Genomic DNA, 72,089 nt, shown 5'->3' with positions numbered 1-72,089 from the left:
TAAAGTTTATTGTCATTAAAACCAAATAGCCACAAAAAAGCCCCAAAACAAGATACACCATACACACAATTATATATTGATTAATTGGAACATATTCTAGCCTACACAAATTAACAAACCAAAGAAAATTATTATAATCCATGACCTAATAGCTCTAATTTCACCCTGGAGTTTTTCCATCTTTAACAAGATCTTCAAACTATTCTCTCGAATCTCTTTTCTTTACCTAGTGACATTGACCTCAGGGGTAGCACAACAACTATCTTGATTTTTTCTAACAAGGACTCTTGTCAATCCCTCCGTCAATCTCATCCACCCATACAAAATACTTGCAATCCATTGTCTACCGCGTGAAACAAAGGAATAAGGAATCATTCACAATAAGTTAACCTAAATAGAAACACAAAAACAAAATGACTTATCTTTCGTAGAGGGCACCTAACGAACCATCTCCCAAGATTTGTTAAGGTTTCAGATTGTAGCAACACCATATCCTGTTCACAGAAGCATCTCTCAGATAGAATTTTCTCTTCACTCCTCTTGAAAGATGAAGTCCATTTTCCACTGATGCTTCCATTTGAAAAATAATGATTATCTTTGCTTCTCCTAAACATTCTAGGGTTTCTAATTTTGAATTTAGAAAACAATTGAGGATAAATTAAGAAAAGGAGTGATTTTATAATGGTAACAACATATTTGAACACATCACATTGCTGTTTTATAACCAGATAAACACTTAACGTGTCATACTGGCCTTTAAATTAACGGAGTAAACGAATTCAAGACGTTCGGGTATTTTTGATAGACTGATCCAATTTTTTATGAGTAAAAAGTTATTTTTCATGTTGTATAAGTATTTTTGTTCGCGTTCGTAAACTTTATAGATAAAAATGGTAGTTTTTTCTAAAATGTTTATCAGATGCAAGTGTAATTTTGTAGCGAATGATGATTAAAAACAACAAAAGGGTTACGAATTAACGAAGTAAATAATAAAATAACGTGTTTTGGGAGTGTTACTCTTGCTAGCTAATTTTGGCGACATTTGGCGTTCCACGCGTATATATTTGATCCGAGTTGTTTGTTTATTGATACACTGTTCAAGAGTGTTAAGCGATTAGGCACTCGAGAGGAACCAACCAAACCATACCCGTCGACGTTTTTATTCATCCCCATCTGAACCAACAGAAAACCCCCAAAACCCTAGAATTTCAGGGATTCCTCTGCAATCTCTGACACAAAGCGCGAGAGATTGAGAGCAGCAACAGCAATGGAGTTCGACGAGTATGACTACTTGGAGAAGACGGTGGAGGACCATGACGACAGAGATTCGTCTAAGAAGACCAAGAAAGACAGCTCCGAGAAAACCTACCGGAAGCGCGACGAGCTCGACGACGATCTAGACGCTGCCGCCTACGACGGGCGCATCAAGAAGTCCAGGGCCGACGAAGAGAACGGCTCCAAGAAGGATCGGGATGGCCGCGATAGGGAGCGGTCCTCCCGCGACAAGGACCGCCACAGGCACCGCAGCAGCGACAGGGAAATAGACGGTGAGCGGAGCAGCAGAGACAGAGATAGAGACAGTGAGAGGAGCAGCAGGGACAGAGAGAAGGAGAGGGAGAAAAGCAAAGAGAGGGATAGGAGGGAGAGGGACAAAGAGAGGGAGAAGAGAGAAAGGGACAGAGAGAAGGAGAAGGAGAAGGAGAAGGAGAAGGAGAAGGAGAAGGAAAGGGAAAGAGAGAGAAAGGAGAGGGAGAGGGACAGAGAACGAGAGGAGGGGTCCAGGAGGAGCAGGTCTCGTTCCGAGCGAGACAGAGACAGAGACAGAGAGCGTGATTTTGACTCGAGAGATGGCCGGTAAAGTATTCTTCTTCCTCAGCTCAACGCCCATTTTCTTTGGTGCACTGTGTTTTCTTTTTTTACTCTTTTGCTTCAATTGTTAGTCCGTTAGTCCTATGAGTCAATGCTTCTATAGCTAGCTCAGTCTGTTGAGGTTGTTAGTTAACTTGCATCGGCGACAGCCAGCATTCGTTGTTAGTTTCAAGTGAACGCTTAGTGGTACATGGCAGGTTGTCTACATTGTTATGGCTTTTCCATGGGTATTTAAGAAAGGGAATGATCGCTGTTGATTTTATTTCTGCTTTGGTGCAACGCAATGCAGTGTTGAGTGTTTTCCCTAAGCTACTAGCTGAACATTGTTTTGCTCTAAAAAACTTTGTAATGCCAAATAAAGATTTTGAATGAATTATTTGTGGATAAGTTTTATTCATTTTTTCCTACCATATGTACTGTCTGAATGAGTTCTTAACATGCCCTTGTTTTCTGAGATTGGTATTGGGTTTATACTTAAGTATCATAAGTAGCTAGGATGATGGATCTTTTTTTAAATATTAGAAGTGTGACGATAACAGAGAAAATAAAAAATCCTGACCAGTGGCACTAGTGTGTATCAATATTATAAGATTGATTAAGTGATATGTGATTCTTTGGACTCTTATATTAACAATATACTTTCGAATAATTGCTACAGTTGAGTTTGGGACATAACTTCCTCTCAAGAATAGGTGCTGTCTTGGACTCTAATGTTAGCGATTCACGTTTGAATTATTGCTACAAATTATACAGTCTAAATATCAGGTTTGGATTTGATGATTTTCTTTATCCCTTATTGTTTTCTAATAGCTGAATTTAATGGAATTACAGGAGACAAAGGGAAAAGAAAGAAGCTGCAGAGCCTGAGGCAGATCCCGAAAGGGATCAGCGAACTGTTTTTGCCTACCAGGTTATTTAGTTAGCTCTATTGTTTTTTCATATGAATATTTTAAGGTTTGGTATATCAGGTTATTTGGCATTTTTTCCCCCTTGATGATTACCAAGTTGCGATGTGGTGATTTCAGATGCCTTTGAAGGCAACAGAGAGGGATGTTTATGAGTTCTTCTCTAAAGCTGGCAAGGTACGTTGATTTTTAAAGTCTTGAATGTTACTTGAAGAAAGTTTACTTTTTACTAGTTGGAAATATTTTAGTTAGGGTATTATATACCCTACACTGATACAGTTATTAGGTTAGGCTGCCTATATTTGCATCCCTTCCCAAGATCCTACGTAATCGTGAGATGCTTGTGCACCGGGATGTCCTTTTCATTGTATAGTTTTTATTAAGAGCAATAACCATTAGTTGTTTTGCGTGACTTATTTAAAAATGAATTCGTTCTTCGTCCTCCTTCAATATTTTCTTAGCTGTACCTTTGGTGATCCTTGCTTTTAGGTGAGGGATGTTCGTCTTATCATGGATAGGAACTCAAGAAGATCTAAAGGAGTTGGGTAAGGCTTTCTTGTAAAATAATTTATACTTCATATGCATGCACTTGTTGTGGTATTAGGATATCCACTTTCATGAATCATGTTTAACTGTATTCTTAAATGGACTAGAAATGCAATAATGATGAGGGATGATGGGAATACCTTGCACTCATGTTTAATCAATTCATCCTGCGTACTCAAGGTAGATGACATTAATCCTGGTTTTCATTTTGGTCCTTTCCCAATTTTGTTCCTCTACATTTGCTGTACAGCGAGGATTTCATTGTTATGCTGTTCAACCTTTTCAGTTTTATATCACTTGTGGTGATCTCTTGATAAGGTTAATGGGAATGAATATTTTCCTTCATTCCTTTATCGTTATCTCTATTTTTTTCTAATTTATTTTTAGATGGGTAGAGTGGTCAGTGAGCGTCTAGATGAGATGTATATGCTTTTCAAGCTATTTGCCTTTTAAAATTGTCCAAGATATATTACGCAATGCTACACTGGTTTTTATGCCAGGATTCATTTTCTAAGGCTTTGATATGCACTTATGGCACATAAGTGAATAAGTGATAAAGATGATGGCTACCTAATGCTACCTTTCTTGGTGGTTCCCCTTCCCCATGGATCATGGTTGCTTCCTTATATTTCTCGATTAAGCTGTAAATGCAATATATCCTTTAGTTTTGTACTTTTTATTCTGACTGGCTAACATTTTCTTTACATGAGTCAGATACATCAAAAGAAACTCAGATTGAGCTCTCTGCACTTGAGTTTTCTTTCCCTACATCTCTTTGCTATATGCTTTATAAGTTTTGATGTAATGGTTTATATTTCATAGTTCTGAAAACTTGACAGACGTTCTTGACAAGGCTGCAGGTATATTGAATTTTATGATGTGATGTCAGTGCCAATGGCAATTGCTCTCTCTGGCCAACTTCTCCTTGGACAGCCTGTGATGGTTAAACCTTCTGAGGCTGAAAAGAACCTTGTTCAATCTAATACTACTAGTGGAGCTGCTGGTGTAGCAGGACCATATGGAGCTGTAGACAGGAAACTGTATGTAGGGAACCTTCACTTCAACATGACCGAGAGTCAACTGAGAGAGGTATTTGGTTTTTGCTTTGCTTTTTATTGTGTGAACATGGTTGGAATGAGCTTTTGTTGCCATTGTTATAAATGAGTACATGGAGCCAACCAATAATTTCATGAAAATGTACATTTGCATACAAGTAGTTTTCTCTAAACTGGTGTAGTGCATTATGCATCTGGTTTGTTGATAAGTTTTCAGTAATTAGAATCTTTATTTGATTTTTTTTAATTTATAATTTACCAGCTTCACACTTCTTTTCATGTAGATTTTTGAGCCATTTGGTCCAGTGGAGCTTGTACAATTGCCACTTGATCTGGAAACTGGACATTGCAAGGGTTTTGGGTTTGTTCAAGTTTGCTACTAACCTTCATCTTAAAGAAAAAATGATGTCTTAGTGATAATACTCGTCTCTGTTATTTATGTATATTCATTCTTGAACAGTTTGCTCATCTTGAGCATTCCAAGGCAGCTCTGAGTTTAAATGGAAAACTGGAAATTGCTGGCAGGACTATCAAGGTAATATTTTTGTGGATCTATCTGTTCTCGGTTTCTTGTACCCTTTATCATGTATGTAATTGATTCTGTTTGTCAAACACAGGTCTCATCTGTAACTGATCATGTTGGAAGCCAAGATACAACTGCGAAATCTGCAGACTTTGATGATGATGAAGGTGGATTGGTAAGTCTCGTGTGTTATGTGAAAACCTTAAACTTCTACTTGGCTAAACGCCATTGGTTTCCTAGCTGAATCAGACAATATTACAAATATGCTTGACGCTTCATAATTAATACATAATATTATGGATTGTTCGGCATGTTTGGTTAAATATCACTTTACAAACTGATAACTCTACCAAAACAGAGTACTAATAATTATCAATATAACTATATAAGTTTTCACGGATGGATAATGAGATGATTACCATTTGATAGACAAGTACATTGATGTTTACCTTTATGGAGTTTTGATTTCTCTCTCTCTCTCTCTCTCTCTCTCTCTGCAGGCTTTAAACGCTCAATCAAGAGCTTTACTTATGCAGAAGCTGGATCGCTCTGGCATTGCTGCTAGGTAGGTATATGTGTGTGTATCCCTGTCTCTCTAATAGTGTACATTTGTCTGTTGTCTCACTCAATTCAAAACACCTACAGCATTGGCGTTCCACCAGTTGTGAATGGGTCGGCCCCTGCACATCAAGCTGTTAGCTTGCCTATTGGTAATCCAGGCATAATACCAGCACCAACTCTCCCAACACAACTTATGACTAACCCAGTTGCCGAGCCGGTTGGAACCCCCAGCGAGTGTTTACTGTTGAAGAATATGTTTGATCCGGCCACTGAGGTTAGAATTAACTGATTTGAGTACTGTTACACTATGCCTGTTTCATTCAATGGGTCACTGATGTCCTATATTATCTGATGTCCTATATTATGATATGCAGACAGAACCAGATTTTGATTTAGACATTAAAGAGGATGTAGAAGAAGAGTGTTCTAAGTATGGGCGGGTGAAGCATATCTCTGTTGACAAGTGAGAACTCATACATGCATACCCTTAGTTTTGTTCTTCTTTCCTTTTCACACATTATGCATAGGTCGCATCGTTTAACTGTGAATCTGTTTTTGAATTTTCATATACAGAAACAGTGCAGGTTTTGTGTATTTGCAGTTTGAAACAGTGGAAGCAGCAAGTGCCGCTCAACGTGCATTGCACCTGAGGTGGTTTGCACGTAGATTGATTTCAGCTTTGTTCATGGTAAGCATTTTTTGGCATGAATTCTGATGCTGACTTCATTGTTTGGCATGGAGTAAATTGTCATCACACTAACCTCCCTTGTCTTGTAGATGGGGTTTAGTCTCGGACAAAAACATTAAGTGCTTCTGTATCACGCCTTTTATTTTAAGCAATTATTCAAGAAACTGTTGCTTCTGTTTTGCAGCAACCTCAGATGTATGAAGAGAAGTTTAAAGGGGAGGTTTGATAGTGTGTGCTTCCGGGCCTTGTGGTGGCTCTTAATGATGACAATCTGCAAATTATTTCTTATATTAGTTTTCAGAAATTGAGTTTGCGGTTATAAATTTTGATTCATCACTCGTATTAGATGTACGAATACAGAAATTCTACTGTGTAGGTGGGGGTTTTCACTTTCATAATTTGCTCGGTGACACACTTATATTCTACATCATGTTTATAATTTTATAGTTAAATAGTACTTGTGTAAAAATTTCTCTTAATGTGAGAACTTTGAAATGACAGTATGTAAAAATATTGATTAACCCTTGTTCATTTTTATAAATTTAGGCACTTTAAATTTGGAGATGAAAAACTAACCTTCCCTCTAAAGTTCCAACTTCCATCCAACATTTTATTAGAAGGCTATAGTGAATTATACAATACAAGAGGGTGGAGACAAGGTTTCAACTTTTAAATGGTCTTGGCAAGAGGAAATAATGAATGGGAGAGAGGCTGAGGAAAGAAGTGCACATCTTTCGCCTAAACTTAGTCTTAAAAACGGACTGGTTGAAATGGTATTATGGAGTGAAATGCGAGGTGATTGTGCATCAAAAGTATAATTTTATTTTGCCTAAATAATGATGATGGTTTAAAGGATGATCAAAAGGAGAATAAAGTTTTTCATATGGGTATGAGACCAAAAAGATGAAAGTCTAAAGAACATCTTAAAGAATAGAATATTTCTTCAAATGAAAACTAAATTGATATAAGTTGAATGGTTGGATTTGAAGTGTACAAATGGTTATAGAAACGGGTTAAACTAGGTGTTTTTTTATTAGTATCACATGCATCAGAATTGCTGTCTTGTGGAAAATAACTTTTCTTCTGAACATCTCTTAGGAGAAACATCTCGTACAGGAGTAACAATCAAATAAGAATTGTATGTACTCCAAGGTAATTTCCCTAATCCTTTTAGGAGGAACAATCATAGTAGATAATTTGGTATATGATTTTTTGTGTGTATATAACATTGTAGAAGCATCACCATATTAAAGAAGAGGATCTTTAGTAAAGAAGGAAGTTGTTTGCAAATATCAAATTTCAAAGGATTGTTATGAAAATATATTAAGACTTTAATTTTATAATTTTTAATTGGTACCACTTAAAAGTTTCAAACATAGTGAGACCATGAGAATCCAAAGTAACCAATCAGAAAAGAGTAGAAAAAGTACAAGAGCAAAAAATCATAAGAAGCCTCTGAAATGTCATTAAGGTTATTTAAAGGAATAAATAGGATAAAAATCTGTCACATCTAATCATTTAGACAAAATGAACAGGTGGAAACAAAAGTTCTCTTTTTAATCAATAATATCCTCCTCCAAGGTTCTAAAGGATAAACAGAACTCCAAGCATGAGGAATTGCCTTCTTGTCCACAAAAGAATTGTAAAAAGTTTGCAGGTTGAGATAAATTGGAAATAAAGGAAGAGTTGAAAGAACATCTCAGCAATGACTGATAAGACAGAAAACGATTATGGGCAATTCTGGGCTGTTCCCCTCGAGCAATCTAGTAAGTCAAAAGGAATATCCATGACTCATAAATTCATTAGCCGGTCCCAAAAATACATACTTACACCTAACAGGTATGTCAAAAAAGCAGCTTTTCTAATATCTGAAGCAAGGACAACAGTAGAAACAAATTCACCATTAAAGTGATTTTCTTTTTTCAAGAGTCTTTCTTCTCTTACACCATCCTTTTGATTTTAGAGGGATCACATCGAATATTCTTCTGCTAATTTTTGAAAGGATTCTGCAATGCTTCTGCTTTTAGACAACTCCTTTGCATCACGACCAACATCACTTAAATTGCTTTGAAGAAACTTTGCTAAATCAAGAAAACACTGAAAGTTGTGGAAGAACAATGACATCCTACAAAGTAAATGAAAATTCATCCAAGAAGTTAAAAAAGTTTTGATTGGGAACAATAATGCTGCCAAAGTAAATAGATCTCGTTCCCATGGACACCCCATCTTGCCAAAACAACACACCTCGTATATTTATTTCTTAACATTCAGCAGCAAAATGAACAAATGTTTTAAAAAATGATAACTTCAATGCACGAAGAATAATTAACCTGCAGTGGAGGTAGCAAAATTATCAATCTCCAACCTCTTTAAAATGTCACTATATTCCTCAAACAATATTGAGAACACCTCACAATGCCACACTTTATTAATTTGTGTGACAACTTCAAACATGAAAAACATCCATGGAATTCTTGACATTTAAGCAAGGATGTTAAAATTGCGTATGAGCATGGAAAAGAACATAAACTTGGGAATTGGGAATTCAACTTATATAATGATGAGACTCAGTAAATACAATGGTACAGTTTGCTATATATACAAGCACTAACCCTAATAGAATTGTATTGCTGCACTAGTTGACTTTACAGCTCAGCAGAGGCAACAAAACCTACTACTAACAATTTTCTATATATCCAAAAATAACAACCTACACTGACAAATTCTAACTAACAGAATAAATAATAATTTGCAAAAATAATAATATTAAGTAACACCTTCCTGTAAGCTTGGATTATTGGGAGAGAAGAAGTCGAACACTCCAAGCTTAGAGTAACCTGCACTGAAAGGCCCAAGAGGAAGAGGTTTTATGAGAATATTAGCAGCTTGATTGTTAGTAGAAATGGAAAGAAGATGGATCAACTTTTCTTACAATTTGTCACGGACAATATGGCAATCGACTTCGATATGTTTTTGTTGAGTTTGGAAAACTTGAAATTTGATGATGATCAAACATTATTAAAAATATTAATTACAAAGTTATTAATTTGATTTTTGATTCCAATTGGTTGTTTAATAATTTTGTTGAATGTGCAGATTTTTATTGGACCAAAAGTCACATGAGTCTAATATGATGAGAAAGTAGTCAACTTTGGTGCAAAAATAATTCCAAGCAAAGTGGCTGAATTATTTTTTGCATAAGCAAATACTTATTGGGGCAGAAAACTAATGTGAAGCCCAAAATAATGCTTCCTTTGATCCAACAATTTATTGGTCCGAAATTGAAGAAGAAAAGAAAGGAAATGGAGCATCTTTGGTTCGGTTACCTACTCCCCTTGTGGAATGGAATTCAAAATTAAATTGGTTTAATTACTTGCCTTGGTAACTGAAAGAAAATTTAAATTGATTTGATGGCAATCAATACTCCACACGTTACTATGCATAGGGGATTGGAAGGGGGATTTAATTTATTTTAATTTCATTACTTCCAAAGATTTTTCTCTCCTCTCTCTCCTTTCTCTCTTTGCATTCGGTCATGTCATACAGGAAGGAAGAAAAAAGAAGTTATCAGAAAAGTAGTGAAGCTATGAAGAAGGAAAAAGGCTAGGGTGAAGATGGCCTTTGAGAAAAGAAGATCTAAAGCAAGTAGTGGCTAAGATTTTTGCCACTAAAGGCAAGGTATAAAGAAGAAGCTTCAAGATCTTCATACCAAAAGTAGAAGCAATCGGCCTCGGTCAGAGAAGAAGATTTCTGTGGTGAAGCTCGTTTCCACTTTTGTTCATCCAAGACAGAAGGTAGCTACTGTAGCTACGTGGAGGAAGAAGCAAAAATGGAACAGATGGAGCTGTCAAGCATCAAGAGTTCATCAAGGGTCAGAATTCTTTCTTGGGGACAAAGTCAAGATGGAAGGCTCATATTGATGAAGCTTGATGAGAAGGGATGAGAGAGAGGTAAATGCATGTTGATTTGCTTTCGGTTTCCCTCTCTCTTCTCTCTGTTCGAACCGGTCTTTGTATTGAAGAAGAAGAAGGTGGCTTGGTTGAACCGGTTTCAACCTTGGAAGTTTCCCCTTCTATAATAAGGGTGAACGGCCAAGGGTTGAAGTAAGGAGAGAAAAGCACAGAGTTCTCATAGCTACCCAAAGCTTACAGAGTTCTTCTTCTTCAATGGGTTTTATTTTGTATTCTTTTCTTTAGTTTTGTCTGTCTGAGTCTCATGGTGAAAAAGGCAAACAAAGTGAAGTTTGTAAGAAAAAGCCAGTGAGAGAAAAAAGGCAGAGAGTGCAAAATTAAAGAAAAAGCCATAGATGTCTAAGAGTTTCTTTGTACGTCTATGTTGTGTTTCATGATCCTGTGGGGATTTTCTTGCAAGTTGGGTTAGTACTTTGCGGTTGAAAGCTTGGTAGGTGACCAAGTCAAGTTCAGTTTTGGGGATAGATTCTGGACTTGTCCCGGATATGAATGGATAGTTCTTAGGGAAGAATTGGTGTATGTAATCAATTGATTATAGTGAAATTCCGTCACTGTTGTGATGGAGACTGGATGTAGGCAGCATTGCACTTAGCAGCTGAACCAGGATACTTTTGGGTGTGATTCTCTCTTTCTCTTCTACTCCATTTCTGATTCTGTTGCGTAGGAGACAAAATTGAAAAATATCTCCTAACCGGTTACGAGACAAAAAGAAAATGTCTCTTGACTTTTTATGAGACAAAAAGCAGAAATATCTCCTGAAGCTATCTTAAAAGGTAGAAAGTTACACACAGTAAAAAAGGGGCTAAGATTCAACTCCCATTTCTCTTAGACACTGATTACCATCAATTGGTATCAGAGTTTGGTCTCAAAGAGATCAAGCTTTGCAGCTTGAAGAAAAGATTCTGATGGCGGCTAACAGTGGCTCAAATTTAGTTGCCTATATTCTGACAGAAGGGCAGTCAAGCAACAGACCTCCATACTTCAATGGAAAGAATTACAGTTACTGGAAAGAAAGAATGAAGATATTTGTTCAATCTGTGGACTACAGACTTTGGAAGATAATCTTGGAAGGTCCACAATTTCCAACCATTACAGGAGCTGATGGTGTGGTTACTCTCAAAGGTGAAGCTGATTGGAATGAGGAAGACAGAAAGAAAGTTGAGCTGAACGCCAAAGCTGTCAACTTACTCAACTGTGCAGTCAATTTCGAGGAATACCGACGGGTATCAAGATGCACAACAGCAAAGGAAATCTGGGACAAACTTCAAATCACTCATGAAGGGACAACCCTGGTAAAGAAGACCAGAATAGACATGCTAAATAGAGAATATGAAATGTTCTCAATGAAGGAAGGAGAGACGATAGATGAACTGTTTGAAAGATTCAACGTCATCATCACTGGCTTGGATGCTATGGGATTACACATTCAGAATCTGTGCTGGTGAGGAGAATACTAAGATGTCTCACAAAAGAGTGGAAAACCAAAGCAATAGTAATAGCTGAGAGTAGTAACATTGATACTATGACATATGATGATTTGAGAGAAAATTTACTTGCCTTTGAAAACACATATTTGAAAAAAGATACAAAAAAGAAAGGAATAGCTCTCAAATCTGTTTCTGAACCACTGGATGATGAATCTAGTGATAACTCATCTGAAAATGATTTTGTTTTGTCTGCTAAGAAATTCAGGAAAATGGTGAAGCTAAAGAAACGAAACAAAGGAGGCAGCTCAAGAAAGCCAAAAAGAAATCTCAGCAAAGTGATATGTTACAACTGTAAAGAAGCTGGGCACTTCAAGTCTGATTGTCCAAAACTGAAGAAGGAGGACAAGCCGAAGAGAGGAAAAAAGAAAGGTCTCATGGCTGATAAACCACTATTTTATGGTTTATAATGTGTTTAATTGTGTGGTTTTATCATGATCTTTACCCACTTATTCATATGATTAGCATGCATTTATATTTCCTTCCTAAAATTATTACATGATTGAAAACTTGCTTCCTAGAGACTTTTAATTATATATTTTAATTCTCCTTTATTCCATTCGATGCCGTGATCTGTGTGTTAAGTGTTTCAGGCTTTATAGGGCATGAATGAGTTGGAGATTGGAAAGGAAGCTTGCAAAAGTGGAAGGAACACAAGAAATTGAGGAGATGATCAGCGAGAAGTGACGCGGCCCCATGGCTCACACGACCGCACGGATTGGAATAGCACAAGTGACGCGGAGGCATGGATGACGCGCCCGCGCGGCAAAACAAAACGCCGAAGGACGCGTCCGCATGAATGACGCGATCGCGTGACATGCGCGATCTGCATAATCTGCAGAATTCGCTGGGGGCGATTTTGGGCCCTGTTTTGACCCAGTTTTTGGCCCAGAAAAGCATACTAGAGCCAGAGAACATGGAGAAATGAAAAACAACATTCATTCTACACAATTTTTAGTTTTAGATCTAGTTTTACTCCTCTTCTAGATTTTCTCTCTACACATTCATAGTTCTTAGGATTTTTATTTCTATTGCTCTTTGCATTGGGATATTGAGAAGAGTTATTACCTCATCAAGACTTCGTCATTCTAGTTCGTTTTATTTACTTGGCTTTACTCTTCCATGTCCTTTAATTTACTCAATTTTACTATTGGATTATTTTAGAATTTATTAATACAAGAGTTACTTTTATTTTTAATTGATTCTTTTGAGTTTTATTTATCATGTCTTTCTTTAATTCCCTTTCCTATGTTATGAGTTCTACATTCACAATGAGCGAGTAGTTCCCTAACTTGATGGGGAGTTGATTGAAAGGAACCCTTGAGTTGGAATGCTCAAAAGAGAAATTGTAATTAGGTTTATTGTTGGATTGCTCTCTAGTCACTAACGCCAGTCCTTCCAAGTAAGCGGATTGGGACTTGTGAATAGAAACAGCATTCCAACTTGTTTGACTTTCCCTTACCTAGTAAGGGATAACTAAACAGAACAACTTTCAATTATCAATTAATCTTGAGAGTACTGCAACAAGAATAGGGCTTCCAACTAATCTATTCCCAGTCAAGGCTTTTATTTAAATTACTTAATTTCTCCGATTTAACTTCCTGTTTATTCAACTCAAACTCTTTTTGAAAATATCTGATCAATAAAATAGCACACCTTTCTGCAACTCGTTGGGAGACGACCTGGAATTCATACTCCCAGTAATTTAATTTTAATTTCTGTGACAACCCTTCTAAATTGATAAGCGGATTTCTGGTTGGTTAAGAACTATACTTGCAACGCATATCTTATAACAATTCTTAACTCGCCAATTTCCGCCACGTCAATGGCATCTTGGGAAGACTTGGAAAATGACTCAGATGAAGATGAAGAATCAGAAACCAAGTCTCAAACCTGTCTCATGGCCGATCACGTAGAGCAGGTAGTATTTCTTGACCCTTCCACTGAAGACCTTCATCTTATGATAGATCATCTTTCTGAAAAGATTAAATGCTTCCTAAGTGAAAACCAAGATCTTGAGTCTCAAATAGCAATACTGAAAGATGAAAATGGTTTTCTTAAAGATAAACTAAGGGAAGCCGAAATTGCTGTTGATCTTATTGAAGAAAATAAGCGGTTGAAAGCTGAACTTAAGAGCTGTGAATATCACCATTCTATGACTGCTAATCTAAATTATTTTAAAGAATATGAGTGGCTGCATAAAAAGATAAAAATACTTAAAGAAGACTTAGCCAACTTTGCTCAAAGTTCTGAAAATTTAAATCAACTCTTGGCTAGTCAAAAACCCCTTTATGATAAAACTGGGTTGGGTTTTCACAAATCTGAAAAATTTATTAAAAGGTCTTCTTTTACCAACATGGCATCCTCTTCGAATGACATAAGGTTTCAAAACCCAACAAGCTTTAGAAAAATAGCAACTCAAAAATTTTGTAGATTATGCAATCGGAATGGTCATTTCCCTATTCAGTGTTTTATAAGTAAAAGGATGATTGGAGAAAAGGTTTACAAAATTGTTTGTGATTATAATGGCTTGGGACAAAGAAGATGGTTTGACATCAAAGGATCCAAAAAGATTTGGATACCTAAGGTCACTTGAGCTTGTTTTGTAGGTTTGCCTAGCATCCAAAAGAAAAGACAACATGTGGTATATGGACAGTGGGTGCTCTAGGCATATGACCGAAAAGGCAACGTTCTTCATCAAGCTTGATGAGTATGATGGAGGCTTTTTTACTTTCGGTGACAATGGAAAAGGAAAAATAATGGCCATAGGTAAAGTGGGTAAGAGTTTTTCTTCTTTTATTAATGATGTTTTGCTTGTTGATGGATTAAAGCACAATCTACTAAGCATTAGCCAATTGTGTGATCTTGGTTATGAGGTTATTTTTAGAAAATTGAATTGCTTAGTTATTTGTGAAAAATCCGATGAATTCTTGTTTGAAGCAAAAAGATGTAATAATGTGTATGGATTGACTCTTGAGGATCTAAAAGATCAAAAAGTAACCTGTTTTACTTCTCTTGAATCTGAAAATGGCTTTGGCATAAGAAATTGGGTCATGCAAGCATGTACCAAATTTCTAAACTTGTTAAGAAAAACTTGGTTAGAGAAATTCCCAATATTAAGTTTGACAAAGATATTACTTGTGATGCTTGTCAACTAGGCAAACAAGTAAAAACTTCTTTTAAACTAAAAGATGAAATTTCCTCTAAAAGGCTATTAGAAATGTTGCATATTGATCTTTTTGGTCCAACTAGGACTCAAAGTTTGGGAGGTAAACACTATGGTTTGGTGGTAGTGGATGATTACTCTAGATTCGATTGGGTTCTCTTCTTAGCTCACAAGAATGATGCTTTTCATGCTTTTTTCACTCTTTGTAAAAAGATTCAAAATGAAAAAGATTTGAAAATTGCCCACTTGAGAAGTGATCATGGAAAAGAATTTGAAAATCAAGATTTTGAAAAATTTTGTGATGATTTTGGTATTGCATACAACTTTTCTTGTCCTAGAACTCCTCAACAAAATGGGGTAGTTGAAAGAAGGAATAGAATCCTTCAAGAAATGACTAGGGCAATGCTTTGTGAAAATGATGTTCCAAAATTTTTGTGGGCTGAAGCTGTAAATACAGCTTGCTATATTCTTAATAGAACCATCATTTGAAAAGGTTTAAAGAAAACTCCATATGAGCTATGGAAAGGAACCCCACCTAATCTTAAGTATTTTCATATTTTTGGATGTAAATGTTTTGTTCTTAACAATAAAGAAAATCTTAGAAAATTTGATCCAAAATCCTATGAAAGAATGTTTGTTGGATACTTCACCACTAGCAAAGCGTCTAGGATTTACCTCAAGGAACATGGAACAATAGAGGAATCCATACATGTGTCTTTTTGTGATTCTGACTCTATTCCTAGTGTTGTGATAGAAGATGATGCAGGTTGTGATACTGATGTGAACCATGGAGCCAGTCAAGATAATCCCAAGTCTGTCCCAGCTGCTGAACCTGAATGTCCAGAAACGTCTCGTCAGAATGAAGGAGACATTTCTGTTTTGTCTCCTGAACAAGCCAGAGAATCCAGAATAGAGCAATCCACTAAAACTCATCAAGGCAGAATCATTCCTCACAGGCCACGAAAATAGAAGTTTTTGAAGGGTTACCCTCATGAATTCATCATTGGTGATCCTTCCCAAGGCATAACCACTAGATCCTCAAGCAAGAAGCAAGTAGAACCGAGCAATGTTGCCTTCTTGTCCCAATTGGAGCCTCTCAATGTGAAGCAAGCTCTTGAAGACCCCTCATGGGTTAAAGCCATGGAAGAAGAGCTGGCACAATTTGAAAAGAATGAGGTTTGGACACTTGTACCAAATCCAAATGGTAAGAAGGTAATCGGTACAAAGTGGATTTTTAAAAATAAATTGGGTGAGGATGGTAGTGTTGTTCGTAACAAGGCTAGATTAGTGGCCCAAGGTTACGATCAAGAGGAAGGAATTGCTTTTGATGAGTCATTTGTGCCCCGGTAGCTAGAATGGAAGCAATTAGGTTGCTTCTTGCCTATGTTGCCCACAAGGGTTTTAAGATGTTCCAAATGGATGTCAAATGTGCATTCCTTAATGGTTTTTTAGATAGGAAAGTATTTGTGGCTCAACCCCCCGGTTTTGAAAGTAAATAATTTCCAAATCATGTTGTTTAAACTATCAAAGGCTCTTTATGGCCTTAGGCAAGCTCCAAGAGCTTGGTATGAAAGGCTTAGTACTTTCTTGTTGGAAAATCATTTTCAAAGGGGTACCACCAATACTATTTTATTTATAAAAGTATCTAATAATGATATCTTACTTGTTCAAGTTTATGTGGATGACATTGTGTTTGGTTCGGCCAATGAAACCTTGTGTGAAGAGTTTGAAAAACTTATGACTAGTGAGTTTGAAATGAGTTTAATGGGTGAATTAACCTTTTTTCTTGGTCTTCAAATTAAACAAACTCCTAGTGATATTTTTATTCACCAAGGTAAATATGAAAAAGAGTTAATCAAGAAATTTGGCCTTGAAAACTCCAAATCAATGGGAACACCTATGCATCCAAACACTAAACTTGATAAGGATGAAAGTGGCAAAGATGTGGACGAAATACGATATAAAGGAATGATAGGCTCACTTATGTATCTTACATCCTCTAGACCAGATATTGTTCAAAGTGTAGATGTATGTTCAAGATTTCAATCACACCCAAAAGAATCCCATCTTTCGGCTGTTAAAAGAATCATTAGATACATTAAGGGCACATATGACCTTGGCTTATGGTATCCAAAATCTAATGAGTTTTGTGCAGTAGGTTTGTGATGCAGATTATGCGGGTGACCGAGTGGATAGAAAAAGCACTTCCAGAATGTGTTGCTTCCTTGGAAGCTCACTCAACATGTGGTCAAGCAAGAAACAAGCCACAGTCGCTTTATCCACTGCTGAAGCCGAATATATCTCTGTGGCAGCTTGTTATTCTCAACTTTTATGGATTAAAATATAGTTAGAGGATTACAAATTAAAAATCAATAGTATACCCTTGTTTTGTGATAATATAAGTGCTATAAACATTTCTAAAAATCCTGTGCTGCACTCTAGAACTAAGCACATTGAAGTAAGATATCATGTTATTAGAGAAGATGTGCAAAAAGGTACTATTGATATCCAATTTGTGAAATCCGAAGAGCAACTTGCTGATATCTTCACTAAACCTCTGTGTGAAGATAGGTTTTGTGCATTAAGGAACAGTTTTGGGATGATGGACTTGAGTTTTATTGAAAAAATGTGATTTTCTTGATTCTGTTTGTTTTTGTCTCGTAGGCAGTAAGGAGACAAATCTGGGCATATGATGAACAAGGTGTGAATTAGGGGGAGACTAGACCTTGGTGCCTTTGAACTCAAGCCCAACCTACTTCCTTTGATCCATTCCATGATACTGGCCCGTTTTCATTTTTTTAATCATGTTTTCATTAAAATGTTTTTTGGAAAGGTTATCACATCATATCTTCATAAGGGGAGTTCATGTCAAATCAAAATCTTTTCCCTTATTCTCTCCCATGTTTCAAGGAAAAGACTTTCCATTTTACCTATTTTAATTTTAGATTTCCTTGATTGAAAACTGTTTCCATTAAATGCTCATTATTTTAAATGATATTCTCTCCACTCAACATTTAATGCGTTGTAACCTCTCCTCACCTTTCATCCTCTTCGGCCTCTCTTCATCTTCTCATTCTCTACTTCATCTCTTTCATCATGAGAAAGAAGTTAGCCACACGAAGAAGCAACCGAACCCCCTTTGTAAAAAATCCTCCATCTTCCTCTGCTCCTCAAACTCACACTCACATTCATATTCACTCTCCCTCATCCTCATCTCCCTCTTCTCACTCAACCGGTTCCATGAGGAAAAAGGTTATTCATCCAAGAACCTCATCTCGCAAGAAGGATGCAAAAGAAAAGGGGCCAATGCCCGAGAAAGAAGAAGCATCACTGTCTCCACCACCACGTCCCTTTCTACCTCCACGGCGCTCCACACCCCATCCCTCAGGCCATTATGCACTCTCTCAGCGATCAAAGCGCTACACTCTTCACACACCCGAGAACCCCCTAATCTTGATTCCTTGAAATTCAAGAACAAGTATGGTAAGAGTCATTCTCATTTTGACCCTTATCGGTTTATCTCCTGTGCTGCTTATGAGTTCCATTCTAAGGTGTTGGCGAACCGTCCCTTATGTGCTTCTTTTGCTGTTAACTTGGAAACTCTTACTAAAAAGGGCATTGATTTTTCACAAAATTTTCAAGATTTGAAATGGACACCAATTTTCAAAATTAGAAAACCTGTTTATCCCAACTTAGTAAGAGAGTTTTATGCAAACTTAATCTTTCATGTCGGTGAACTTCACTCTTACGTTAAAAAGGTCCATCTTTCTTTAAACCATGAAACCATAAGCACTGCCTTGGGATATCAAGATGAGGGGGCTCAAGCTTATATGTCTGGAAAATGGGATAACCAAGTTGGTGTTTCCCTTCAAGATGCTCTGGCTCGGGTGTGTGAAAACTTCTCGTCTCTGGATGGTACCACCTTGACTCATAAAGCTCTCGGACCTATGAGAGATCTGTTGCATCGGATCATTACACATGTCATCATGCCACAAAATGGCTCTTATCAGAGTCACAGTGTGTGATACTCTTGTGTTATTTTCTATTCTGACTTCTTCCTCCATATCATTTGCATATCTCATGATCAGACATATTTGAGACTGTGTTCGGAGTGACAAAAAATGCAATTTGTCTTATGGCATGTTTCTTACATGTATTTTTGAGCACTTTAATGTTGATCTTACTAATGAGCCAGTGGAGAATAAGGTTTCCATGATCAAAGGTGGGGGTGTTCCTGAGGCTGCCAAAGGAAAGAAGGGTAAAAATTCTAAGGCATCTGAGGTCTATGAAAGTGAAGAGGAGAGTCTTCCTCCTGAAATCTCTCGGTTCTCTGAAACTATAAAGGACGTTCTCACTGAGTTTTCCAATATGTCCAACCTCATGGCAAAGTCATACAAAGAGGCTAGGAAACAAGCCTTTGAAATTGAAAAAGCATGGACGAAATGCCATGAAAGGGTGAATATGCTCATCAAGCATATGAAGACTGCAGAAAAGGACACGGTCCATACCGACGAGGAAGATGACCTTCTTGACTCTGATGTCAATCTCTCTGATACCTGAAGATTGTTCTCTGCTGCTAATGGACACAACTTTTGGTTTATGGACTTTGCTTATTTTGGACTGTTTTATTTGAACTGTTTATTTTAATTTGGATGACTGTAACCATAACTTAACTACTTGTTCTATTTAATAATTATGGATTGCATTGCTTCTCACAATCTTTTGCAGGGTCCCTCCTTGATGACAAAAGGGGGAGGAAAATTAAAAAGAAAAAGGGACTGATTGGTTGAAAATAGAATTGGGACTGCCAATCCAGTTTTTGTGCTCTGATTTCTGATTTTTTAGTTTTCTGATGATTATTGCTTCATGCCAATTTTTCTGATGCTCCGTTTTGATGACTATATGTTTCATTTGCTTGATTTATTGCTTTGATTGGCAAGAAATATTTTTTGTTGGCAGGGATTTGTTTGAACATGTTAATATAAGCAGTATGTCGAGTCTTGATCTTTTGTTGAAATATACTCTGAATGTACTCTGGCATACTCTGTTTTACAAGCAGTATGTTATTTGAAGGATAACAAATTAAGTCTTGATTATTTGCTCAAAAAAATCATTTTTTAACATGTTTTTGTTTGAAAGGTTCCATGTAGTAAATACATAAATTTCTTTTGGAACTACTTGAAGCATGTTACTGGTACTGCTTCCACTATAAAAAATGCACACATTAAGGGGGAGCTATATGATAAATGGAAAGGGGGAGGATTCAAAATCTTCAAGGGAGTTCTCTTAATCCTTAACCTTTTTCAATTCATTCTTTAATAATGTTTGTCATCAAGGGGGAGATTGTTGAGTTTGAAAAACTTGAAAATTGATGATGATCAAACATTATTAAAAATATTAATTACAAAGTTATTAATTTAATTTTTTATTCCAATTGGTTGTTTAATAATTTTGTTGAATGTGCAGATTTTTATTGGGCCAAAAATCACATGAGTCCAATATGATGAGAAAGTATTTAACCATGGTGTAAAAATAATTCCAAGCAAAGTGGCTGAATTATTTTTTGCATAAGCAAATGCTTATTGGGCCAGAAAACTAAGGTGAAACTCAAAACAATGCTTCCTTTTGATCCAACAATTTGTTGGTCCGAAATTGAAGAAGAAAAGAAAGGAAATCGAGCATGCTTGGTTCGGTTACCTGCTCCCTTTGTGGAATGGCATTCAAAATTAAATTGGTTTAATTACTTGCCTTGGTAACTGAAAGAAAATTTAAATTGATTTGATGGCAATCAATGCTCCACACGTTACTATGCATAGGGGAATGGAAGGGGGATTTAATTTGTTTTCATTTCATTTCTTCCAAAGATTTTTCTCTCCTCTCTCTCCTCTCTCTCTTTGCATTCGGTCAGGTCATATAGGAAGGAAGAAAGAAGAAGTTATCAGAAAAGTAGTAAAGCTATGAAGAAGGAAAAAGGCTAGGGTGAAGATGGCCTTTGAGAAAAGAAGATCTAAAGCAAGTAGTGGCTAAGATTTTTGCCACTAAAGGCAAGGTGTGAAGAAGAAGCTTCAAGATCTTTATACCAAAAGTAGAAGCAATCGGCCTCGGTCAGAGAAGAAGATCTCTGTGGTGAAGCTCGTTTCCACTTTTGTTCATCCAAGACAGAAGGTAGCTACTGTAGCTACGTGGAGGAAGAATAAAAAATGGAACAGATGGAACTGTCAAGGATCAAGAGTTTATCATGGGTCAGAATTCTTTCTTGGGGACAAAGTCAAGATGGAAGGCTCATATTGATGAAGCTTGATGAGAAGGGATGAGAGAGAGGTAAATGCATGTTGATTTGCTTTTGGTTTCCCTCCCTTTTCTCTCTGTCCGAACCGGTCTTTGTATTGAAGAAGAAGAAGGTGGCTTGGTTGAACCGGTTTCAACCTTAGAAATTTCCCCTTCTATAATAAGGGTGAACAGCCAAGGGTTGAAGTAAGGAGAGAAAAGCACAGAGTTCTCATAGCTACCCAAAGCTTACAGAGTTCTTCTCCTTCAATGGGTTTTATTTTGTATTCTTTTCTTTAGTTTTGTCTGCCTGAGTCTCATGGTGAAAAAGGCAAACAGAGTGAGGTTTGTAAGAAAAAGTCAATGAGAGAAAAAAGGCAGAGAGTGCAAAATTAAAGAAAAAGCCATAGATGTCTAAGAGTTATTTTGTATGTCTATGTTGTGTTTCATGATCTTGTGGGGATTCCTTTACAAGTTGGGTTAGCACTTTGCGGTTGAAAGCTTGGTAGGTGACCAAGTCAAGTTCAGTTTTGGGGATAGATTCTGGACTTGTCCCGGATAGGAATGGGTAGTTCTTTGGGAAGAATTAGTGTATGTAATCAGTTGATTATAGTGAAATTCCGTCACCGTTGTGATGAAGACTGGATGTAGGCAGCATTGCACTTAGCAGCTGAACCAGGATACTTTTGGGTGTGATTCTCTCTTTTTCTTCTATTCCATTTCTGATTCTGTTGCGTAGGAGACAAAATTGAAAAATATCTCCTAACCGGTTACGAGACAAAAAGAAAATGTCTCTTGACTTGTTATGAGACAAAAAGCAGAAATATCTCCTGAAGTTATCTTAAAAGGCAGAAAGTTACACACAGTAAAAAAAGGGGGCTAAGATTCAACCCCCTTCTCTTAGCCACTGATTACCATCAGTTTTGTATGTTCATGAAACAGAATTAGTAGAAATGTAGATAGCTGACTATCACAATACAAATTAATAGGCTTTGTGATTAGAACACCAAAATCTTGAAGAATATAGCTCAACCGTTGAGCTTCTCAGGTGGCTAGAGCTAAAGGTCAATATTCTGCTTATGAAGAGGAGGCTGCAACTGTTAATTGTTTCTTACTCTTCCAAGTGACCAATGATGGTCCTCGATAAAAGCAATATGCAGAGATTGATCTTCTAGAGTCAACACAACAAACCCAATCAGAATCAGAAAAACCTATAAGGTGTAAATTAGAATCTGCAGAGAAGAATAGACCTGTAGCACGAGAACTCTTTATATATCGCACCAATCTATGCATTGCCTTCAAATGTTCATTAGTAGCACAATCTAAAAACTGGCGTAGCTTCTCAATGGCATAGCTTATATCAGGTCTAGTATTTAATAGATATAAGAGCATGCCTTTAATCCTTCTATACTGACTAGAATCAGTGAGCAATTCTCCAATACCATTACTAAGTTTTTCTACGTAATCCATGGGAGTGGTGACAAGTTTGCAACCTTCAAATACTATTTTTTTAAGTAAATCAAGGACATATTTCCTTCGATACAGAGAAATTCCTGTCTTGGATCTTGTCACTTCTAAACCAAGAAAGTATTTCAAGTCTCCCATGTCTTTGATCCAAAATCTGTCATGAAGAACACCCTTGACTGATTCAATTTTACTTAGGTCATCTCCTGCTAACACTAAGTCATCCATATAGACTAGAATTGCTGTGAATCCAAATGACATGGTCTTGGTGAATAGGCTATAATCCAATTTGCATTAAGTGAATTTTAGCTCAAGCAGAACCGATTTAAGCTTACAATTCTATCGTCTACTAGCTTGTTTTAATCCATACAAGGATTTTTCAAGCTTGTATACTTGACCTGGTGAGGCTTCTAAACCTGGAGGCACCTTCATATAAACCTCTTCATTAATCTCAACATGCAAAAATGTTGTGTTGACATTGATTTGTTTAAGGTGCCAACCTTTTATCCCTGCAACAGCCAGCACTGCTCTCAAGGTCCCTGGTGCACGAAAATCGTTATTCACACTTTTCACATCTCCGCACAACTAACCAGCAAGTGCACTGGGTCGTCCAAGTAATAAACCTTAAGTGAGTAAGGGTCGATCCCACGGAGATTGTCGGCTTAAAGCAAGCTATGGTCATCTTGTAAATCTCAGTCAGGCGGATTCAAACAGTTATGAGGTTTTGATAATTAAAATATAAATAAAACATAAAATAAAATAAAGTTACTCATGTAATTCATTGGTGGGAATTTCAGATAAGCGTCTGGAGATGCTTTTTTACTTATGAACCTCTGCTTTTCTACTGCCTTCTTCCAACCATGCGTTACTTCCTTCCATGGCAAGCTGTAAGATCTTCTCAGTGAAAATGGTCCTCTACGGTTTCTGCACGGCTAATCAACTATCGGAATTCTCATCTCGGATGAAAAATACCAGGTGTGTGCTTGGGTTGAGCCTTGAAGCTTTTTCGTGCATAGGCTGTTCTTGGAGTTAAACGCCAGCTTTAGTGCCAGTTTGGGCGTTTAACTCCAATTCTGGTGCCAGATTGGGTGTTTTACGCCAAGATGTTTTAGACTGAATTTGGACGCCATTTTGGGCCATCAAATCTCAGGAAAAGTATGGACTATTATATATTGCTGGAAAGCCCAGGATGTCTTCCTTCCAACACAATTAAGAGCGCGCCAATTAGGCTTCTGTAGCTCCAGAAAATCCACTTTGAGTGTAGGAGGGCCAGAATCCAACAGCATCTGTAGTCATTTTTCAGCCTCTGAATCAGATTTTTGCTTAGGTCTCTCAATTTTAGCCAGAAAATACCTGAAATTACAGAAAAACACACAAACTCATAGTAAAGTCCAGAAATGTTATTTTTGAATAAAAACTAATAAAATATAATAAACAGTAACTAAAATATACTAAAAACTATGTAAAAACAATGCCAAAAAGGGTATAAATTTTTCGCTCATCACAACACCAAACTTAAATTGTTGCTTGTCTCCAAGCAACTAAAAACAAAATAGGATAAAAAGAAGAGAAAATACAATAAATTCCAAACTTATCAATGAACTTAGTTCCAATTAGATGAGCGGGGCTAGTAGCCTTTTTGCTTCTGAATAGTTTTGGCATCTCACTTTATCCCTTGAAGTTTAGAATGATTGACATCCATAGGAACTTAGAATTCAGATAGTGTTATTGATTCTCCTAGTTCAGTATGTTGATTCTTGAACACAGCTACTTTATGAGTCTTGGCCATGACCCTAAGCATTTTGTTTTCCAGCATTACCACCGGATACATAAATGCCACATACACATAACTGGGTGAACCTTTTCAGATTGTGACTCAGCTTTGCTAAAGTCCCCAGTTAGAGGTGTCCAGAGCTCTTAAGCACACTCTTTTTGCTTTGGACCACGACTTTAACCGCTCAGTCTCAAGCTTTTCACTTGACACCTTCACGCCACAAGCACATGGTTAGGGACACCTTCACTTCTTTTTCTTGCTTCAAGAATCAATTTTATGATTTTTCAGATTATCAATAACATTTCTCCTTTTTCATTATTCTTTCAGGAGCCAACAATTTTAACATTCATAAACAAAAAATTCAAAAATATGCACTGTTCAAGCATTCATTCAGAAAATAAAAAGTATTGCCACCACATCAAAATAATTAAACTAATTTCAAGATAAAATTCGAAATCCATGTACCTTTTGTTCTTTTGCAATTAAAAACATTTTTCATTTAAGAAAGGTGAAGGATTCATAGGACATTCATAGCTTTAAGACATAGACACTAGACACTAATGATCATGTAATAAAGACAAAAACACAGACAAAACATAAAGCATAATTTTTGAAAAACAGAAAAAATAAGAACAAGAAAATTAAAGAATGGGTCCACCTTAGTGATGGCGGCTAGTTCTTCCTCTTGAAGATCTTATGGAGTGCTTGAGCTCCTCTATGTCTCTTCCTTGCCTTTGTTGCTCCTCCCTCGTGGCTCTTTGGTCTTCTCTAATTTCATGGAGGAAGATGGAATGCTCTTGGTGCTCCATCCTTAGTTGTCCCATGTTGGAACCCAGTTCTCCTAAGGAAGTATTAATTTGCTCCCAATAGTTTTGTGGAGGAAAGTGCATCCCTTGAGGCATCTCAGGGATTTCTTGATGAGGAATTTTCTCATGCTCTTGTTGAGGTCCATGAGTGGGCTCTCTTATTTGCTCCATCCTCTTTTTAGTGATGGGCTTTTGAGATGAATCTCTCTATCTCCCATGACTCGGAGTTGGAAGCAATTGCCTTTCTTTTCCTCTTTCTAGAGGTTTCTCCGGCCTTAGGTGCCATTAATAGTTATGGAAAAATAAAAAGCTAAGCTTTTTCCATACCAAACTTAAAAGGTTTTCTCGTCCTCGAGCAAAAGAAGAAAGAAAGAAGGAGAAGAAGAAGAAATGGAGGAGATGGAGGTGTGTGAATGGTTCGGCCAAGGGGGGTTTTAGGTGGTTATGATGTGTGAAAATGAAGGAGTGATGAGGGGCCTATAGAGGAGTGGAGTGGGGAGGGAATTCTTGTAATAGGGGTTGGGTTTGGGAGGGAGATGGTTTGAATTTGAATGGGTGGGGGTAGGTGGGTTGTATGATGGTTTTGGAGGAGAAATGGAGGTGATTGGTGGAGGTTAGAGTGTTATGGAAAGGTGTGAAAAGGAGAGAAGAAGAGGTGGGATAGGTGGGGATCCTGTGGGGTCCACAGATCCTGGGGTGTCAAGGAATTCTGCTCCCTGCACCATTCTGGCATTCAAACGCCCTCTGTGTGCCAATTATGGCGTTTAATGCCAGCTCTGCTACCTTTTCTGGCGTTAAACGCGAGTCTGCTTCCTCTTTCTGGCGTTTAATGCCAGCCAGACGCCAGACACCCCCTTTCTGGCGTTAAACGCCCAGAGTGCTGCCCATTCTGGCATTTAACGCCCAGAATGCTGCCAGGCTAGGCATTAAACGCCCATTCTGCTATCCTTACTGGCGTTTAAACGCCAGTAAGTTTGTCCTCCAGGGTGTGCTATTTTTGATGCTGTTTTTCATTTTGCTTTAATTCTGCAGTTATTTTTATGACTTCACATGATCATCAACCTAAGAAAAACATAAAATAATAATGGAAAATAAATAAATATAATTAAATAATATTGGGTTGCCTCCCAACAAGTGCTTCTTTGATGTCAATAGCTTGACAGTGAGCTCTTAGAGAGCTTCACAGATACTCAGAGCTTGATGATGACCTCCCAACACCAAACTTAAAAGTTGAGTGTGGGGGCTCTGTTTGACTCTGTATTGAGAGAAGCTTTTCATGCTCCCTCTCCATGGTTACAGAAGAAGATCCTTGAGCCTTAAACACAAGGCAGTCCTCATTCAATTGAAGGACTAACTCTCCTCTGTCCATATCAATCACAGCTCTTGCTGTGGCTAGGAAGGATCTTCCAAGGATAATGGATTCATCCTCTTCCTTCCCAGTGTCTAGGATTATGAAATCAACAGGGATGTAAAAGCCTTCAACCTTCACTAAGACATCCTCTACAAGTCCATAAGCCTGTTTCCTTGAATTGTCTGCCATCTCTAGTGAGATTCTTGTAGCTTGTACCTCAAAGATCCCTAGTTTCTCCATTACAGAGAGTGGCATGAGGTTTATACTTGAACCAAGGTCACACAGAGCCTTCTTAAAGGTCATGGTGCCTATGATGCAGGATATTAAGAACTTTTCGGGATCCGGTTTCTTCTGAGGTAATTTCTGTTGAACCAAGGTATTTAGTTCATTGATGAGCAATGGAGGTTCATCCTCCCAAGTCTCATTACCAAATAACTTGGCATTCAGCTTCATGATTGCTCCTAGATACTGAGCAACTTGCTCTTCAGTAATATCTTCATCCTCTTCAGAGGAAGAATACTCATCAGAACTTATGAATGGCAACAGTAAGTTCAATGGAATCTCTATGGTCTCTATATGAGCCTCAGATTCCTTTGGTTCCTCAATAGGGAACTCCTTAGTGGCCAGTGGACGTCCATTGAGGTCCTCCTCAGTGGAAATCATTGCCTTTTCCTCCTCTACAGGTTCGGCCATGTTGGACGTGTTGATGGCCTTGCACTCTCTTTTTGGATTCTCTTCTGTATTGCTTGGGAGAGTACTAGGAGGGATTTCAGTAACTCTTTTACTCAGTTGACCTACTTGTGCCTCCAAATTTCTAATGGAGGACCTTGTTTCAGTCATGAAACTGTGAGTGGTCTTATTTAGATCAGAGGTTACGTTTGCTAAGTCAGAGAGACTCTGTTTAGAATTCTCTGTCTGTTGCTCAGAAGATGATGGAAAAGGCTTGCTATTGCCAAACCTATTTCTTCCACCATTATTATTATTGAAGCCTTGATTAGGCTTCTGCTGATCCTTCCATGAAAAATTTGGATGATTTTTCCATGAGGAATTATAAGTGTTTCCATAGGATTCTCCCATGTAATTCACCTCTTCCATTGCAGGATTCTCAGGGTCATAAGCTTCTTCTTCAGAGGAAGCTTCTTTAGTACTACCAGATACAGCTTGCATTCCAGTCATACTCTAAGAAATCATATTGACTTGCTGAGTCAATATTTTATTCTGAGCCAATATTACATTCAGAGTATCAATCTCAAGAACTCCTTTCTTCTGAGTTGTCCCATTATTCACAGGATTTTTTTCAGAAGTGTACATGAATTGGTTATTTGCAACCATTTCAATGAGTTCCTGGGCTTCTGCAGGTGTCTTCTTCAGATGAAGAGATCCACCAGCAGAGTGGTCCAATGATATCTTGGACAATTCAGACAGACCATCATAGAATATACATAAGATGCTCCATTCTGAAAGCATATCAGAAGGACATCTTCTGATCAATTGCTTGTATCTTTCCCAAGCTTCATAGAGGGATTCACCTTCCTTCTGTCTGAAGATTTGGACTTCCACTCTAAGCTTGCTCAACTTTTGAGGTGGAAAGAATTTGGCCAAGAAAGCATTGACCAACTTTTCCCAAGAGTTCAGGCTTTCTTTAGGTTGTGAGTCCAACCATGTCCTAGCTCTGTCTCTTACAGCAAAGGGGAAAAGTATAAGTCTGTAGACATCAGGATTAACCCCATTGGTCTTAACAGTATCACAGATTTGCAAGAATTCAGCTAAAAACTGATGAGGATCTTCCAATGGAAGTCCATGAAACTTGCAATTCTGTTGCATTAGAGAAACTAATTGAGACTTAAGCTCAAAGTTGTTTGCTCCAATTGCAGGAATTGAGATGCTTCTTCCATAGAAGTCAGAAGTGGGTGCAGTAAAGTCACCAAGCATCTTCCTTGCATCTCCACCATTGTTGTTATTTTCGGCTGCCATAACTACTTCTTTTTCGAAAATTTCTGTTAGGTCCTCTCCAGAGTGTTGTGTTTTAGCTTTTCTTAGCTTCCTCTTCAGAGTCCTTTCAGGTTCAGGATCAGCTTCAACAAGAATGTTCTTATCCTTGTTCCTGCTCATATGAAAAAGAAGAGAACAGAAAAGAAGAGGAATCCTCTATGTCATAGTATAGGGATTCCTTTAAGTAAGTAGAAGAATAGAAGAATAGAATGAAGAAGGGAGAAGAAGAATTCAAACACAGAAAGAGGGAGAGGGTTCGAATTATAAGAAGAAGAGAAGTGTTAGTAAATAAATAAATAAATAGAAAGAGATGAGAGAGAGAGAGAGAGTATTCAAATTTTAAGTCAAAAGAAAAGAAAAATATTTTTATTTTTATTTTAATTATTAGTTAGAATTCGAATTTATTAAAAGAAATAAAATAAAATTAGAATTTAAAACAATTACTTAAAAAAAGAATTTTGAAAAAAGGGTTAATTATTTTCAAAAATTGGAGAGAGAAAAGTAGTTAGGTGGTTTTGAAAAAGATATGATTGAAATAGAAAACTTTTAAAATCAAACAAAAAGTCAAGTAGTTAATTGAAAAAGATTTGAAAATCAATTTTTGAAAAGATAAGAAGTTAGAAAAAGATTTTGAAATTAATTTTTAAAAAAAATTATGATTGAAAGATATGATTAAAATTTATTTTGAAAAATATTTGAAAAGGAAATTAAAAAGATTTGATTTTTGAAATTAAAGTTGATTACTTGACTAACAAGAAACTAAAAGATATGATTCTAGAATTTAAAGATTGAACCTTTCTTAATAGGCAAGTAACAACTTAAAATTTTTGAATCAAAATATTAAATGTTAGTAATAAATTTGAAAATATGAAATAAAAAGTGAGAAAAAGATTTTGAAAATCAATTTTAAAAATTTCGAAAAACAGGAAAGAAGAATGAAAAAGATTTGATATTTGAAAAGGATTTGAAAAGATAGGATTTTTAAATTGAAATTTTGATTTGACTAACAAAAAACAACCAAATTTTGAAAATTTTTGACCACATCAACTCAAAATTTCGAAATTTATTAGAAGAATAAGGGAAAGATATTTTTTTGATTTTTTGAATTTTAATGATGAGAAAGAAAAACAACAAACAGACACAAGACATAAGAAATTAAAATCAAAACAACTAATGCATGCAAGAACACTTTGAAGATCATGATGAACATCAAGAACATATTTTTGAAAATTTTTAAGAAAAGAAACACATGCAAGACACCAAACTTAAAAATTTTTAATGTGTAGACACTATGAATTCGAAAATGCACAAGAAAAACAAGAAAAGACACAAAACAAGACAAGATTAAACACAGAGAATCATCAAGAACAACTTGAAGATCAAACAAGAACACAATGCATATATTTTCGAAAATTCAAGAAAAATAAAAAACATGCAATTGACACCAAACTTAAAATTTGACACTAGACTCAAACAAGAAACACATTTTTTTTGTTTTTATGATTTATTAATTTTGTTTTATTTTTCGAAATTATTTTGGAAAAAGAAAATAAAGAGATACAAAATTTTTAATAAGAATTTCAGGAATCATGCAATGTTAGTCTAAAGCTTCGGTCCAAAAGAATTAGACATGGCCAATGGCTAGCCAAGCTTTAAGTGAAAGCTTCGGTCCAAAAGATTAGACATGGCCAAATAGCCAGCCAAGCTTTAGCATAAAACATACAAGCATGTCAATGAGAAGTGGAAGCCTCAGTCCAAAAGATTAGACATGGCTTCACAGCCAGCCAGGCTTCAACATATCTCATGATACTCTAGAATTTCATTCTTAAAAATTCTGAAGAACAAATTTTTTTGAATTTTTTGAAAATTAAAATAATTTGTTTGTTTTTTTTTTTCGAAAATAAAAATTAAAAAGCTTAAACGTAAAATAAAATTACCTAATCTAAGAAACAAGATGAACCGTCAGTTGTCCAAACTCGAACAATCCCCGGCAACGGCGCCAAAAACTTGGTGCACGGAAATCGTGATTCACACTTTTCACATCTTCGCACAACGAACCAGCAAGTGCATTGAGTCGTCCAAGTAATAAACCTTACGTGAGTAAGGGTCGATCCCATGGAGATTGTCGGCTTGAAGTAAGCTATGGTCATCTTGTAAATCTCAGTCATGCGGATTCAAATGGTTATGAGGTTTTGATAATTAAAATATAAATAAAACATAAAATAAAATAAAGTTACTCATGTAATTCATTGGTGGGAATTTTAGATAAGCGTCTGGAGATGCTTTGTTGCTTCTGAACCTCTGCTTTCCTACTACCTTCTTCCAACCATGCGTTACTTCCTTCCATGGCAAGCTATAAGATCCTCTCAGTGAAAATGGTCCTCTACGGTTTCTGCACGGCTAATCAACTGTCGGATTTCTCGTCTCGGATGAAAAATACCAGGTACAGCTACCGCATGGCTAATCATCTGTCGGTTCCCGCTAGCGTCGAAATAGAATCCATTGATCCTTTTGCACACTGTCACTTACGCCCAACATTCGCAGGTTTGAAGCTCGTCACAGTCATTCCTTCCCGGATCCTACTCGGAATACCACAGACAAGGTTTAGACTTTCTGGATCGCAGGAATGGCTGCCCATTTGGTTTTAGCCTATACCACGAAGATACTAATCTCACAGACTCGGTCCGTGTATTAGATATCCAAGAGAATATACTCCGGCTATCGTCCAATGACTATGTTGAACATCATGTAGACCGCTTTGTGGTTGTCAGGCACGCGGATCTTGGCTAAGCAAGTAACGAAGATTGGGTGATTGTCACGGGTCACCCCTTCATTCTGACTTAACTGAATTAAGTACAAGAGTATATCTTGGAGAAGAAGTAGGCGTGAATTAGAAGAAAAACAATAGTACTTGCATTAATTCATGAAGAACAGCAGAGCTCCAAACCTTAATCTATGGGGTGTAGAAACTCCACCGTAGAAAATACATAAGTGAAAGAGGGTTAGGCATGGCCGTAAGGCCAGCCTCCAAGTCCAAGGATTCTAAGATCAAAAGTCGATCAAACACTAACCAAAGATGTAAAATAAATCTCTAAAAGTAGTTTTTATACTAAACTAGTAACCTAGGTTTACAGAAAATGAGTAACTAAGTGCAGATAGTGCAGAAATCCACTTTTGGGGCCCACTTAGTGTGTGCTTGGGCTGAGCCTTGAAGCTTTTTCGTGCATAGGCTGTTCCTGGAGTTAAATGCTAGCTTTGGTGTCAGTTTGGGCGTTTTACGCCAAGATGTTTTAGGCTGGCTTTGGACGCCAGTTTGGGCCATCAAATCTCGAGTAAAGTATAGGCTATTATATATTTCTGGAAAGCCTAGGATGTCTACTTTTCAATGCAATTGAGAGCGTGCCAATTGAGCTTCTGTAGCTCCAGAAAATCCACTTCGAGTGCAGGAGGGTCAGAATCCAACAGCATCTGCAGTCCTTTTTCAGCCTCTGAATCAGATTTTTGCTCAGGTCCCTCAATTTCAGCCAGAAAATACCTGAAATTACAGAAAAATACACAAACTCATAGTAAAGTCCAGAAATGTGATTTTGACTAAAAACTAATAAAAATATAATAAAAAATAACTAAAACATACTAAAAACTATGTAAAAACAATGCCAAAAGGGTATAAATTATCCGCTCATCAGTCCCTAGCTTTACTAAAGGACTGAAGGTGTCTCGATAGTCAACACCAGCCACTTTTGTGAATCCTTTGGCAACAAATCATGCCTTGTGCGTCTCCACTATGCCATGTGGATGATATCTAGTGCGAAATACCCATTTACAGCCAATAGCCCTCTTTCCAACTAGTAAAGAAGTTAGCTTCCATGTCTTGCTTTCTTCCAAAGCACTTCATTGAGCCTTTATTGCCTCTTTTCAATAGGTTTGAATATTGCATTTTCATAGGTTTTAGACTCTAAATTCTGAATAGCAACAGAAAATACAACATGCATAGGAGAAAGCCTAGTATAAGATAAGAAATTAGAGAAAGGATACCTTTGAGCAGTGAATTATGATGAGGATGGAACATTGTTAATGGTTTGACATTCATAGTCCTAAAGGTATGCAAGAAGTTTAGTTTGACTAGTTGATTTCCTCACATCAGCAGTTTCAAGTATAATAGAGGATTAAGGCAAAACAACAAAATTATTAGTTGAAAGCTCTTCAAATAATGCATCAATCATTTTGATGAGTAAGATTTGGATGATGCAACCTTAGCTAAGAAGCTGCATTATCTGTGTTTAAAATTTGGATCTTAGTCCCTTCCAAAAATTCATAATAAAAAAATAAGATGCAATGTGAGATGAACTAGAAGAATTTGAAGAATTTTCATCACTGAACTTATTGGAGTATAGAAGAGAAAACAATTCTCATGAAATTAGACATCCTGAGATAAAAAATCTCTCAAATCTGTAAATCAAATAGTAGATAACCCTTTTGTTCCCTCCCTGAATCCAAGATGCAAACACTTTCTTGTCCTTTGATCCAGCTTGCGTCTATGTCTTGCAAGGCTACCAACATATGCTAAATAACCAAAGAATTTGAGAAGAAAAATATTTGGAAAAGTTTTATAAAGAATTTGATATGGAGACTTATCTTTTAAGAAAGGAGTGGGTAATCGATTAATCAAGTAAATTGCATGAGCAACACTGTAATTCCAAAATGATTTTGGCAAATGGGCATGAAACATGGTAGTTATAGCTACAGCGAGAATGTGTTGATGCTTTCGCTCAATAATCCTATTCTACTGTGGTGTCTTCACACAAGTTCTTTGATGAGTTATGCCATTAGAATTGTAAAAGTTAGGCATTAAAAATTCAGGTCCATTATCCATGCGAATTGTTTTAACTACTACGTTAAATTGAGTTTTAGCAAAAATGACAAAATTCTTAACCAATGATGAAGCTTCTGCCTTAATTTTCATGAATAAAACCTAAGTAAATCGAGAACAATCATCCACTAGAGTAAGGAAATAGCATTTTCCAGTAAAGAAGGGAACGAAAACAAGTCCCCAAATATCAACATGAATAAGATCAAGTACATTGGCTACAATATTAGAACTAACAGAAAAGGATAAGCGTTTTTGTTTGCCAAGATGGCATGAATGACATGGTTTCGAATTTTTTGTACAATCAATAAACTCAAAATCCTTTTGTAATGCAATCAACCTATCATGAGATGGATACCCTAATCTAACATGCCACAAAGATTGAGAAAACTGGCTGCAAGAAATTGTTGTGATGTGAGGGAGGACTTTAACTTCTTTGTATAGAATGTACAAACCATCAACATTGCTAGCTGCACCAATCATCTTCAAAGTGTGCAGATCCTGAGCTGACAAGCCTTATTAATGAAACTCATGTTGCAATGTAAAGATGCAGTAAGTTTTGAAATGGAGATGAGTATGAAATTAAATGTAGGAATGAACAATGCATTAGTGAGAAAAAGATTGTCAGAAAACATAATGGTACCTATGATACAGCTGGCAGTGAGTGCTCCATTAGGTAATTTGACAATAATGGGATCAACTTTGAAAGAATTTTAAAAATCAGCCAAGTTATATGACACATGATCAGTAGCTCTAGTGTCAATAACTTATGGCTTATGTTTTTGAGTCGAAATATTTAGAGCTTTGACATGAAAATCAAAATGTAAAATATGTATCATTCTACCTTTATGAGGAGAATGATTAGCTTTGACTAAAATTTGACTAACACTATGAGAATGAGCCACGTCTTGTCTGCTAAGTGGTGCATGAATCCCCACACCTTTGTACAGCTGTACCATCAAGTGCACTGGGTCGTCCAAGTAATACCTAGGCGAGTCAGGGTCGATCCCATGAGGATTGTGATTTGAAGCAAGCTATGGCTATCTTGCAGGTCTTAGTCAGGCAGATCAGAAGGTTGTTGATTTGAAAGATGGAATTACAATGTTTAATTATAAGAATAGGAATAGGGATAAGGAAATAAATGGAATCAATAATGGGAATAGAGTTGAGGATGGGAGTTGCTTTGCCTTTCTGAATTAACTCCAGTATTACTACTCTCTTTTCTTGTGAGTGGTTTCTTCAATGGCAGGCTGTGTGTGATTGGCACTGGTTTGAGCAGTTGCCAATACTCCTCCAGATCTGAATCCCAGGTTTAGTGCGGATCCATTTGATTGAGGGTAAAGCTCGTACAGTTCATTCTCCTTAATGATCCTACTCAAAATGCCATAGACAAGATCAGATCTTCCAGATTAGAGAATGCTACACCTTGGATTCTAGCCTCTACCATAGAGACCCTAATCTCCCCAGAAATTGGCTGAACTGATGTCTTGAAAAGTCCCCAACGAAGTCATGGATTCGCCATCTGAGAGACGTATATTCAAGCTGGTGGTTCATTATTGTCTGATAAAAGACGCACTCTGAACCCATGTAGAATGTGATAACCTTATGCCAGTTCAACGCATTCATAGTGATGAAGAACGAATATACATCTTAGAATTAATCAAACACGGATCGAAGAGAAATAGTAATACTTTTATTAATTCATAGGACTCAGCAGGGCTCCTCTCCTCAACCTAGCAGGTTTAAAAACTCATGCTGATGGTAAAAGTGATACAAAAGTTATCAAAACGTGTAAATAAAATCCCTTAAATACTAAACAATGACTAGTAAGGGTAAAACAATCTTTTTAGTGCTAAAATCCACTTCTGGGACCCACTTGATGAGTGTTTGGACTGAGCTTTGATGAGATCCATATGCTATGAGGTCTCTTGGGTGTGGAACGCCAGCTACAGGGTCCTCTTTGGGCGTTATACATTGGTCTCTCCTCTTTGGGTGCTGGACGCTTGGAAGGGGCAGGTAGCTGGTGTTGGACGCTAGTTTTGGGCCTTCTAATCCGAAGTAAAGTATGAACTATTATATATTGCTGGAAAGCTCTGGAAGTCAGATTTCCATATTCGTTGAGAGCGCTCTATTTGGACTTCTGTAGCTCTAGAAAAGCTCTTCCGTATGCAGGCAGGTCAGATCTAGACAGCATCTACAGTGCTTTCTCTGTCTCTGAATCAGACTTCTACTCCAGCTCCTCAATTTCAGCAAAAAATACCTGAAATTGTCCAAAAATACAAAAACTCATAGTAGAATCCAAAAGTATGATTTTAACACTAAAACCTATAAAAACTTAATGAAAACTAAATAAAACACACTAAAAACTATATGAAAGTGATGCCAAAAAGCGTATAAAATATCCACTCATCATAAAGCGAAGCCAAAAGAGCTTTTTATTGTTCTAGAGTGAATTCATTAATGATTGGTTTAAATTTAACCAACTGTTGAGCACTGAGATCATCGCTGTCATCTTCAGTACTATCTGCTGCAGCCATACAATTAAGGACATGAGTCCTTTTCTGAAATCGAGGTTTGAAAAGTTAGGTGGATACCCATGCTTCTTATAGCAATTATCCATAATGTGTCCTGATTTCCCATAGTGAGTGCACTGGAATTTATTGCGGCTTTGCCCCTTTTGAAATTGATTTCGACCTCCTTTAGTTTTCACTTTGCTGTCAAATTGAGAAGAGGTAACCAAAATCTTAGCATCTAAGGCATTATCAAAGCTGAAGAGTTGTCTCTCTTGTTGAGTGATTATTGACAGAATTTTGTTAACACTAGACAAGTCATCCATGAGCATGACCTGTGACTTAATAGTGAAATATTACTTTCCAAGACCACGCAAAAATTTTGTGACTCTGTCCTCTTCCCTGTGTTGCCTAACAATACCTAATCCACATTCACATTTTACATAATCACAGCCAGGTATTTCTTCCCAAAGATTTTTTTAGTTTGGCAAAATAAGCAGTGACAGACATGTTCCCTTGCTTTAGTACATATACTTCATCATTCAGTTCAGCTACTCTAAATGGATCACCTTGATAATAATGATGCTTAAGGTTATTCCATAATTCATATCCAATATTATTTCAAAAAACACTCTGATAGATGTCTGGACTAAGGGAGAGATTAATCCAAGCAACTACATATGTGTTGCATCGTTGCCATGCCTTAAAATTAGGATCAATTTTCTCAGGTTTCAGAATAGTACCATCAACAAATTCAATTTTATTCTTAGATGTAAGAGAATTAACCATATCCTTGCTCCATGCACTGTAATTTGAGCCTGTAGAAGTCACCTTCGTAATAGGTATACTTGGAATTTTAGATAGAAGTATGTAATAGGGACTTGAAAGATCTTGATTTGGATTTGTCTTGTTGATTTGACTCTCAATTTGCACTATTTGATTGAAGAATGCTGCGAATATCCGTTGTAGGAGCACCCCCTTTAGATCCAGCACTTGGATTTATTTTTGCTTCCATCACTATGAATTTGACAGAAGTAGCAGCCTTTCTCTCTTGATCTCATTGATCGAAAACTCGCTATCTCACTAATATGAGAAGGCAGTGAAATGACTGAGTTCTCGTCAAACTCGTTGGTGTGAGTTCAAAAGAGAAGAAGAAAGAAAATAGATGAAGAAGATGAGCTAAGATTTTAGAAATTTGTGAAGAGAAAGAATCGTTCAGATCAAATGGAAGAAAGGGGAAAGCAGATTTACGAAGGTAGAATTGCGAACAAATGCCCTAATCGCAAACAAATGGTTCAACTATGAAGCTGAACTCATCATCCTCCTGTAATCACTTTAACGAATTGTGAATGAGAGGGGAAGTTTCTCATCCTTCAATCGGCATCTCCATGCCCCTCCATCGACACTCACCGTATCATGGTAAAATTGCGTATGAGCATGGAGAAGAATATAAAAGCAAAAAAACCAAGAAGAAATTGGGAACTAAAGTTGTATAATGAAGAGATTCAATGAATACAATAGTATAGTTTGCTACATATACAAGCATTAACCCTAATAGAATTGTATTGCTGCACTAATTGACTTTACAGCTCAGCAGAGGCAACAAAATCCACTACGAACAATTTTCTATACAATAATGCTCCACATCCATGCAAAAAACTTAACCAAGTCATCCAATTTCTTTTTATTAGACGCGCCTCCCCCCCCCCAAAGTTTTATGAAATACACGCGCTCCCCCTTCTCCCTCCTATTAACGTAACTGAATTACGTAAAGCTTCTTCTTCAACGTAAATATTCTTCAACGTTAACGATTTGCATTGTAAGTTTTAGATTTGCAATCTCTGCTACTCGTCATTCTTCTTCTTTTTTCTTCTATGCTGCTTGTTGTTCTTCTCTGTTGCTCATCGTTCTTCTTACTATTCTTCATCATTTTTTTCTTTGATTTGTGGATTTCAATAGGCTATCAAAACAATGAATGATTCAACTTCAAATCAGTTGAATGAGAGCGATTTAGATTATTCTTCTAAAACGAATTAAGCGGACGAGGTTTGGATTATTTTTTCAATCAAATTGAATGAAATACAATTGCTAAATTAAATTGAATTGATAATCTCTAAATTCTAGACACAGGTGTTTTGAATTTGATTTTATATAATGGATAATGTTCCGTTCATTTATTACTATACAATTGTTTCACCTTAATAAGGTGTTCGGTTCATTATGCAGAAAGCTGTTTTGAATTTGATTTTATATAATGGATAATGTTTTGTTCATTTAATACTATACAATTGTTTTACCTTAATAACATGTTTGGTTCATTATACAGACCATGTGTGTTGTGGATGAATAATTTATCCCAAAGGTCGGGATGACTTTCAAGACACTAGAAGAAGCTGGAAAGTTCTACATAAATTATTCTAAACTTGCCAGTTTTTCTACCAAAATAAGGAACACAACTCGGAAGGGAGACGAGATTAAGAATCAACTAATCGTATGCAGCAGAGAAGGGAGGTGGAAATCCAAGATATCTCTAACTCTGAATAGTCACTTTTTTGTGTTTGTCTTTATTGAATAGTCACTTTTTTTGTGTTTGATATTAGCTTTTAGAAATTCTTTATTGAATAGTCACTTTTTATTTATCGAATAGTCAATTTATTCTGTTATGTCAAAGAGTTCAGGTGTTTCTGAAACTGAATACTGATAGCAACATTTTTTTAAAATTTAGCTCTCTCCTATATTGATATATGCATTGACATTGGGTTTTTTGCCAGTAAAGAATTTCATAAAAACAGTTGCGTTGTAGATATAGTCTCTAAACCAACAAAAATCCCTTCGTACAAACGTTTTGGTTGTCACAAGTAACAAACCCCTTAAAAATTGTTAACCGAGTATTCAAACCTCGTGTCGTCTTCTCAAGGAACTTCAAGGAAGTATGTTCTTATTATTGGCTATAAAGGTCGTAATCGGGGTTTAGAAGGTGAGAAGCAAGTGATTTGAATGGCAAGTAAAGTAAATGGCGATTAAAATAAATAAATATTGTAAAGCAAACTTTTGGCAAGGTAAGAGAAATTGGAAGTCCAACTTAGTTATCTCTCTCAACAATGATGAAAGTTGAATCTAAATTCCACTTAGTTGACCTTTACTAAAGCAAAGGAAAGTCAAGGGACTAATTAGTTTGGCCTTCAAATCCTATTTATTTCCTAAGAAAAAGTTGGGATTATTGAAGTTCAGTTCAATTAGCAAGATAACGATTATCAATTATACTGAGTTGGTAACTGTTGAGTTACTGATTTCTTAACCGAGACCAAAAGGGGAAAAAGTAAATTGCTGGAATAAAATATCTTCAGATCGGAAACGATGATAACATAAATTAAAAAGAGCAATCATAAACTGAAAATACCTCAAATATCATTAATTCAAATAATAATCTGTAACATGGAATAATTCATAAATTCAATTATAAAAGTAAATAATCAACTCAAGTGCTGGAATAAATAAAAGTGAAAGGGAAGCTAAAACAAAGAAACGTAAAACCTGGATCGAGAGTCACTCTTACAAACTAAGAGAAGTCCTAAATCCTAAGAGAGAGAGGAGAGAACCTCTCTCAAGATTAAATCTAAATCATGGGAAGTAAAAATTGGCGAGCTCCCCCTGAATGGATGCATTCCCCCACTTTATAGCCTCTAATTTGTGTTTTCCGGGCCGAAAACTAGGTCAAAAACAGCCCAGAAATCGCCCCACGCGTATTCTGGTACGTTCAGGTCGCGGACAAGTGACGCGAAGGCGTCGTCCACGCGGCCGCGTGGATTGAAGTTCGCAGATGCGACGCGTCCGCATGGATCACGCGTTCGCATCGCCTAGCGTCAGGGCAACTATGGAATATTATAATCAAATCGAAGCCCCGGACGTTAGATTTCCAATGCAACTAGAACCGCATCGTTTGGACCTCTGTAGCTAAAGTTATAGCCGTTTGAGTGCGAAGAGGTCAGGCTGGACAGCTTAGCAGTTTCTCCAACTTCTTGTATTCCTTCCACTTTTGCATGCTTCCTTTCTATCCTCTGAGCCATTCCTGCCCTGTAATCTCTAAAAACACTTAACACACATATCAAGGCATCTAATGGTAATAAGAGAGGATTAATAATAAGCAAATATAAGATCAAAGAAGCATGTTTTCAATCATAGCAAAAAACCAGGAAGGAAAATGTAAAACATGCAAATAGTATGAATAAGTGGGTAAAGAGTTGATAAAATCCACTCAATTGAGCACAAGATAAACCATAAAATAGTGGTTTATCAACCTCCCCACACTTAAACATTAGCATGTCCTCATGCTAAGCTCAAGAGAAGCTATAAAGATGAAGAGGAATGGTAGAATGTATGAAATGCAACCTATGAATGCAACTACATGCAAAATGTTTCTACCTACTTGGTCAAAAGTAAATAAGATCTTCAAAACAAACATAAATCAGATTTCACTAATTCAAATCGTACAATAAAAAGCAAGTAAACTTGTAAGAAGATAGCTCATGAAAGCAGGAAACATAGAATCAAGCATTGAACCCTCACTGGGAGTATATATCACTCTAATCTCTCAAGTGTATACGGTAATTCACTCTAGTCTTCTCTAATCATGCTTTCTAAAACTTTGTTCTTCATCTAACCAATCAACAAATATTTAATGTACCAATGCAAACATCATGAGGTATTTTCAAGGTTGTAATGGGGCTGAGGTAAAGGTAAGGATATATGTATGGCCAAGTGAGCTATAATATGAATCTTTAATTAACCTAAGCTCTCATCTAATATACATATACTCTATATACTTTTAAATTCATGCCTAGCTACCCATAATTCCCACTTTTGTATAATTCCCATACTCATGTACTAAATTTTCTTTAATTTTTATCACATGTGCATTGATCTTTTATTAAACTTAATATTGGGGTAATTTTGTCCCCTTATTTATTTATATTTTATATATATATATTTTTTTTTTCTTTTTTCTCTTTTTTTTTGAATCATAAAAGCAAACATAACTTATCAATGCACATGGATTCTCCATTATTTTTCTATTTTGATTTTTCATGAGTAAGTTCCCAAATTTCCAATATTCGAATAAATTAGAAATATGATACATTCCCTTATTAACCCATGTTCCCACAGTTTCCCCACACTTAATTGTTACACAATCCCTATCTTAAGCTAACCAAAGATTCAATTGGGATATTTAATTGTTTTTCTGCTTAAGGCTAGTGATGTGGTAAAATACAGAATAAATGGGGATTAAAAGGCTCAAGGTGGTTGACAAGGGTGATTTAAAGGGTAGGCTTATTTGGGATAAGTGAGCTAAAATCAAATAATGGCCTCAATCATATGCAAGCATGTAAATACACTAAATATTGGACATATAGAATGGAACAAAGCTAAGATTATAATTATAGAGAAGAAAACACACAAGAATAAAAACATTATGGTTACATAGTGTAACCATATAAATAAGCTCAAAATCTCACAGGTTGTGTGTTCTTTTAGCTCAAAAACCATGTTCCAAATACAACTTCAAACAAGTTTTAACACATAAAAATTAAATTTTTTTTTCAATTCAAATTAGTGAAATTTTTCAAAAATGGAGTTACTTTAACCAAGTAGTAACTAAATGCAAACAATCAACTACACATGCAATCTATTATGCAATGCAACAATGAACTAATAAAGAAAATAAAATATTGGTGTTGAGATAGAAGATAACTAACCCCTGGAAGTCGGTATCGACCTCCCCACACTTAAAGATTGCACCGTCCTCGGTGCATGCTAAGATGTGCAGGTGGACGGGTTGTTCCAACTGATGCTTTTCTCTAAAGATTGTGCAGATGGACTTGTCTGTCTCCCCATGTAAACGTCTTCCGCTTCCCTTCCGGGTGGCCATCCTGAAAGAAAAAGGGAAGAAAAGTAACCCAATAATAGAGATAAGAAAATAAATGAAGTATAGTTGGGTTAATGCCAAATGATAAGGGTCTCATTTACATGGAAGCTTCAACATGTACGTGAGAAAATAATAGAAGCCATGGCATACCAGTGGTGAAGAATTTGCAACAAAGGAGGGGAGAATGTGGGTAATGCAAGATAAGATAAGTTCATATCAATGCAAGAGAAGTACAAGTATCTTAAAAGATTAGCATTGATTTAAATAATGTTACCCAATCAGAATAAAACAAGTCATAAGCACCAAGATAATACCAGAAAATATATAACAGTTGAATAAGAACATTTGAACACCAATAATTTTAGAAAAGAAAATAAAAATATGCACAAAATTAAAATGCAATGAATGAAAGTATACAAATAAATAAAATAAAATAAAAGATAAGAGGAATAAGAAGAGTAAGAAAGAAAGAAGAAAGAAGAAAAGATAGAAGAAATTAAGATTGGGGAAGAAAAGATAAGATATTTGGCAAATTAGGATAAGCTGTGCGGCGCAATCGACGCGGACGCATGGGGCACGCGGTCGCGTGACTTGCACTTATAAGGATTGATGCGGTCGCGTCGGTCACGCGGTCGCGTGACACAGTTTATGCTGCTGGCGCGAGGGCAGCCTCGCTCTCGCACAACTCTCTGTTCAAAAAATCATTAATTTCCAAATATTGGGTGACGCGATCGCATGGGGCATGCGATCGCGCGAGTGGCCACTTAGTAGGATGTGATGCGGCCGCGTGAGGCACGCGGTCGCGTGAGATGGACTGCGCGTCCAGCGCCAGTCCAGCACCACTCTAGCACAACTTTCGGATGCGCACCATTATTACGTCAAAATCCTGGTCACGCGGTCGCGTGGGAGGCTATTATTCTCATATGACGTGGTCGCGTGGGACGATTTGTGCCATTGGCACGCCTCCAGCCACGCTCTCGCGTGACTCTCTATTCATTTTATTATTCTCTCCCACACCTGCGACGCGGACGCGTCAAGGAGGCGGTCGCGTCGCATGAAATTTTTTTTTTAATGCATGAAAAATGCAGAATGCAATGCTAATGTGAATGCTATGCATGATTCCAGGTTCAATAAAATAAAATAAAATTCAAAAACAAACAAAACTAAATAAAATTAAAATTGCAAAAGGAACGATCATACCATGGTGGGTTGTCTCCCACCTAACACTTTTAGTTAAAGTCCTTAAGTTGGACATTAGATGAGCTTCCTGTTATGGTGGCTTGTGTTTAAATTCATCCAGAAATCTCCACCAATGTTTGGAATGCCAACAGCCTCCGGGGTCCCAAACTAGGCATGTGAAGCTTCTGAGCAGCTTCAAACAGATTTTCAGGCTCCCGGGGTGATGAATATCAGAATATTTTCCAGGATCCCAAACTTTGGTTCTAAATCTGCCTCCGTCTTGATCTACATGTTTCCATCTGGGCGGTTTAAAAAGTAGAATCTCACCATGGTAACCAAACGTTCTCCGTGATCCATGCAATTGAGCATGATACCAATCCGTGTACTTCGAGGTGAAGTGTGGAACCTTATTGAACCTTGTGCACCAGCTCTGAGTACGAGCCATTTTCTTCTTACTCTTTAAGCCGCAAAGAGTTCTAAGCTGGCCATCTGTTTCAAGCAAACCATATTCAAGTGAATAAGTAAAGTTATAGGTTAAGGATTTACCCACTTGAAGCTTGTATTAGGTGGTAATGGCCTTGGGGTAGGTGTTTCCGGTGGTTCTGTAAGTTCTACTCCCTTGTGCTCTTCTGTGAATTCCTCCACTTCCTTGCAAGGTTCTACAATTATATCTGTGTCCTGGTCAAAGTCTTCTATGTCTTCCTCATCACTTGAGTCATAGATTGGAGGTTAAGAAAAATCTACCTCCACATCGTCTTCGTATTCACTTGGGGAAGATTCTTCGATCTCAGAAAATTCACTTGCGAATGCAAGTTCATTACTAAGAAAGCCAGACTTGTGACTATCATCATCAAGGGAATTTGTGTCCTGGGTTATTCCGTCTGATTCTTCATAAATGACTTGCCTTGGAGATTGTGCACTATCCTCCTTAGCATCAACCGTAACGTCCTTGACGGAGTTTTCCTCAGTTCTGGATTCCCATGGAGGTTCAACAACTCCTAGATCTTCAACCAACTCTTCTTCTTATACAGTGACAGCTTCTTCTACTTGTTCTAGTACGAATTCATTCTCTGTCTTGTCCATTGGAGTTTCTGGTATCTTCTTTATACTCCGCTCTTCATTAGACTGTCCACATGGGACTGTGGCTGATCCTTGTATATTTGAGCACCTATAAACCCATTGAATTACTGCTTGCTCCAGTTGTCGAATGGTTGTTTGAAGTTTATTTACTGTTTCCTTTAGGCGAACCTATGCTTCTCGGGGTGTCGGATTTGGACATGATACATAGGAAAGTGGTGGTGATTGGGAGTGATTGGATTGGAATCGGGGTAAGGAAGGATCATATGGTGGCGAATGGTGAAGAGAAGCTTGTGAGTGTGGTGGTTCGAGGTTATGTTGACAGGATGGTCTATAGGCACGGGGTGGGGCTTATTGGTAGTTACAAGGTTGTCCACCATATCTTTCAGCTGGGTATGCATTGTAGAATAGTCCTTGTCCATGATATCTCGGAGGGTGTTGTTGCCTAAAGGGTTGATTAGATCCTCTTGGCTCCATCCATCCTTGATTGGTCTGACCTTGATGCACATTCCTGCTGTAACTTCTATTTCCTTCAACAAAATTAGAACCAAACTCAAAGCGAGAGGGGTGAGAGTTCATGGTAACTAATGCAAATAAAAATAAAAATAAACAAATAAACAATTAAAAGAAAAAAAATTTACAATAACCAATAATAAGGCACACGTTAGCAGTTCCCCGGCAACGGCGCCATTTTGACGTTAGGTTTTTTGCCAGTAAAGAATTTCATAAAAATAGTTGCGTTGTAGATACAGTCTCTAAACCAACAAAAATCCCTTCGTACAAACATTTTGGTTGTCACAAGTAACAAACCCCTTAAAAATTGTTAACCGAGTATTCAAACCTCGGGTCATCTTCTCAAGGAACTGCAAGGAAGTATGTTCTTATTATTGGCTATAAAGGTCGTAATCGGGGTTTAGAAGGTGAGAAGCAAGTGATTTGAATGACAAGTAAAGTAAATGGCGATTAAAATAAATAAATAATGTAAAGCAAACTTTTGGCAAGGTAAGAGAAATTGGAAGTCCAACTTAGTTATCTCTCTCAACAATGATGAAAGTTGAATCTAAATTCCACTTAGTTGACCTTTACTAAAGCAAAGGAAAGTCAAGGGACTAATTAGTTTGGCCTTCGAATCCTATTTATTTCCTAAGAAAAAGTTGGGATTATTGAAGTTCAGTTCAATTAGCAAGATAACGATTATCAATTATGCTGAGTTGGTAACTGTTGAGTTACTGATTTCTTAATCGAGACCAAAAGGGGAAAAAGTAAATTGCTGGAATAAAATATCTTCAAATCGGAAACGATGATAACATAAATTAAAAAGAGCAATCATAAACTGAAAATACCTCAAATATCACTAATTCAAATAATAATCTGTAACATGGAATAATTCATAAATTCAATTATAAAAGTAAATAATCAACTTAAGTGCTGGAATAAATAAAACTAAAAGGGAAGCTAAAACAAAGAAACGTAAAATCTGGATCGAGAGTCACTCTTACAAACTACGAGAAGTCCTAAATCCTAAGAGAGAGAGGAGAGAACCTCTCTCAAGACTAAATCTAAATCATGGGAAGTAAAAATTGGCGAGCTCCCCCTGAATGGATGCATTCCCCCACTTTATAGCCTCTAATTTGTGTTTTCCGGCCTGAAAACTGGGTCAAAAACAGCTCAAAAATCGCCCCCTGCGTATTCTGGTACGTTCAGGTTGCGAACAAGTGACGCGGAGGCGTCTTCCACGCGGCCGCACGGATTGAAGTTCGCAGATGCGACGCGTCTGCGTGGATCACGCGTTCGCATCACCTAGCGTCAGGGCAACTATGGCATATTATATATCAAATCGAAGCCTCGAACGTTAGCTTTCCAACGCAACTGGAACCGCGTCATTTGGACCTTTGTAGCTAAAGTTATAGCCGTTTGAGTGCGAAGAGGTCAGGCTGGACAGCTTAGCAGTTTCTCCAACTTCTTGTATTCCTTCCACTTTTGCATGCTTCCTTTCCATCCTCTGAGCCATTCCTGTCCTGTAATCTCTGAAAACACTTAACACACATATCAAGGCATCTAATGGTAATAAGAGAGGATTAATAATAAGCAAATATAAGATCAAAGAAGCATGTTTTCAATCATAGCACAAAACCAGGAAGGAAAATGTAAAAACATGCAAATAGTATGAATAAGTGGGTAAAGAGTTGATAAAATCCACTCAATTGAGCACAAGATAAACCATAAAATAGTGGTTTATCATGCACTTTTTCGGTTCATCCAGTATATTAATTTCAGTTTATTTGTATTTTTGGGGCTCTTAATGTTTGATAAATACCCTGATTCCATTCACTATGAAGCTGAAACAAAATAGCAGCCAGACAATTCCAACAGATATATACATTAACATCTCAGACCAACAGGACAAGGACTAATCCATCTTGAATCAGATATATACATTAACATTAGATTTTCAATAACATTTACATTAATATTCACATATATATTTTGAAAGAAGCAGTGTTTGCTTTTCTAAACAAGTTAAACAAAATAGTCTTAATTACAACCATTCAAACAAAGTATATTCTATTTACTATCTATATCCCCTTATGTGAATTTACAATAAGGGCTGGAGAGGACATCAGATGACTTTGGGAGTCTTATTGTTTCAGATGCCCAAATCACTTGGTCTCTGATTTTGGTGATAAATATGTTTAATGTGTACATATGCTTACGTTATAGCGCGACTTCTCCTTATTAGTGACCATTGTCTTCTTTATTTTCGCTGTAAGGACAAAAAAATTTGGTCAATACTTCACTTAGTATATCGACAAGCACAAGCATGCATATTTTAATCAAGTGAATCAACATGACCAAGTCCACTGAACCGAACTCCCTTGATGTTCTGAATAAAACGTGATAAACATGCAAACAGCTAGAAAAACATTTCTGCATGCAAAAAAATCCAACTGAACACATAACAATCAGGTGAATCAAAATGACCAACCCTACTAAACCGAACTCCCTTTATTTTTTGAATAAAACGTGATAAACATTCAAATAGCTAGAAAAATATTTCTGCATGCAAAAAAACTCAACTGAACACATAACAATTAGGTGAATCAAAATGACCAACCCCACTGAACCGAACTCCCTTGATGTTCTGAATAAAATGTGATAAACATTTAAACAGCTAGAAAAATATTTCTGCATGCAAAAGAACTCAACTGAACACATAACAATCAAGAGAATCAAAATTATCAACTCCACTAAATCGAACTCTATTCATGATTTGAATAAAACGTGATAAACATTCAATTAACAAGATAAACATTTCTGCATGCAAAATAACTCTACTGAATACACTAACAATAAAGTGAATCAAAATGGCCAACTACACTGAACTGAACGCCATTCATGTTCTGAATAAAAATATGATAAATATTCAATCATCAAGAAAAATATTTCTGCATGCAAAAAGACTCAACTAAACACATTAACAATCAAGTGAATGAAAATCACCAAGCCCACTGAACAAAACACCATTCATGTTTTGAATAAAATGTGATACACATTCAATCATCAAGAAAAATATTTCTTCATACAAAAAAACTCAACTAAACACACTAACAATCAAGTGAATGAAAATCACCAAGCCCACTGAACAGAACACCATTCATATTCTAAATAAAATGTGATACACATTCAATCATCAAGAAAAATATTTCTTCATGCAAAAAGACTCAACTGAACACTTAACAATCAAATGAATGAAAATGACCAACTCCACTGAACTAAACACCATTCATGTTCTGAATAAAACGTGATAAACATTCAATCATCAAGAAAAGAATTTCTACATGCAAAAAGACTCAACTGAACACACTAACAATCAAGTGAATGAAAATCACCAAGCCCACTGAACAGAACACCATTCATGTTGTGAATAAAACGTGATAAACATTCAATCAGCGACAAAAGCATTTCTACATGCAAAAGGACTCAACTGAACTCACTAGCAATCAAGTGAATCAAAATGACTAACTACACTGAACTGAATGAAAATAAGAACTCATTTTCATTCTTATGCCCTAGTTATGCAAAAAAAATTGATTCAGAATAAGTCGATCTACTAAACGAAGCAACTCAATCCAGTAAACCTAAAACGCAACTAGGAGAAATGCGAGATTGCGAGATTTTAAAAGAACAATAGTTTTTATCATACCTTTTGCATTCTCTATTGCTGTTTTCGTTTGTTTTTTCTTCTTCCTTTCGAAATCTTCTCGCGATTTCTGAGTAGAAGTAGTTTTCACAGAGAAAACGATCGAGCTTTGAAAGATTTTGATAGAGATTCGAAGTTCTCCAGTAGCGGTTTCAATGTTGAAAAATGAACGTTTTTTCATAATGAAGCACATATGAATTTTAAACATTTTCGGGGGTTTGGACGCATGTAATATTCGTTTATTTAATGGGATTGGGTTTTTTTTTGGTGTTGGACCAGCTTGGATGGACTTGGATAAAAAATTATATGGATATGTAGCATAACTGTTTTCTATATATCCAAAATTAACAACCTATACTAACAAATTCTAACTAATAGAATAAATAATAATATGTAACAATAATAATATTAAGTAACAAAGGACAAAAAAGAACCCACATAATAAGAGAATTTGTTAGCAAACTCACCCAACAATCAGAAGCAACAAAGGAAAATTTAACAATTTTGTTGAAGCTTAATAATAAATCAGAAGAAGGGATTTTAGAACTTTTAAGATGGGTAAATCCACAAAAATAGCTCTATTATCTTATTGTTTAACCCATTATTAGTGTATAGAATCAACAAATTCAATAACATATTCATGAAAAATGTTGCCTAAACCTTTAACATCAATCATAAAATTATTATCTAAACTATTACCTAAATCTGATTTAGCAAAATCTTCTTATTATCTAAACTATTACCTAAATCTGATTTAGCAAAATCTTCAACAATTGTTTGATCGTTATCCACAACCATAGTGATATGAAAGCATGGAAGAGAAAAATGCCTAAAAAATAAATAAATGAGTACCAAGAAAATCAATAATACTAGATATGATTAGAGGTAAAAATAAGTTAAGCCAAATCAGGCTTCATTCTTAATAAGTTAAGTCTGTAATATAGTTAATTGACCTGAATTTGATCTATAATTTGTTATGTATTTGTTTTTAAATAATAAGCCTGACTTGTTATTGAGTATGGCTTAGCTTGACGACTATTAAAAGGATTGATAATTTTTTTTTACAAAATAATTTTTTTTAAAATATTATTTTTAAAAATTATTTTTCAAAAAATTTACTTATGTATAATATATCAAATTTAATGTTTACAAGAATATCTAAATATTTTAAAAATTTAAAATATTTAATAATTTTTTAATCATAAAAAATATTTATATATTTATTTATGTTTTAACATATCAAGACATGCTTATAAGATTTGTTTGGATCTAATCTATTAATAAATTTAGACTTTTAAAATAATTTTAATTTGAACTTATTTTATAATAGACTAAATTATATTAGACTAAATACAAGTCAGATTATATATTTTTGATAGATTATTTGACTTATTTCCTCCTCTTGGAATGATCTAAAAATATAATTATAAAATGACAATTTATTTCAGCTATGAAACCTATGTCCACTCAAAATATAAAAAAAAATGAAAGAACTGAAATTACAAAATAAAAAAAAATAAAGACAAGGGATGCATCATCAATATATAATAGGATAATTCACATTAATAAAACAAATAAAATTATTTAAGTCGATCCACACGTATATGCACGCTGTTTAAATTTTGATGGCTTAAAATTTTATTTTTATGTGTTTTTATATAACTTTTTAAAATTTTTATTCATTATATATTATTAGGCATTTAATAGTAGATTCTAATTTTTGTTCATTATATATTATATAATAAAAGAATAGTATAACTTAGCAAATATATAAATTATATACTTAAACATATTTCAAGATTTTAAAAGAACATGATTATCAAATTTATAAATATTTTAAAAGGATTATTAAGTTGGACAATTTTTTTTTTTTGTGACTGAAATAAATTAAACAAAGAAAAACAAAACAAACAAAACAAGGAACTGCCTAAATAGAGGGACAGTCCCGTTCAAGACTATTCTTAAACTCCTCCCAAGGTGAAAGAAGCTTCACATGCGAAAGTTGTAACTTCGTCGCCATCTTTGCCATAATATCTGCCACCGTGTTTGCATCTCTCATAATCAAACGAAAGTCAACCCGCCAATTCCAATGCATGATATCTTTTATTTTGAGCACCAGTGGATCAATAAACCCAAAACCATCTTGAGTAACAAGATTAAATGCTTCCACACAATCTGTCTCACAAATAACATCTCGTTGACCCACATCCCAAGCTAAGAGATATCCTCTCCAAATAGCAAACAATTCTCCTTGAAGAATACTATTACTCTCAATCATTCCCAAACACCCCCTTTGCCAGCTCCCATTACAATCTCTAATAACACAAGCAAAACCAACACTATCACCCGAACCAAAATAACTAGCATCACAATTAATCTTAAAAGTACCAATAGATGGGGGATTCCAAAAACTATTTAGATTAGAGGGAAGTGATATACGTTGTAATTCAAAAATATTCCTAAGCTCCTTTTCTGAAGTTAATGCCAGACAAATCACTTTTTTCGGAGGCCAAGTTTCATGGGGATTAAAGATGTCATTATTCCTTTCTCGCCATATCCACCAAAGTCCCGAAAAGAACTTGAACGGATGCTCTCTGCTATGATACAAGAACCAGTTCTTCAAATCCAAAGGATGACAAGAAATATCCAACCTATGCCAGACAAGCTGAGCTTTTGGACAATCCCGAATACAATGTAAAACCGATTCCTGGCTAGAAAGATATCTTGGACACCTATCCGATGACGACATCCCTCTTCTAAAGCAAAAACTTGCAGTAGGAAGAGCCTCCTTAAGACACAACCAAGCCAAAAACTTATGCTTTTCCGGAACAAGCTGACGCCAAAGCCAAAGCCAATTCTCCCGCTCCTCCCAACCAAACAGCTGCTTACACAACCACAAGTAACCATTGCGTGAGTCATAGACTTTGGCAGCAGACCCACTCCAATACCAACCCACTTCCGGACCTGCTTGTTCATCTGGATTGTAAGAGAGAATATTATCTTTCAAATTTTGAGATAAAGGAGAATAAAGAGTATCCAAATGCCACCTACCAACCGACCAAATATCCTGTATCCGGAGATTCGAATCAGAAATGTGAACATAATCAATCTCATTAGATAACCGTCCTTCTCTCCTCCAGCTAGAAAACCAAAAATTCTGGTTCAAATCTCCAATACACCAAGCAAACCCATCCTTCAACACTTCCCAAGCCTTGCAAAGACACCTCCAAATGGGAGAGTCCTTGTTCTTAGGATAACTAAAACAGTCATATAGAGATGATCGGTATTTGGCATCCAATAATTGGACCCATAGCTTGTTTGGCTGCTGGAAAAAAGTCCAAACTAGCTTCCCAAGAAGAGCAATATTTACACAATAAGGATCTCTAATCCCCAAACCTCCATATTTTTTTGGAGTAACCAGTACCTTCCAACTAACAAGATTCAATCCTCTTCCATCAACTTGTCCTTTCCAAAGAAAATTCCTCATCATAGACTCCAATTTACTAATGATTCCTTTGGGAAAAATAGAGACATGCATCTGGTACGTGGGAATAGCAGCAGCAACAGAATTAACCAAGCAGAGCCTACCAGCCCGATTGAGTAAACTTCCTTTCCAGCTTGCTAGCCTACTCCAAATCTTATCCAGGACACCATTGAAAGCTGAAAGAGTCACCCTAGAATGGCTAAGGGTAACTCCAAGATACTTGCCCAAGTCCTGGACAAATCTGATAGAGGATACCCCAGTAAAAACCTCTTTCCTTGTTGCAGAGACATTCTTGGAGCAAAGCGCTTTAGACTTCTCGACATTAATCTTCATCCCAGATGCTTTGCAAAAAGTCTCTAAAACCAACATCACATTTTGCACTTGTCTCTTTGTAGCTTTACAGAACAGAAGCAAGTCATCCGCAAACATTAAGTGGGATATTCTTGGTCCCCCTCTAGAAATAGCAACCGACTCCCACAAGCCCAAATCAACCTGATGACTAATAAAGCATGCCAATCGCTCCATACACAACACAAAAAGATAGGGTGACATAGGGTCTCCTTGTCTAAGACCTCGGCTAGGAGTAAAGCCATTCAGACGACTCCCATTCCAAAGAATAGATAAGGAAGAAGCAGTGACACAATTCATAATCAAATTAAGTGTAGGAATAGGAAAACCAAAGATTTTAAGGGGTATGAGCTAAAAACCTCCAGTCAACTCTGTCATAAGCTTTCTCCAGATCAATCTTAAAGGCCAGTGTGCCTTTCTTTGATTTAGTCTTCTTCATAAAGTGGAGGACTTCTTGAGCAATAATGATGTTGTCAGGAGTTCCTCGTCCCTGAATAAATCCTCCTTGAAGCGAGCCAACAATCTCCGCAAGATGAGGACGAAGCCTATTAACAAGGACTTTCATGATGATCTTGTAAACTACATTGCAGAGACTAATCGGCCTGAAATCATTCATAGATACCGGTGATTCAACCTTTGGAATGAGAACCAGTAAAGTCTCCAACATTCTCGGATCAAGAGGAACACCAGAGAATGCCTGCTTAACCATCTTCCAAACATCAATACCAATGATCTCCCAATATTCTTTGAAGAAGAAAGCTTGAAACCCATCAGGACCCGAAGCTTTAAAAGAGTTCATGTGAAAAATAGCTGCTTTGACTTCCTCCATAGTAACTGGTGCCGTAAGGTTATTGCAAGCTTCCTCATTCAGAGAAGGAAGAGGCACATCACCAAGGCAACCCAAATCAACATCATCCAAATGACAGAATAAGCTTTTATAGAAAGACTCTGCTTCTTGACTCAGAACCTCTGGATCAGTTTCCCATACTCCATCCTTGAGAAAAAGGCCATGAATCTTATTATGCTTCCTTCGCGCAAGAGTTTGAATATAAAAGAATCTTGTATTCCTATCCCCGAACCTTACCCACTGCTCTCTGGACTTTTGGAACCATAGGAGCTCTTCTTGCACTAAAGTATTATTATAACCATCAAGCAACTGTTGCTCTTTCTGACACAAATAAATACTATCCACCACTTCCAAACACTTTTGTAAATAATTAATCTGCTGCTCTAATTCACATTTCTTAACAAAAATGTTACCAAATACCTTCGAGTTAAACTCTAGTGAATTCTTCTGTACTTCCGAAAGCTTGCCATGAATTCCTCTATTACCAGACCACCATGACTGGTTCACAATATCCCTATACCCAGGATGAGTAGCCCAAGTAGCAACAAATCGGAAAGGTCGATTCCCTTTAGGCTGAGGACGACCTTTACAACACACCAGAATAGAGCAATGATCAGACTGAAGCCTATTTAAAACTTCTGCATAAGCCTCTGGAAAGATAGATAACCAACTACTATTTATACAGACTCGATCAAGCTTTTTTGCCACGTCAACATAATTTTTCACCCTCCTGTACCAAGAAAACCGCCTCCCAATAGTCTTCAGATCAAACAAACCACTATCCCCTAATGAAGTAGCAAACATGTCGGCTCTTTGATGAGAAAATTGACAACCCTTAGATTCATGAGAAAATTTGACTTCATTAAAATTACCAAGAACAATCCAAGGTCCTTGAAAAACCATGGATTGTGCAACAAGATAATCCCAAAGGAGAACTCTTTTATTAAATTGAGGACTGCCATAAATACCACTACACCTCCAAATTAAATTATCAAAGTGAACCTCAACAGTAACACCCTGATCAAAAGCATCAATGAACTTACAACAAACACCCTTCATAGAGGATAGAAACCAAATACCTCCCTTATGCCCCTCTGCTTCTACTATACCAACAGAGTGATACCCCAACCTTTCCCAAAATAATTTTAAATGCTGAAAAGGGGAGTGAGTTTCAACCACAATAAAGAAAATATGTATAAATTTCCTAACAATTTCCTTATAATGCACCCGGGCTAACTTATTAGAAGCACCCCTAATATTCCAAACAATCATATTTAAACTATCCATAAATAATAGGGACATAATAAATAAGAACATAAACTCTAAACAGAATCACCAACCTCAATAGGTGGTTTGTCCTGCGGTACTGGCACACTCTGATCCTCAATAATTGCCACCTTTGGACCTCCTGACACTGCACCTGCCATGCTTCCATCTACTAAGGTTTCCTTTGTTGTGCCACCATTTTTATCAACTGGCGAGTTCTGCAAGGAGGAAGGCCGAGGACGCTTCCGTAGAGAGATTCCACGACGTGCAGGAGTTCTGCACGATGGAGATGGCGCAATTTCATGTTTTTCTCGCTTCCCCATCCTAATGCCAATTGATTTGCCTCCATCACCATGCAAATTGGGCCTTGGAACCCTTCTCGGACCAAACTTGTGCTGCTTTCCATCTTGGTCCTTCAAACCTGATGACTGGCCCATTGTGAATTTTCCCTTACGCAGCACTTGTTGCCAGCCCTCTCCATCATCCATGCATGCCTCATTAACATGACCATCAGGCACGTGAAGAGCCAATGATTCCGTAACTACATCCTTCCCTTTAACAACTCCTAATTTCTCACCCAAATTACGAGGATTCTCACCCAAATCACGAGCTTCTGATTCAGCCTTTTGTTGAATCTCATGATTGTTGTGTGGCACTAATGTCGGGGCTTCATTATTTTTTTCATCACCAAAGGAATTTCTGTTTCCTTCCAAGGACTCCTTCTCCATGCACAACGATTTATCATGCCCATACCGTGCACAAGTAGTACAAATCAACTGTAAACTCTCGTACTCCACTTCATAAGTCACACCCTCCACTATAATATGTTTGATTACAGGCAACTCAAGATTAATTTGAACACAAGCTTGGGCATATTTTCCTCTTTCTGCAAGCTTAGTAGCCAAATCTACTTTCACCGGAATCCCTATTGCAGAAGCAATTCGCAGCATTGCTTGTTCCTGGTAGCACCAAATTGGAAGTCCCGAGACTCGAATCCATACCAGCGTTGATCCAAAGAATTTTTCGCATGGCCTAAAATCCACATCCCATGGCTTTATTGCAACATAGTGACCGTCTATCAACCACGGACCACCAAGAATGACTTTCTCACGATCCGCAGCAATAACAAATTTAACCAAAAAATATTCAAACCCCACATCCAACAAATCAAACCCTCCTTTGATGCGCCATACTGTCCGAAGCTTATGCATGAGAGCCATGTAGCCATAATGCTTATCCAGCACCTTGATCACGATGGCTTCCTTATAAGGTTCAGCTAGACAGCTCTTTGCCTCCTTGGTAAAATTGACACTTGGTGGACGAGAATCACCTTGCTTACCTGTCACTGTCGCGATACCATCCCCAGATAAAGACCCTACTAATGCAAAGGCCTTAGACTTTTCTGCACTAATGACTTTATCTCTAAAAGAGACCTTGGATGGCTTTTCTAACCCCTCTTGAGAAGAACCCTCCTTAACACCGGATACACACCCACCTACGCTCTCCCCCTTATCTCTTCCGATGGCATGGCCATCTTCCTCACCGTGTTCCACCCTCAACCGCTCACTCCTGCTCTCTCCTTCTCTCATTCTCCTTGAGTACGTACTCTTTCTCTACTAGGGTTTTTGATATTGATAGATTTTTATCTTGTTTATTAAGTTGGACAATTTGATATTTATGTCTATCTTTTTTAAAATTAACTTATTGAAAAAATTGACTGAGAATAAAAAAAAAAACTGAAGATAGAGACCAAAATTAAACCATATTATGCTCACTTGAAGAAAATTAGAATCTCATTTTTTATATTTCATTGAATGATGCCAAAACTTTGTTCTTTATGTTATTATACAAAAATTTAGTATAAATTTAAATATCTATGTTCCTTTCATATTTGTCTATCCCATAAAGTTAATTAAATAAAAATATTTTAGATATGACTGAAGATTAAATAGGCATTGTATTTAGAACAATTGATGCACAAATATAACATTTTACATGCTAAAATGATTAAGATTAAGGTAAAAACTAAAGTGATTATATATGTATAAGATTAATTCATAACTTACTAAGTTTTTTATTCCTACTACTCTATTCTTATTATACAGTAAAACTTTAAAAATTAAAGATGATAGATATTTTTAGTATAATATAAATTTATTAATCTTTTTTAATATGTCATAAAACTTATTATAATTTCAAAAATAAAACTCAGACACACTTATTAATAAAACAAAAAATAAAAAATATTATGAAATCCAACAATAATAATGTAAATTTTGTATTTTAGATAATTTCATCAACCACATTGTTTTCATTATAGATGAAATTATGGACTTAATATAATCAGGCTACATAACCAACACTTAAAAACAAAATAAAAAAAGAAAGCTACTCTACTTGTACTACATGAAGTATGAAATTGTAGAACTAAAGATTTATTAAAATATCTTAATTAGGGAACAAAATCAGGAAAATATCAAAGAGAATCAGCAAAAATTAATGTAATTTATTAGGATATTATTTTATAATTAGCGTACTTTTAGTCTATATATTGGTAAGAACCTTGTAATCACAAAAATAAAGAAATAAAAAATGATACTTTTTTAAATAATTCTTCTTTTCTTTCCTAAACCCTTTGTACCATAGTAACAAGATCATCATATGCCACTGATCTTTTCTATTGTCCTCTGATATTGCCATTGCTAGAAAAATAGTAATAAATTAATAGATAAAAGCAAAAAATGTAACTGTCAAAATACAATTGCATGTCAAAAAGTGAAACTCTGATTGTGCTTATTCCTAAAATTGATAACCCTACCTTTATGAAGGATTTCAGGCCTATTAGCTTGTGTAATGTTGTTTATAAAATTATCACCAAAGTATTGACTAACCGACTTCGGCCTTTTCTTCCAGATATTGTTAGTTCTTTACAAGGAGGTTTTATTCCGGGTCATGGTACTCCTGATAATATTATTGTGGTCCAAGAAATTCTAAATTTCATGAAGCACACAAAATCCAAGAAAGGTACTCTTGCTTTTAAAATTGATCTTGAAAAATCTTATGATAGGGTGGATTGGAGGTTTTTGGAGAGTACTCTCATTGCTTTTGGTTTTCCTATCATCACTATTAATTTGATTATGAATTGTGTCCGTGCATCATCTCTTTCTATTATGTGGAATGGGAATAGATTGGATAGTTTTGCTCCTAGAAGGGGGCTTAGACAGGGCGATCCAATGTCTCCTTACTTATTTGTACTTTGTATGGAAAGACTTGCTTGCTATATATCTCATAAGGTAGTCGAGGGTGTGTGGAAACCAGTTTCTGTCACTAGGGGTGGCCCAAAATTTTCTCATTTGATGTTTGCAGATGATCTCTTACTCTTCTGTCAGGCTACAAAGAGTCAGGTCCAAATAGTCATGCATTCTCTTAACATTTTTTGCAAGACATCTGGCATGAAAGTGAATCTTGAAAAGTCTAAAGCTTTTTGTTCTAAAAATATGACTACTCGTAGAAGAGATATTTTTACTAGTGTTTCTTCAATACGTTTTGATTTGGACTTAGGAAGATATCTTGGAGTTAACCTTAATCATTCCCGTACCAGTAGGGCTTCTTTTCATTCGGTGATTGAAAAGGTGAGGGGAAGATTAGCTAATTGGAAAGGAAGGCTTCTAAATAAAGCAGGGAGACTTTGCCTGATCAATTCTGTTGCAGCATCCATTCCTGTCTATCATATGCAGGTATCTTTTTTTCCAAACTGGGTTTGCGATAAATTGTCTTCTATGATGAGACAGTTCCTTTGGAAGGGTCAAGTTGATGGTAGAGGTCTTTCTCTTGTTAATTGGAGGACCGTGATCACTCCAAAGAAATTTGGTGGCCTAGGTGTTAGAGATCCTGCATGTGTTAATATATCTTTACTTGGTAAATTGGTGTGGCAACTTTTTCATTGTTAGGACAAGCATTGGGTTGCTCTATTGAGGGCGAAGTATCTGAAGAATGAGGGAGTTTTAGATGGCCCTGTCCCTTGCAATGCTTCTCATATTTGGAAGAGTATCTCAAAGGCTTTTGGTGCTCTTAAGGATGCCTTCTCTTGGTGCGTTGGTTCACTTGATCAATCTTTTTGGTTTGACAATTGGAGTATTGAGGGCCCAATTGCTCAAGATGTTCCTTTTGTATATATATCTGACTCTGATTTAACTATTAGAGATGTTTGGAAAGATGGTCAATGGAATCTCCATGATATTTTCTCTATCATTCCAGAAGATGTCAAACAGCGTTTGAATGCTTATAATTCGGATTTGAATGCTGGACAGAGTTCGGGTTGGTCGTGGGGTGTGGCATCAAGTGACCCGGTCACTTGATCAATCTTTTTGGTTTGACAATTGGAGTATTGAGGGCCCAATTGCTCAAGATGTTCCTTTTGCACATATATCTGACTCTGATTTAACTATTAGAGACGTTTGGAAAGATGGTCAATGGAATCTCCATGATATTTTCTCTATCATTCCAGAAGATGTCAAACAGCGTTTGAATGCTTATAATTCGGATTTGAATGCTGGACAGAGTTCGGGTTGGTCGTGGAGTGTGGCATCTTCTAGACTCTACTCAGCTAGGAGTGGGTACAGCTGGCTAGCCAAAAGAAAGTTTGACTGGAATGAGCATGATAATTGGTTGTGGGTATGGCGACTGCATATTCCTGAGAAGTACAAGTTCCTGATTTGGCTCAGTCTTCATAATGCTATTCCTATGGCAGAGTTTCGTTTGAGTCGTGGTTTAGATTTATCTAGCACCTGTCATCGGTGTCAGAATGGTTCTGAATCCATTCTTCATTGTCTTCGGGAGTGCCCTAGTGCCAAGGAGGTCTGGAACCTTTTAGGCCTGTATTCAGATAACTCGAATTTACATGATTGGCTCTACAGAGGTGCAAGGAGTGGAGATGTTTTTCTTTTCTTTTCGAGCATCTGGTGGATTTGGAAAAGCAAGAATCATGACTTATTTAATATAGATGATTCATGGAGTGCCAGTAAAGTGGTGAGTTTGATTCGTAGTTCAGTAAGGGAGTTTCACAGTATTTTTGCTATGCATCAATCTCTGTCTCATCCTTCACTTTATTTGCATTGGGTTCCACTTCCAGTTCATTCTGTTGAATTGAATTGTGATGCTAGTTGGTTTGCTTCTTTTGACTATGCTGGTTTTGGTTGTATCATTCGCAATCCTGATGGATGTTGGTTGAAAGGTTGCACTGGGAAAGTCGAAGTGTGCAGTGTTTTTTTTGCTGAATTGTATGCAATTTGGAGAGGTTTACTTCTTGCTTGGGAGAGTGGATTTCATGAGGTTATTTGTGAAACAAACTGTTTAGAAGCTCTTTTCTTGGTAAACCAAAGAATGCTTGGTAAGGATATTCCGGAATGGGATTTGGCAAAGCATATACAGGAGGTTATGAATTGGAATTGGAGAGTCTCTATTCTTTTAATTCAGAGGACTGCAAATAGTGTTGCAGATTGTATGGCTAAAGCAGCTGCTTCTGTCGCGGACATTCACTCGAATTAGAGCCAACCATGGAGTGAGCTTCAACATCTAATAGATTTAGATATGACCCTAGCCAATTAATTTGGTTTTGTCTCTTTTTTTTCTTTCTTTTCTATTTAGTCACAAAAAAAAAAAAGATTAATATTTCAATGTGCCAATTTAGTAAGTGAAATAATAATAGTAGGTACTTCTAATGTAAAAATCTTAAAAGTTGTTGTAGTCTTAAAAGTGAGTTCTAAAACAGCACTACCATCTTCGTAAGAGAACACGAAATTCTTATCTTATTTCCGTGTTGAAACCACCACATTCTGATATCTCAATTTGAAAGTTATCTATTTGATACAAAATCATTCATGAGTTACTCTTAAAAAAAATTAATAAAAAAAATTAAGTAACTCCATCTAATGGAGCTCTTTCCCACAAATCCATCAAATACTTTGCCCATGTAATTATTGAGTAAGGCCTAATTTGACGATTCTTAAAATGATTGATAATTTATTTTACAAAATAATTTTTTTAAATATTATTTTTAAAAATTATTTTTCAAAAAATTTACTTATATATAATATATCAAATTTAATGTTTACAAGAATATCTAAATATTTTAAGAATTTAAAATATATAAAAATATTTATAATAAAATATAATAAATTTAAATATTTAATAATTTTTTAATTATAAAAAATATTTATATATTTGTTTATGTTTTAACATATTAAGACAGGCTTATAAGACTCGTTTGGGTCTAATCTATTAATAAATTTAGAGTTTTAAAATAATTATAATTTGAACTTATTTTATAATAAATTTGGGTTTGTTTGGACGTCGAAAAAGATATTTTTTAAAAGATTTTTTATAAAAATAAAAGTAATTTTATGTTTGGATATCTCATATAAAAAGATCTTTTTATCTATTAATTGTGTTTGTATAAAATAAGAAAAGTATATTTTTTATTCATTTATTATGTGAAAAATATTTTTTTTTAAAAAAAAAATACAAGTTACATGCTATTAAGGATAGTTATAGTGAGAAGGTTTGTAAGTTACACGCGAAGGGAGATAGGATTGGGCCTTATTAAAGAGAGAGGCCCATGAAATGTGAAGGTTTGTTGGGGGATGGCGGTGTGATCGGCGATAAGACCGGGGCCAGAGTAGCCCTACTCATGTGCCAAGTTCTCCTGGAAAGAAACAGCCACATAACACCTTCTGTTTCGGGCCCTAACTTGAAATCTCACAACACTCGACCTGCCTCACCTCTCCGAGACTGCGTCACTTAGCTACTCAGCACTCAGCACTCGCCAAACACCACCTTAGCAACCATATCCCCCTTCCAATCCTCACCCTTCACACGCTTCAGCTTGATACTCCCCTTCCCTTATCTCCCCTTCCCTTTCTCCTTCCCTCTCAACACACACAAAGGTCTTTTCTCTCAATCCAGCTCCTCTTTTTGGTGAAAATAAAAAGTTAAATGATGTTTGCTATGGTTTTGATTTTTGACAGATGGATAGGTATCAGAGGGTGGAGAAGCCCAAGGCAGATAGCCCTATCAACGAGAACGAGATACGCATCACTACACAAGGCAGGATGAGGAACTACATCACCTACGCCACCACTCTCCTTCAGGTATTTCATTAATTGAATTCTCTCATTACTACACAAACCTTACAATCCAATTGTAGTGAGAGTGTGAGGGCCAATTAAATTTCAGGAATCCAAACGATTTTGTAATAAAGCAAAGAGCACTTGCGATGCATGCTTGTCGAAATTCGGATTCCGATCGTGAATCGGAAAGATACAAGATTAATTAGGATGAATGATTTAACGTATTTTTCTATTAAGCAAACATTCAAAATAAACTGTGTTAGCATTTTACAGTAACGAGTAAATTCATTGTACAATTAACAAACTAAATTCTAGATATTTTAGTATCTCATAATTATAATTATAATTATAAATTATAATCACGTAAAAGGTTCTTTTTATATGAGTCTCAGATTTTCTTGTGCGGAGGTGGGGTTGGCCACTGATGTACTTGATGGTGGAGACACAAAAAAAAAAAAAAAAAAAAAAATAAAGAAAAAACAAATAAAAGAAGACACAATTAGTAAAATTCTTCCCTTATTTTTTTGTTTCATTTACTCTCTTCTTTGCTTTGAACTATGAACTATTTGTCTCTGTTTACATAAACTCTTAGTTGGTTTACTTAACTATTGTAAATTGATTTTCTGCTGATGCTGGGATTTCTCCTTTCTATTGTACTTGGGATGTCTTTAGCAAGTATGAATTTCTAGAATCAGGCTAATATTGTATCATTTTTTTTAACTTGTATGTTCTGTAGGAGAAAGGATCTGAGGAAATTGTTCTTAAAGCAATGGGACGTGCTATCAATAAGACTGTGATGATTGCTGAGCTGATCAAGGTGGGAAGGCAGATTATCTTTACTTAGATATGCTGGTCTTCATATTTTTATTTTTGGGTTTTGTGAGTGATCGGTTTACTTGTTTCAGAGAAGGATTGTAGGTCTGCATCAGAACACACAAATCGGATCAACTGATATAACTGACACATGGGAGCCACTAGAAGAAGGCCTTCTTCCGTATGTGTTTTTTATTTTAATTTTGGTTTCTATTATGCTATCCTTCAAAATTCAGATGCTTAATTTCTGTTTGCATGGGAGTGATCAATTGGCTTTGTGTTTTGATCAGTTTGGAGACTACTCGTCATGTTTCAATGATCACAATTACTTTGTCAAAGAAAGAATTGGATACATCCTCGACAGGGTAAGAACTTTTAGTGGATAGATGCTTTGTATGGGTTTTGTTATTTATGAGTCAAGCTATCACTAGTTGACTTAACACTGACTTCATTACTCTCTTTCGTATATCATAACCATACATGTTATGCTCATAAATCAAATGTCTTTTTAACTTCTGCTGTGATGCTGTTTGATATTAATTGATAGACAGAACTGCAACTTAGGTCGACAATAACTTGCCAAGTTTATTTGTTTATATATTCAATGCAGCCATAAGTTTGTAAGGTCTTCTTGTTTGCCAATTGTCATTATATTTAAAAACTACAGGATCAACATAGGGTGTTAATCACAGTATGCTGCTAAATCTAAGTAAAATCCAAACATAATCCTAATAAGATTTATACCTGGGTCAAATGTGCTCTGCCTTTGCTTTATATTTATTGAGTAGATTTTAGATATGTTTAATATTGGCAAGATTCTAAGTAAATTTCATCACGCAGGTACCAAGTTCCTCTTCCAGCTGATCAAGTAAAACCTCTAAATGAATATGAAGAGGAAGGAGGTAAATTAATAAGTTCTATAATATTCAGGAAATCTGCATGACTATCATGCCTTTCTCACTGTAATTTATCTGATACAGAAGGCTCACCAAGGATGCGAGGAAGAGGTCGAGGTCGTGGAAGGGGCAGGGGCAGAGGTATTTCAAGTTCTTTATATAATTTACTTCACTGTAGTTGGATGTAGTTTAGATGTAAGAATTATAAAAAAAAAATTGTGTTCTAGGAGGTTTCTTTGAAATACCATACTTGCTAACAGCACAGTATATTCTATGTAGGAATGTACAATGGGGGTATGGAATATGGTGATGGTTGGGATGGTGGGCGAGGATATGGTGGCAGAGGGCGTGGCCGTGGAAGGGGTCGTAGTTTCCGGGGACGAGGACGTGGCTATGGTGCCCAGCCAGTTGGGTACTACGACTATGGTGAATATGATGCACCACCACCTGCTCCACGTGGTAAGTGCGCATTCTTATATTTGAATTTAATGGCACATATTGCACTGCCACACAAGTAACAGGAAACGTTTCCTTATTTGAACCTTTTAACTTCCTTGAGGCTTATTGTTCCATTTCGTTTCAGCATTTAAGATTTTATAACTTCTTTGATGGTTGTGCAGGCCGTGGACGTGGAAGGGGAAGAGGCCGTGGACGTGGTCGTAATATTAGAGATGGAGCAGGCCGGGGAGCAGCTGCTTGATCAAGTTGTTGTTGGTTATAGTGTATATGTTTCAGTTAGATGGTTGCCTGTGCTTGGTTCTTTATGGGACATGCTTTAATATTAGTTTGAAGTGTTCGTGTTGCAGCCATGTTCCTGCAATTTTGTTTCTTTTATTTTCTTCTGTAACCTCTTTGATTTCCCAAGTTCTTTAGATTCAATTAGTTAGCTTTCCATTGTCTCAGACTACAAAGAAGGAGAATCATAATTGTAAAATTTTTTAACACGTAATTATAGCAGTAAGTTTTCTTAAGTGGATCTTGTGTTTCTGTTGCAATTTTGGATACGAATTATTAGCGATAAATTAGTATCGTCTCATATGGATCTTATATATGGATTTCAGCTATTCAGGTTTGCTAATAAAAAATATTTGGAATTAAATTCAAAGAAATATCTTTTGAATTCAAGCCACTTGAAATTTACGGGTATCGAAAATGACATTTTAGTTACAGAAGGCTTCCTGGCCCTGGTATTGTGGATAAAACATCATTAAGATTAAAATTGTTGGCGGTTAAATTTATTTTTTTATGGTAGATTGTGATTTACAACCGTAGCAGCTCGGATTATTAATAATAATTAATGATTAAGAAGCCAACTAATAATAAAGCAGTGGCAGATTTCCTTTATTATATAGCAAGATAAAACTTTAATAGCATATCATGTAAATGACCTAGTTATTTAAGATGGTGTTTAAAAAGGAGACAAAAATGAGATATAAACTATAATATTTAGGATAAAGTATACAAAACTAAGTTATGTTCCAAGGTAAAGTATACATAACTAACTTATATTTCAGATATTTCAGTAGCTTATTCGTTTAAGATAAAAATAAATAAATAAATAAAAAATACCCTAACCGTCAACAACTGTCATTATCGGCGAGCATTGTTCCTAGCTTATGAAATTCCTATCCTTAAATATTCGACAGTCACCAAGGACCTCCCGGAAACCTCCACGGAGACGAAGCAGCGCTCCTAATGGCAGACGAAGCAGGCATGAAGCTGTCCTCGGGGCGAACAGCGTTGAAGCCAACTGCGATTAGCTTCAGGAGGATGAGAACCTCCCTGTGTTCTTTCTTCTTTCCCACTATTGTTCTACTTTTTATTTTGATTTTGAAGTCCTCTTCTTATGTTATGAGATTGTTAAATATGATTTTGACATATGTTTATGAGATTATTGTTGTTGGTGGTAGAATTTGGTGATGACAGAGGTATGGTGGTGGAGTGAGAGGTGGGGTGAGATTGGGGATGAAGGATAGACTTAGAATATGACATTTGTAATGAGGGAATTTTAGGAAAAAGATATTAATGAAGTTCAGTCTTCGTCCCTAAAATTTCAGTTCCTTTTGTCTCCACTTTCTAGAGGTGCTAAAAGGACTGAAATTTTGTGTCTCATGGCTGAAATTTTAGATTCAATCTCTGGCTACCAAGCACAATATTGAGTCCTAGTCCCCCAATCTTAGTCCAAATACCTCATACCAAACTCTACCTAAGAGATTAGCCTCACATACCATCATTTATTATTGGTATTACGTTCGCACGCGTGCAACTCCACACACACATCCAAGTTATTGTGAATTGCTTTCAAAAATGGAATTGGTCCTCTTAATTTTTTTTCAATTGATGTTAAATATGATCTTTTGTCATTTAACTCTTCTTTTACATACTTTTTCTTAATCTCATTTAAAAGATATATGATAGGAGATCATATTTTACTAATTAACATGTGCTTTTAAGGTACATATTAAGATTATTACTAAGACAATGAGCAAAGAGAAAAAATATATATAGAATGTGTATTGTGTATTATTCATTGTGTATCAAAATATATATATATATATATATATATATATATGGAATGTGTATTGTGTATTATTCATTGTGTATCAATATATATATATATATATATATATATATATATATATATATATATATATATATGCATCTTTTGATGCATACGGTTCACAAAAGATCGCAAAAAAAAAAATCAATATGTAGATTTCAACCCCTTTTTTATTACTTTATGACTCTTATGGCTTTGCTCCTTTACTTCTGTTGTCGGCATACCGGTCTTGGCCTTTTGCTCTTGAGACAACTCGGGAAATCAAGGAATTTCGTCCTAAGGTAGCGAAATTCCTTGTCGGGTAAGTTCCGACCCGCACGAAAGGAGTAACGATCTGGGCACTGTCTCGGAGAGAGGTTCGGTGAAATAGACATATCTGTGAAGATGCGGACTACCTCCACAATATATATATATATATATATATATATATATATATATATATATATATATATATATAAGAAGTATTCTGTACACCTCATCATAATTCTAACAAACCAGAGAAACCCATAACAAATTCTTATCCTAACAAAAAGATTTTATATGATGAGTCACTACTTTTAGAAAGAAAACAAAATATCGTGTATGAAGAGAGGTGAGGATGATTTAATCTGGTTGGGCCTGGTCTTTTTTATATTGGGTCAATAATGTTGACTAGTTTAATATGTTCCCACAACCTAGAGGATGGTATATGTCAAGAATATCTATCTTGTAAAGATTGATGTGAAAGAGTTAAGTAGAAAGATGCTTGGTGAATATGGCCACAAGTTGACCTAGAAGGAACATAAAGAAGCTTTCTTATCCTAGCTTGAGCCTTTTGGCGTACCAAATAGCAATCTACTTCCAAATGTTTAGTGTGCTCATGAAAACTAGATTCACAGCAATATGTAATGCACTTTGGTTATCAAGAAATAAAAGAGGAGGGCAAGCACAAGATATTAAGGAATTTCAGCAAATTGAGGATCCATAAAAGCTCACAAATGGTACTAGCAATATCCCGATATTCTACTTTGGTGAAAGAACGAGCAACCGTGGTCTAGTTCTTAGTTTTCCAAGACACGAAGGAATCACCTAAAAATAAACAATAGCTAGTTAAAGACCGACGTATATTTGGGCAACCCGTCTAATCTAAGTTACTAAAACCACAAATTAGATGATTGGAACTCCTAGGAAAGAAAAGTTCCTTGCCATGACTAGTCTTAAGATATCGAAGGAACACAGACAACTGCTCTGTAATGAGCTTGAGTCAGAGTTGCTAATAATTGACTAAGCTATTGAGTTGCATAAGTAATATTCGAACAAGTGGTTGTCAAATAAATTAAACGACTAACCAAATGACAATACACAAAAGGATCCAGAAGAAGAGGATTATCAACTGAGAGAGTTTGGTTGTGTTATCCATAGGAACACTAATAGGCCTGGCTCCCAAAAGATCGGAATATGTCAAAAGATCTAAGCAGTATTTATGCTACGAAAGTGTAACCCCTTTACTAGAATGAGCCACCTCAATGCCCAAAAAATACTTTAATATTCCAATATCTTGATGATGCGGATTTTACATACCACAGCTTACCGGCAAGTGCACCGGTCATACCAAATAATAAACTCAGGTGAGTGAGCGTCGATCCCACGAGGATTGATGGACTAAGCAAGCAATGATTGGTTAGTTGTTCTATTTAGATAAGTTGAAATGAGAGTTTTGAGTGTCAAATAGCATAAAAGACAATGAAGTAAGAAGAGAAAACAGTAGATGATTGAGAAAATTGTATGAGAATGGAGTTAAGGCTTTGGAGATGTCTAAATGTCCGGATTAATATTCAATGTCAATTACCTTGATCATGCAAAGATTGAGTTTATGGCAAACCCTAAGTGATTGGATTCCTATCCCTAGGCAATTCAATATCCTCTAATCCAACCAACTGTCAATTCCTTGATCAATCAATTGTATTAGTGGGTTAAGTTCAAATTTCGATTTATAAGCCACATAAACCCTAAGAACCCAAAGATGATGCAGTTATATGTCATGTACCACATTAAGTCCAGATAATTAAGGAGTTGTGAGAAAGGGTTTCAAGATGTAATTCTAGTGATATAACTTTTTTAAGATTCAGAAGAATTCAATTTATAATAGAGTTATTTTCCAATACTCACTAACCCGTAGGATGAAGAACGAAACCAATTCTTAAACATAAATCAATGCATTAATCAAGAGTAGAAGAATAAATAATTATTAATCTATCAAAGTAAACAGAGCTCCTAACTTTAACAATGGAGGTTTAGTGGCTCATAGTGTAGAGAAAACCCTAGGAGAGAAAAAACTGTAAATTACAGAATGAGAAAAATTAGGAGAAGAGAAGTCCCCGCGAGGGTAAATCTCTATCCTATTTATAGTCCTAATTGAAATTGATTTAAAAATTAAATTAAGACCTAATGAATCTTTTCTAATTAGTTATTTGATTTGAAATCAAATCATGTAGCCTTCCGTTGATTCTTGCTGCACGTGTGGTCCCCCTTCAAAATCTCGCTATAGGCGCTAAATGCCAGTGAGTAGGCGTTTAGCATCCAACATCCAGAAAGCCTTGCACAATTTACGAGGCCCTCAGCACTAAACGTTGAGTCGTGGCATTTAGTACCACCTGTCCAGAGAAGAATTGGTCTTGTTACGCTCTTACAATCGTGCGTACGTGCAGCATGTGTATACCCATGACTTCTTTTTGCTGCACCAGTGATGCGTATGCATGAGCCTCCTTTGTTTCTTCATGCATTTTTCACCAATTCTTCATCCGAATGCTACCTGAAATCAACAAATAACTATAGAAACTCAAAGTAGCATTCAATGGGGGTATAATCCACTAAAATCCTTAAAAAATCAACAGAATGTCATATAAATTATACAGAAAAGATACTAATGATGCTTGGTGCACGAATTGTGAATCACACTTTTCACAACTAGTACCACTAACCAGCAAGTGCACTGGGTCGTCCAAGTAATACCTTACGTGAGTAAGGGTCGAATCCCACAGAGATTGTTGGTTTGAAGCAAGCTATGGTTATCTTGTAAATCTTAGTTAGGAGGTCAATTATAATTATCAGTTGACTTGCAAATGAACAAGGGAACATAAAATAAATACTTGGTATGTAATAATGGAGAATGTGTTGGAGTTTTGGAGATGCTTTGTCTTCTGAATCTCTGCTTTCCTCCGCCTTCTTGTCCATGCACGCACGTTCCTCCTATGGCAAGCTGTGTGTTGGTGGATCACCGTTGTCAATGGCTACCATCTATCCTTCCAGTGAAAAGGGTCCAAGTGCGCTGTCACCGCACGGCTAATCATCTGCAGGTTCTCAATTGTACCGGAATAGGATTTACTATCCTTTTGTGTCTGTCACTACGCCCAGCACTCGTGAGTTTGAAGCTCATCACAGCCATTCAATCCCAGAATCCTACTCGGAATACCACAGACAAGGTTTAGACTTTCCGGATTCTCATGAATGCTGCTATCTATCTAGCTTATACCACGGAGATCCTGATTAAGGAATCTAAGAGATATTCATTCAATCTGATGTAGAACGGAAGTGATTGTCAGACACACGTTCATGGATTGAGGAAGGTGATGAGTGTCACAGATCATCACCTTCTCCATAATTAGGTGTGAATGGATATCTTAGATAGGAACACGCATGTTTGAATGGAAAACAGAAATACTTGCATTAATTCATTGAAACACAGCAGAGCTCCTCACCCCCAACAATGGAGTTTAGAGACTCATGCCGTCAAAGAGTACAAAGTTCAGATCTAAAAATGTCATGAGATACAAAATAAGTCTCTAAAAGTTGTTTAAATACTCAACTAGTAACCTAGGTTTACAGAAAATGAGTAAACTATGATAGATAGTGCAGAAATCCACTTCTGGGGCCCACTTGGTGTGTGCTGGGGCTGAGACTAAAGCTTTCACGTGCCTGGGGCTGTTTTGGGCATTCAACGCCAGCTTTGGATCCTTTTCTGGCGTTGAACTCCAACTTGCAACTTGTTTCTGGCGCTGGACGCCAGAATTGGGCAGAGAGCTGGCGTTGAACGCCAGTTTACGTCGTATATCCTTGAGCAAAGTATGGACTATTATATATTGCTGAAAAGACCTGGATGTCTACTTTCCAACTCAATTGGAAGCACGCCATTTAAAGTTTTGTAGCTCCAGAAAATCCATTTTGAATGCAGGGAGGTCAGAATCCAACAACATCAGCAGTCCTTTTTCAGCCTGAATCAGATTTTTGCTCAGCTCCCTCAATTTCAGCCAGAAAATACCTGAAATTACAGAAAAACACACAAACTCATAGTAAAGTCCAAAAATGTAGATTTTGCCTAGAAACTAATGAAAATAAACTAAAAACCAACTAAAACATACTAAAATCTATATGAAATTAACCCCAAAAAGCGTATAAAATATCCGCTCATCACAACACCAAACTTGAACTGTTGCTTGTCCTCAAGCAACTATACAAATAAAATAGAAGACTAATAAGTCAAGAAGCAATAATATCTCAGAGTTTTTGAGTGAAGCTCAGATTCTAATTAGATGAGCGGGACTAGTAGCTTTTTGCTTCCGAACAGTTTTGGCATCTCACTTTATCCATTGAAGCTCAGAGTGATTGGCATCTATAGGAACTTAGAATTCAGATAGTGTTATTGATTCTCCTATTTCAGTATGATGATTCTTGAACACAACTACTTTATGAGTCTTGGCCGTGGCCCTAAGCACTTTGTTTTCCAGTATTACCACCGGATACATAAATGCCACAGACACATAATTGGGTGAACCCTTTTAGATTGTGACTCAGCTTTGCTAAAGTCCCCAATTAGAGGTGTCCAGGGTTCTTAAACACACTCTTCTTTTTGCTTTGGACCTTGACTTTAACCGCTCAGTCTCAAGTTTTCACTTGACACCTTCACGCCACAAGCACATAGCTAGGGACAGCTTGGTTTAGCCGCTTAGGCCAGGATTTTATTCCCTTAGGCCCTCCTATCCACTGATGCTCAAAGCCTTGGGATCCTTTCTATTACCCTTGCCTTTTGGTTTTAAGAGCTTTGGCTTTTTCTGCTTGCTTTTTCTTTCTCTCTCTTTTTTTTCTCTTCTTTCTTTTTTCTGCAAGCTTTGTTCTTTGCTGCTTTTTCTTACTTCAAGAATCATTTTTATGATTTTTCAGATTATTAATAACATGTCTCATGTTCATCATTCTTTCAAGAGCCAACATATTTAACAGTCTTAAACAACAAATTCAAAAGACATATGCACTGTTCAAGCATTTATTCAGAAGATAGAAAGCATTGCCACCACATGTTACTAATTAGAATTTTTCTTATTAAAAACTCGAATTTTATTGCCTCTTATTCAAAAGATCTACTATTTTATTCATGTTTGCTGATGATGAGAAAAATAGACTATAACTTAATTGGAGGTAAAATCAAAATAGACACTAATTACTACTATATGACTCCTAAGGTAAACTCCTATAACGACAACTATCACAGAGTTAAAGCAGAAATTGGAATTTAACAACCTTTGTTCTGGGAAGTGGATGTTCCTCGGATCTGTGGGGTGCTTGGTCCTTCAAGAGATAACTTCTGGCGCTTCAATTCCCTCAAGTCACGCCCTTGCTCTTCCTGTTCTTTAATCAAATAGCAAAGAATTTGACTTTGTTCCTTCTGTTCCTTTATTATTTGTTCCATAGCTTCTTGCATCTTGGTAACTGATGTTTCAAGATACTCCCAATATTCAGATTGAGGGATTTCTGGGAGAAATTCCTGTGTTTTCTTCTTGATGGGGTCATCCTGTACTTGTTATTTTTCCATTGATGCTTTGGTGATTGGTTTCTCAATTGAGATATACTCAGTTATTCCCATCCTTACTCCAGCATCCTTGCAGAGCAGAGAAATCAAGCTTGGGTAAGCCAACCTGGCCTCTTTAGAATTTTTGTTAGAAATTTTGTAGAATTCAGTTGAAATCAGTTGATGAACTTCCACTTCTTTTCCCATCATGATGCAATGGATCATCACTGCTCTTTTAACAGTGACTTCAGAACGGTTGCTAGTGGGCAGCAGAGAATGCCCAATGAAGTCCAGCCATCCTCTGGCGACTGGTTTGAGATCTTCTCTTTTGAGTTGATTTGGGACACCCTTCGTGCTGGTGGTCCACCTGGCTCCAGGAATACATATATCCTCTAGAATCTTATCCAGGCCCTTGTCTGTTCTCATCATTCTCCTGTTGAAAGAGTCTGGATCATCTTTCAGCTGAGGTAGCTTTAAGATCTCCCTAATCTTGTCAGGGATGGTATGAACAATCTTTCCCCTGACCACGGTCCGATATTCATAGAAAGCAGTTCCAGATAGTTTTTGCTTGTCTGTCTGCCACATATTAGCATAGAACTCCTGGACCATATTCCTTCCCACTTTCGTTTCAGGATTAGCTAGGACCTCCCAGTTCCTGATTCGAATTTGCTCCTGGATCTCCGGATATTCGTCTTCTTTCAGATCGAATCTAACTTCCAGGATCACTGATCTTAGACCCATTATTTTGTAA

The 72,089-nt window shown here is 36.4% G+C and overlaps 3 protein-coding genes and 1 non-coding gene across 4 annotated transcripts; 3 read left to right on the top strand and 1 right to left on the bottom strand.

The window, feature by feature from the left end:
- The first annotated feature begins 920 nt into the window (after positions 1-920).
- LOC112782350 (uncharacterized) lies at positions 921-6,668 on the top strand. The gene is made up of 13 exons (XM_025824703.3): positions 921-1,854; positions 2,701-2,779; positions 2,895-2,951; positions 3,264-3,319; positions 4,181-4,409; positions 4,660-4,746; positions 4,836-4,910; positions 4,993-5,073; positions 5,399-5,463; positions 5,544-5,733; positions 5,834-5,922; positions 6,033-6,147; positions 6,332-6,668. Exons 1-13 carry the CDS (start codon positions 1,268-1,270, stop codon positions 6,371-6,373), a joined length of 1,752 nt encoding a protein of 583 aa, XP_025680488.1. The 5' UTR covers positions 921-1,267; the 3' UTR covers positions 6,374-6,668.
- Positions 6,669-22,112: 15,444 nt separating this feature from the next.
- On the bottom strand, positions 22,113-55,713 carry LOC140183144 (uncharacterized mitochondrial protein AtMg00810-like). Its single transcript, XM_072231165.1, has 3 exons — positions 55,464-55,713; positions 22,870-23,038; positions 22,113-22,776 (listed from the first exon to the last, which is right to left on the bottom strand). Exons 1-3 carry the CDS (start codon positions 55,711-55,713, stop codon positions 22,113-22,115), a joined length of 1,083 nt encoding a protein of 360 aa, XP_072087266.1.
- LOC112788511 (small nucleolar RNA R71) lies at positions 27,892-27,999 on the top strand. The gene has a single exon (XR_003195871.1). It is a non-coding gene; the product is annotated as a small nucleolar RNA R71 (small nucleolar RNA).
- A 4,976-nt stretch (positions 55,714-60,689) lies between the features above and the next one.
- Positions 60,690-63,931, top strand: LOC112783798 (uncharacterized). Its single transcript, XM_025826872.3, has 9 exons — positions 60,690-61,068; positions 61,150-61,272; positions 61,988-62,068; positions 62,157-62,245; positions 62,355-62,429; positions 62,905-62,966; positions 63,045-63,101; positions 63,240-63,419; positions 63,581-63,931. The coding sequence occupies exons 2-9, from the start codon at positions 61,150-61,152 to the stop codon at positions 63,658-63,660; spliced, it is 747 nt and encodes a 248-aa protein (XP_025682657.1). The 5' UTR covers positions 60,690-61,068; the 3' UTR covers positions 63,661-63,931.
- The last annotated feature ends 8,158 nt before the right edge of the window (positions 63,932-72,089 follow it).

The sequence above is a fragment of the Arachis hypogaea genome, chromosome 20 (assembly GCF_003086295.3).
Source record: "Arachis hypogaea cultivar Tifrunner chromosome 20, arahy.Tifrunner.gnm2.J5K5, whole genome shotgun sequence".
Taxonomy (NCBI): domain Eukaryota; kingdom Viridiplantae; phylum Streptophyta; class Magnoliopsida; order Fabales; family Fabaceae; genus Arachis; species Arachis hypogaea.
Note: the sequence above shows the minus strand (reverse complement) of the source record. Positions and strands in the feature narration are given on the sequence as shown.

Excerpts from the sequence above, each read along its gene's own strand:
- LOC112783798 (XM_025826872.3), top strand. The coding sequence starts at position 61,150 with ATGGATAGGTATCAGAGGGTGGAGAAGCCCAAGGCAGATAGCCCTATC. Across the intron at positions 62,430-62,904 it reads TTGGATACATCCTCGACAGG|GTACCAAGTTCCTCTTCCAG; the intron begins GTAAGAACTTTT and ends TTCATCACGCAG. Across the intron at positions 63,420-63,580 it reads ACCACCACCTGCTCCACGTG|GCCGTGGACGTGGAAGGGGA; the intron begins GTAAGTGCGCAT and ends ATGGTTGTGCAG.
- LOC140183144 (XM_072231165.1), bottom strand. The coding sequence starts at position 55,713 with ATGAGAGAAGGAGAGAGCAGGAGTGAGCGGTTGAGGGTGGAACACGGT. Across the intron at positions 23,039-55,463 it reads TGGTATCGCGACAGTGACAG|GGACCTTGAGAGCAGTGCTG; the intron begins GTAAGCAAGGTG and ends TTCGTGCACCAG. Across the intron at positions 22,777-22,869 it reads TACAAGCTTGAAAAATCCTT|CCTATTCACCAAGACCATGT; the intron begins GTATGGATTAAA and ends ATTGGATTATAG.
- LOC112782350 (XM_025824703.3), top strand. The coding sequence starts at position 1,268 with ATGGAGTTCGACGAGTATGACTACTTGGAGAAGACGGTGGAGGACCAT. Across the intron at positions 4,911-4,992 it reads TTGCTGGCAGGACTATCAAG|GTCTCATCTGTAACTGATCA; the intron begins GTAATATTTTTG and ends TGTCAAACACAG. Across the intron at positions 5,923-6,032 it reads AAGCATATCTCTGTTGACAA|AAACAGTGCAGGTTTTGTGT; the intron begins GTGAGAACTCAT and ends TTTCATATACAG.